This window comes from Lycium ferocissimum, chromosome 5 (assembly GCF_029784015.1).
Source record: "Lycium ferocissimum isolate CSIRO_LF1 chromosome 5, AGI_CSIRO_Lferr_CH_V1, whole genome shotgun sequence".
Taxonomy (NCBI): domain Eukaryota; kingdom Viridiplantae; phylum Streptophyta; class Magnoliopsida; order Solanales; family Solanaceae; genus Lycium; species Lycium ferocissimum.
Window position 1 is genome coordinate 10,251,819 of NC_081346.1, and position 63,570 is coordinate 10,315,388.

Here is a 63,570-nt window from a genome sequence, read left to right on the forward strand (position 1 = left end):
CCCCAATGGGAAATTTTTTTTTCACATATTTATTGCAATACAAACATTTAAAAGCACACGCATGCAATAGTCCAACAAATGCTTGTATATGCTCTTAAAAATCAAATGGTAATACATGTATGTTCAATACGATAAATTTATACTGTGGAAAAACTAGACTAAGTAATGCTTATTCATAGATCCCAATGATATGAAAACATAATAGTCTAATGGATCCAAATTGATTAAAATAAAACGTCCGTTACCTTTTCAAAGGCGGTGAATACTCACGGTGGCTATTGGTGCGTTTGTTCAACGTCCAATTTCTTAGACCGATGATAACTATATGTTATCTTTCTCCAAATCTCAAGATTTCTTTAAAATAAGTGCTCAAGGTAGAGTCTCGTGCTGATAACGTGTTATAAAATAATAAAACTAGAACAAGAATATTTGTAGAGAAGGAGAGAAGAGAGGAATTGTTTATTTCTCTTGTTAGGGATTTTTTTACAATGAAGGAGAACCTCTGTATTTATAGGGGAAAAGTGACTTGATCCCAAAGTCACTAACCCTAATATTTCTCCTAAAGATAGACATCCATAATTAAATAATATTTATAACATTTTGGATGTTTTTAAATTTAATTTTCAAAAATTAAATCTAAGCACCACAAGTTACTTTAGTAAATTGGGTAAATTTTAGGAATCGTGAATACTTTCTTCTTTTTTGAAGTCGAGATCACAATTCTTTAATCCTAATTTATATATAATATAAAGCTAGGTAATAAAAAGATAATGTGGCACCTCTCTTTGGCTAAGAATTCTATTTATCTTTTTTCTTATTTTTTTGGCTTTTTCTCTATTACTTTCTCATTTATGTGCTATGTTAAAAAAAACTCAAAAGTCCTCTCCATTTCCACTCTCTCCATTTTCCCCAAGTTCCTATTTGGATGAAAGACACATGTCACAGTTAATAATTAATGGTTGAGATCTAATTTCCCAAATCAATGTCCTAACCATTGTTAAAATAACAAATATTTTCTTTATTTACTCTAAAAAGATTTGACAATCCCAAAATTCTAGCTAAACATTATCTCGCCTATAAATTAATCCTAAAATTTTCTTTCTTTTTTTCCTACTTATTACGTGTCATATAAATGACTTATAAATTTTCTTTTCTTGAATTAAAATTAAAATATCTCGCCTATAAATTAATCCTAAAATTTTCTTTCTTTTCTATTTATTACGTGTCATATAAACTTATAAATTTTCTTTTCTTGAATTAAAATTAAAGCACGAAGTTTACAAAAAAAAATATGGGAACATATCTAGATGGACGTGGGCGGAGGGGGGGGAATTAAAAACAAATGTACAAAAAAAAAAAGGAAGAGCACGTAATAAATAGGAAAAGAAAAAAAAATTAGGATTAATTTATAGGTGAAAAAATGTTTTAGTTAGAATTTTGGGATTGTTAATTTTTTTTAGAGTAAATAAAGAAAATATTTGTTATTCTAACTATGGTTAGGACCTTGATTTGGGTAATTAGATCTCAACCATTAATTATTAACCATGACATGTGTCTTTCATCCAAGTAGGAACTTGGGGAAAATGGAGAGAGTGAAAATGGAGAGGAGCCCCATCCCTAAAATATCATTTGCTTAACTCTCTGATGAAGAGCTCAAAATTAAAGTCCCTCATTAAAGCCTCTTAATAGTTTACATCTACGTTAAGGGTGCTGAATAAAGGAATACATAAACTATTTATTTTTCTGATAAATTAAAAATTTAAATGTGGTGTAAACAAGGACAACAAAGGGTCATATTCCTTTCGCAAAAACAACTCTTATTCGGTAATTCTTTGTGATTTCAATGTAGAATTTGAATAGACTTTAGCAGAATAAATTACTCTACCGTTACTCACTAATTAATACATTATAGCTCCATTCCAATAACCAATAACAACTTTAATAGCCAGTCTGATACGTTAACCAACCATTTTTTATTCTTGTAGCGTACAAATTAAATTTGAGAAGTTGCTATTACTTAAACATATATAAACCAGAAACATTTCTGGGAATGACGAATGTAATGAATGGTCATTCCATTCGTTTGCTTAATGGTGAATGGAAAAGAGAGATATCTTGAAAGCTGAAAGACTTAAAACTTTAATATATGAGGTTATGAGGTGAACATTATGTTGTGTGACTAATTCTTTTCAACACTAGATTCTCCTTCGAGTTTTTTCCTCTTTGTACAACATAATAATTCAAAAATTAACTTTCGTTTTGAACTAATTCTTCACACAGTCTGAGTTTCTGACCATTTCTTATCATTTATCAATATCAAATTATGCGCTAAGATTATTAGCGATGGAAAACAGAGGTTGGTAATATTTGAAGCTTCCTGCTGCAAGGTGGATTCTTTATTTATTATTAAATTATAATGTTCTGTTTTTACTCGCTAAATTTGTTGAATTTCATTGCTATCATTTTTTTCCTAATTGTTGCCTTTGGACTTAGATTTTATGCATTTTATGTTTTTATGCATGTTTTATGTGCATTCAATAGTTTATTAGTATGATATTTACTGCGAGTAATAGAAGAAGGTAAATGAAACGTGAAGAAATATTACTATCAAAATGGCTCAATCATTTCAAGAAATTTGGGGACGACCTAGAGACAATTAAAGATAAAGAGATAAAGTCAAACCTCTCTATAATTGTCATTCGTTATAACAGCATTTCATTATAACGGCCTGATTTTCTCCGGAACCGATTTTTCATATTATATTTTACTTCTCTATAACATCATTCTACCTATAACAGCAGTGACATTTTTTATAGCGGTGCACTCTTTATAAAATTACCTCTCTATAACAGTCATACTTAAATAATGTCTAATAATATTCTGTAAGAAATATATTATGTATAAAAAGAAATATTAAAACATTTATGGTAATCATCATTAATGTCATGCGCATAATAAATGACAACAACTTCAACTTACGATGAGCAATTAACAATCTTGTAGAAGCATGGAATGATGTTAAGACCTCTACCATGCTCCATTGTTGGAGAAATACCGGAATTCAAACTACACATGACAACCCCAAAGTGAGGAGTGAAAATTTAGAACTTGTGGAGGATGTTGATGGTGTGTTATCACTTATAGCCCAAATCCCATATCATAACACCAATTTAGCAATGCATGCTACCACTTATATGGAGTTTGACGCAATACTTCCAGTCCTTGAAATTTACAATGCAACACTTCCAGTCCTTGAAATTTACACTGATGAAGAGATTATTGGAGTGGAAGAACAAGAGACAGCGGATGCAGAATGATACAACAAAAGTGTTGATGAAGAGTCTGGGGTGAGATAGAAGAGGAAATTGTTAAGCTCTTTGATAACCTTCAAGGGAAAGCTATCGAATTCCCTGAAAGTTTGGACAAAATTCTTTGTGAATTCAAAGCGATATACTATCACTAAGACATTGAAATTTACAACACAACCAACAATTATAGAATTCTTACGTCAAACTTGAAATATTTAATTCTCAATCAATTTTAAATTCATATGTTCCTTAGATTTTAATTCTTTATCGGTATCTTACAACTAGTTATGGATTTATTAGTAATTTATTAGTTTTTTCAATTTTTAATTAATGAGATATGAAAATCAATTGAGATTTTAAAATAAACAAATATAGTTTTTTCATTTATGACATAAAAATACATAAAAATAATTGTTTGTGTACTTTTGTTTATAACAGCTAAATGATATCTAAACATCACATGTTAGTATACATATATAACAGCACCGCACTATAGCAACCATAAAATTTTCGGACAAACGCTGCCATTATAGAGAGGTTTGACTGTATTATCACCGGATAATGTTGAAGCCGACAAGGAGTGGTCCAAACTTCTTGCAAGTCAAGAAAGTCTTCAATTTTTTACTAAGTGATTAGTTATAATTTTTCCTTCAAATAGACATTATTCACTCTGAAAATGCTTGTGAAAATTATCTAATAACAATATATTCAAACCCTAGGTTAATAAAAAAAAAATTAATGTTCTATTGAATTACTATTTAAAAGTTTGAAATTAAGTTTTTATATCACTCTATATGATGAAAGTTTGAAATTAAGTTTTTATATCACTCTATATGATGATATGAACTTACAATATTAGATTTGTATTCATTGTTATAATATTTTCATTTATAGAAAATTAAGGTTGGTTAAGGGAAGGGGTATGGGGCTAACGACCATGTGCTATGTTCTTATGTCCTTTTTTCCTTTTCTTTTCAGTATATCATTTTATACTTATTAGGATGTTAGTTCACATTTATATTGTAAAGTTTTCTTTTCTCGGTAGAAATAAATGTATTAAATTAAATGTGGACATTAATGTGTATATCTTTATTTACTAATTATCTACAGTATTCCTTTTAGTATATTTTTCATAATTAAAAAAAACATAATTATAGGAGAAATATATTTTATAACTGCGCGAAGTGCGGGCCTTTTCACTAGTTATATCTACATTATTATAAAAGCATGAATATAAATGTCGGTTGACCAAAATATCCTTTAAATAATGAACGACTTTTATACCCTTAAAAAGTAAATAATGTCTTAATAAAAATAATTTCATATTGGATATAATTCTAATATCTACTAATGTGAATTCGTGAACTTCTAATTTTTGTCAACTTCCAACCTTTTAGCTGTTTTAGAATTAGAGTCGAAGTTTTAAAGCAGCCATACCAATTCAACGTGTTTGATATTTTTAATTCTTTGAAAATGTATTATATTTCCTCTAATATCATATTATTCAATATTTTCATTCCTTGAGCAAGACCATTGGCCACGTGTACGAATACTTCAACGATGTATTAAGCTTTTGATATTTTTAAATCTTTGAAAATATATTATATTTCGTAAAATGTTGTAGTAATCATCATAGAACTAATTTTGGGAATTTGAAATCAATTAAAAATGTAATATCTTTTTTTTGGATGAACTAATATTTAGGACTTGAAATTCTACTACTATGAGTTTTTCACTCGGAGTACCCTACATTTTTTTTACCTTATACAATCAACGAATAAGAATTTTATTTCCTTTTATAAAAAAAATAGTGGAATTAATTCATCACGTCGGAGAGATATAGTAAGAAAAGAACGCTTACACAATAAAATTTTTCTTGAAGAGACAAATGAACTTACCCCCAAAATGAAAAATTTTGAGGCTCGAGGTCTGCGAAAGTTAGAGGGGTGCAGGGATGGGACTGATAACAGTTAGAAGTCTAGGGTTCTATTGTTCATATGAAATTGCTTCTTGCCATAACTTGGTATAGCGATATGTAAAAGTAGTCACATTCCAAAGATATTGTAACAAAATATCTGATTTCCTAACAACATGATGACTTATTTTATTATGTATAATACATATTTCCTTTTAACCAAAAATAAAATAAAATTAACCAAATGGTAAAAAGATATGATCATCCTTCACTAAAGTGTAAATATATGGAAAAATACCAAGGCTCGATTATGTAAAATAGATACGTGTGTAAAAATCAGATAAACACAGGAAAAATAATAATTTAGAACTAGAAAAGATCTAGCTTTGCCATTTTATTCTACATGAAATTATCTTAAAAGAGATAATTTAATTTCCGAAGGATATAAGATCGATCGAATTTGATGTCTTTATTAAATCTAGAAATCTATGAAAACTCACAAAACTAGGCCTGACTTTATAATTTTATCTTACATGGAATAGGCTTTTGAAGACATAATTTTAACTTTTAAAGGGTTTAAAAGTCAGTAAATATTTTTGTTACCATCTTCTTTTTTTGTATAACGTAACTCTCAAAATAATTTTATGCGGTACAGGTGACTTTAGTTTGGTTTAATTCTTTTTGCATTCATGAGTACTTAATATATTTGTTCCTTCTCTTTCTTTCTTGATATTCTCAAATAATATTTTATTTGTCAATTAGGTTTTATTTTAATTTCTCAATTCTGTTATAATATTCAAGTTGCAAAATTGAAGTACACCATGTGATGAACTATTTATAATTTGTATTTGGTGCAGCAACTGCATTTAGGGTTGAAATCAGTAGGATTGAGACGCTATAATGCATAATAATTTTAAAGACCAAAACTTCCAATAATGGATTTGTTGGTTAATATACAAATTACTTTAGTAGCCTATAATTTTGATACTTACAAATCGTCTTGTGGTTCAATGCACTTGCTAATAATTAACACGCTATTAACGTGCGAAGCACGTTAGTAGATACTAGTATATATAAATAAAAAGGTAAATGCGGTGGTTGGCCAGGAGTTAAATTTGACATTTATGCAACTATATATTAGTGGTTGGCATTTATTGTATCTTTTTTTATGTATTTTCTTGATTATTTATTTGTCAGCTCACTTGGTAATTCCGTATGATTTCTTATTTGGGAAAAAGACATAAAGGGCCATCCGGCCCAAACTATTCCCACCGGATGGCCCATGTTTCTCCAAACCCAAAGTGTAGCCAGCGCGATCTAAAGTCGCCACTGAAGATCATTTTATTTCTTTTTTCGTAAAAGCCACTAAAGATCAACTATTATAGAAAATGTATCGAAAATGTATCATACGTATAAAAAAGTATCATTGTTGTATAGAATATGTATCCCTACCGTATATCTATAGAAAATGTATCATAGGTTTGTATCATTGTTGTGTAATTTGTGTATAATAAATGTATCATCAACGTATACTCACTAATCATACATATATTATACATTAGTTATACATTGATTATTTACTAATGATTCACATAATATACATATTCCATACATAAGTATCGAATATGTATCATTGTTGTTTAATTTATGTATAAACCGTATCATTCTTATATAGAAAGTGTATCACACGTCTAGATAATGTATCATACATATACAATATATAAATTGTATCATTCTTGTATAGAAAGTGTATACACACTGTATCATTCTTGTATAGAAAGTGTATATATAATTCCAGCATGTGTATATAAAAGCGTATCATTCTTGTATAGAAAGTGTATATAAATTGTATCATTCTTGTATAGAAAGTGTAGATAATTCCAGCATATGTATATAAAGCGTATCATTGTTGTATAGAAAATGTATCATACGTATAAAAAATATGTCATACATATATGTATAGAAACCTTAACATTGTTGTATAAAATATGTATCACTATTGTATATGAATAGAAAATGTATCATACGTATAGAAACTGTATCATTACTGTATAATATGTGTATAATAAATGTATAATTAACATATAATTTATGTTTAATAAATGTATAATTAACTTATAGTTTATGTTTAATAAATGTATACTTACTAATTTTATTAGTTTGTAGTTGATATATTTTAGTTTGTTTAAGTTTTCGATGATGGTTACTTTAGGGGCCATTTGTTTTCATTAATATTAAGATGTTTGAATTTGAATATTAAGATATTGCATCTAGATCTGAACACTGAATGATTAAGAGTGTTTGATTTTTTCTTGTATCTGAATGTGCATAGTTTATATATATTTAAACATAATAAATATACAATCGAAATAAAATAGTAATTAAATATCATATCAATGAAATATAGAGAAAATCATAATTTGAACGATCAAATAGTTATGTCATAAAAAACATGGTATAAAATTACTTGTATATCAATAAAAACAAATTGTTGTTGTAGCATGTAATCACAATTTTTATTTAAGAAATTGCAACATAAGATGGCTACAACTCATTCTATTTCTTCTCCTTCAATGAAAAGGGTCATGTCACTTTCACATCCCCCATTAGATTGTGTCGTTCTAGTGTCCCTTCTTTGCATCCTCTTACCGGTCAAACTGCTCATTCATCAATTTCATCATCTTTTAGGCCTCAATTAGGATTTCGATGTCTCACAGATTCAATAGATTTTTTATTTTAAAATAAGGGCTTCATCTTTTGAAAAGGAAAACTCTGAATCTTTAGCTGCTATTAAAATCTCATAATATTTCTCAATGTAAAAGATTACTGGAATGAAGTTTAAAGAAAAACTACCAAACTGTATCTAAAGAAAAAGATTACTGGAGAAGCATCGCAGAAGTCAATTGTTGAAAATCAAGAGATGGGTGGAAGAAGATTTGAAGATAAGTATTGAAGAAAACGTGAAATTCTTTTCGTGAAAGAAGCGATGTGCGAGAAAAAAGAAGGCAGATTTTTAAAGTCTGAATGGTGTTCAGACTCTTCCCCCATATCTGAGCGAATCAGACCCATTCAGATCTATTAAGAGGTTTTAAAATTAAAAAAAAAAAATACACTTAATGGCTAGGTCTTAACCATTCAGATTCAGACCTCTATTGAGTGTAAATAAATGAGGCCTTAAGCCTCATTTATTTTCATTAAGATTAAGACGTCTGAATCTGAATACACATCTGAATGATTAAGATGTTGTCTTTAGATCTGAACACTGAATGATTTAGACTATTTGTTTTCTCAACATTTGAAGGTGCACAATATATTTATTTAAACACAATAAATATACAATTCAAATAAAATCGGAACTAAAAATTACAAAATAAATACAAATTTAATAAAATAAGAATATTATTTGATAAAAATATGAAACATTTATATTTGTTAGTAATGATGGAGATGTTTGTAGTAATGGTGGATGTTTTTTTTTTTTTTTTTTTTTTTTGGAAGGGGTGGGGGGAGGGGAGTGGAGGGGTTGGTAGGTGGGATGGGGTACGGTAGTGGTAATGGGTGGGTGGTGGTGAGGGGGTGGTTGGGGGTAAGGTAGTTGGGGTAGTGGTGATGGGTGGTTTTATGGAGTGGGGGTGAAGGTTAGGGTGGTGTTGGTGGTGAGTGGCGGGAGGGCTGGGGTGTGGGTGGTGGGTAGTGGAGGGTTGGGGTGGGTGGGTAGTGGGGTAGGTAGTGGTGGGCGTGGGTAGGTGGGTGGTTGGGGTGTAAGTAGGGGTGGGTGGTGGGAGTGAGGGGATGGGGGGAGATGGAGCCAGTGATAAAAATTATCCATATAAAATACCTCTTAATAATATTAAGACTTTGTTTAAGATCTTCATGATTAAGACCTATTCAGACTAAATAAGTGCTTAGATCTTAATGTAAATAAATGCACTTAATGGTCTAAAGTCTGAACCATTCAGATTCAGACCTTCATTAAGTGCAAACAAATGAGGCCTTAGTATATAAAGTGTATCATTGTTGTATAGAATATGTATCCTTACTGTATATGTATAGAAAATATATCATAAGTATTATTATACATGTTTTGAAATATTTCTTGAAGGCTCAATCAACATATAAATATACACATATTATACATGTTTTGGAATATTTTTTGAAAGTTCAATCACTGTATAAGTATACACATATTATACATGTTTTGAAATATTTGTTGAAGGCTCAATATGAATTTTAACCTTTAGTGGAGACTTTTTAATTGCCACTAATTAAAAAAAAAAAAGTTGATCTTTCCTTTTTTTTTTTTTTTTTTTTGGCAGCTGACTTTAGTGGCGACTATAGTCTCCACTGAAAGTCCTTTTTTTTTTTTTTAAAGGTGTTTGGGCTGTTGGGCCGGCCAGCGCTTGAGAATAGTTTGAACCGGCCGGTCAGCTCACGGTATTAGGCCCAAATGTGAGATTACTTTGGCCTGTTGGCCATTGTATGTCTTTTTCCCATCTTATTTTCACATCGTGAAAAAGTTGAAAAGACTAGCTCGAGGTATACACATGAGCCATGGTATTCCAGTTTTTGGGATGGTATCTTTGATTGAATGTACGACAAATTCCAAGTACCTATTCTGCTTTCGTGGGTTTGGCCCAAGCTACAGCTGCTAAGTCTATAGAAGGCCTGTAATCTTGATAGAAGCCCAGAACCATTATTCAATCTGTTTCAATTTGGATCATTTGCACGATTGTCCCTTATTCGGGGTGATCTTTAATTTTTATTCTTCGCCTCAAAATTCTTGGATTTTGATTCGAATTTTCGCTCAGTCAAAAATTTAAAAAAGATCGCAAGGCAGGCAAACTCTCCTTATAAGGCAGTGTTTGCCTTAAGGTAGCAATTCTACCCTTAAGGCTGCTACCTTAAGGCAGAGGTTGCATGAAACTCTACTTTATAAGGCTCAAGTAAACTCTGCTTTGCGAATCCAATATTTGCCTTGTGATTTTTTTTTTTTAATTTTGACCGGGCGGGTTTTCGAACTCGGAATCTCAGGATATTTTCGGTCACTTTTTTAAGCGAAGGACAAAAATTAAAGACCAATGCCTTTGAAGAACAATCCACACAAAAAAATGTTTGCACTTTTGCTCCTGTTTTGTTCCAGTCTTTAATTTTGGCCCCCAGGACATACAACTTTTTCGCTGGGCATAAGTTTATATTTTCGCATTATAATTTCCCTCAAGTTATGCCCCGCGCTTTTAAATAACTTATGCCCTGCTAGACATAAGTTCGATTTTGAAGGACTAAAATTAAAGACCATCCCATTTGAAGGGAAAACCATGGAATTAAATATTTTAATTTATGTGACGTAATTTGAGTGCATACTGCACTTTAGAAAGAAAAAATGCTTTTGGAATTTTAAATATTCCATGAGATTTTTGTGTATAAACACGTCACTAATGGTAAATATAAAGTTTAAAGGTAAATTATATCCTAATATAAAAATGAATCTATTTTTTTAAAGAATAAATAAGAAAATAATGTTACATAAATTAGAACCGAAGAATACTTGTTAAGCTATTAACATAAAGCACGAGTTTCTTCCCATTTCTTCTGCCTACAATGCTTCCAAGTGAAACCATAAGTATGTGGTATTGTAGGCATTGGTACAGCAGTGCTACTTTTATTTAAACTTTAGAAAATTCAATTCCAGCTGTAGATTAAACGGATTTTAATTGGTGTAAGATGCTACACGAAAGTCATAAGTGAAATTATCAATTAAATCAAATCAATTGCACGCTATGTCTCGCCTCTCCTATGAGAAGATAGAGTTAATCCTCCTACAATGAGATCTCGTGCATTGAATTTTTTGAAGTACAAAATTGATTCCATTATTATTGGGTCCTTCAAGCAAATGGACAAAATTGATATAGTTATGGCAACTTACTTTTATATTTTCCAGCTTTATTGCTTCAAGTGGTCTCTGAGAGTAATAAGTACGTATTTCTGTTTGGTCATTTCACATTTGAAGACTTCTCTCCGATTTGATGGGGCTATAAATGTGCATGTGATTAACTTGCAGTTTATTTTTGTCCCTATCTGGCAAACCATTTTGTGCTTTTAAATATCCTAAGGGCTTCGTTCTTCACATAAGAAGCGGATCGTGAATTTAACAACTAATTTTTTTTAATATTAAACATTGTACTGTCAAAATTTATGGGTTCAAATTTACTATTTGCTAAAATTTAAGTAAATTATATATATATATACACCATGTGTCGAAAGTTATGGGTTCAGATGAATCCGCAGTAGAAGGGCTACATCTGCCCCTGTATTTATGAAAACTTAAAATCTTATAGGCGCGGACGTACGATATTACATTTACCTCTCATATTTTGATTTATTTGTAACAATTCTCTTAACCTATTTAATTTAATATAATAAGCTTATAAATAACTAAATTACCCTTAATAATAGCATACTCTTTCAATTAATTAACTTTATGAATATTTTATTTGTAAATAAATTCCTTAAGAATAAAGAAACCTAAATCAATAGGGTTAAAAGTTCTCCTTCTATGCAAAGTGCAAACACTCTTCCTGATGATTTAGCACATGTGGCGGTTTGTGTCCACTTAGTCGCATTTCATTTTCACTTAGCGAATAGCGGCGGTAGGGGCAAGGGGTTCATCTGAACCTCTTTCAACGAAAAATTACACTAAATATAAGGCTAAAATTATTTTTTATGTATATATAATAGATGATGAATTCCTATTACTTCATTTATGTTTATTTTTTCATATTTTGAACCGTCTTAGCGAAAATTCCAACTTCCTCATCGTTGGACGATTGATTTGCCTTTTCCGGCAGCAATAATCAAGATTATAAGGTGTAAGGTTTCAGAATCCTAAAAGTAGCTAGATAAGTCAGCCAATATATATTGTTCAGTTCGGTGATATTCAACCAATAAGTGAGTGGTGTGATGATGTTATATTCGTCCCGTATCCGTCTTTTTAGGTGTTCACTTGACACCATTCATTAAAGAACAATAGTGAGCTAGTGACAGAAGTGTCAGAAACGGGTAATGCTCCATAAAGAACTATTTTTGTATTAATTAAATTAATCAGATTTGTATCCCTCGGATTAGCATATCTAAGATGAGGACAACTTTTTGGCTGAGAAAGATTTCTAGTGAATTAGTGATCTGCTTTTTTGCATAACCACAAGGATAACTTACTAAATTACCGCTCTAAAGCACTTCAGAATGCACGTTTAAGTGCCGTTAAAAACTTAGAAATCTTTATTTCTCCTTTTAAGAAGAATAAAAGAACATCGTTTATTTATTTAGAATATTATCTAGAAAGAATATATCTCCCGATTCCACTTAAAAAGATGTACTATAACTTTTTTCAAATACATTGTGTAATGATGCTCGATAAAGACAAATGCATCTTGCCACTATATAGGCTACAATAATGACTTATACCAGAGCTTTTATTCTTTTCGTAAATGGCATAAATTCATCTACCTAAATACCAGAAGGGAAAGAAAGGTTTTACTACTTCCTCTATTAGGAAAAAAAGAGAGTATATACTTAGAAAAATTCTAAATTATCAGGTCATCCAAAGGATTCAAAGGATAGACCCTCTTAAAATATGAGATTTACAATTTTGAAAATAAAATAGGGTATCTTTTACAACATGTAAAAAGACATTGATGGAAAATACACAATCTACAAGAACACATAGTTCTCCCAACATTCTCCAATATTTGTTCCACTAGTCGTCAATGTACTCACATGTTTATAGAACATGAACTACATGAAATATTCACAGTCTATGACGTACCCGAGTTACACAGAAGAAAATTGCTCCATAAACAAAGTAGGAATCTTCCACATAAATTCTTCAACTAAGAAGAAGAGAATATTTTCTTTAAGAGAGTTTTTTCTATCTATTGTCAAGGTGTCACGCCCAAAACCCATCCTAGACGTGACCGGCATCCGACATCATGAACAACATCGGAAGAAACTAAACAACACAATAGTAATACTTGAACCCGCCAAGTTCAACATTCGCCTCCAACAGTAAAATAAATGTAACATCAAGTTTCTTTTTAATAATCTTTCCTTATTAAATTAAACAAAGTTATAAGTAACTGCATATATCAGGATCACAATTGTGAAATAAGATCAGCGGAAGTCTAATATAAGCAAATAGTCATAAATGTGATAAACACCCATTAAGTCGTACGAGACTTTGACAATCTACCCAAAATTCGACAACTATCTATGGAGCTTCTAAGAGACAAAACAATCATCTAACTTGGGACGCGAAATTTAAAATCTAGAATAATAAATGAAACAGGAAGTGTCCCACGAACAAGGATGTGGGCTCACCAAATCAACAGCAGCAGCAAGTTCTCCTAAGCGTCGAGAGTATCACGAACCTACTCTTCTCCGTTACCTAACATACCATCAAAAACAACAATGGTATGCACCGAGTACTTTCGTACTCGGTGAGTGCCTTTGGGACAACAAGTATTATAAAAATAAAATATAATAATACATAAAGGAATCGATTACGAAAGGATAATATAAAAACGATCATTCCACTTTTGTGATTCTTAATATCATTTGTTAAACGATTTACAAAGCCATTAATCAATATAAAAATTATTCAAAGATATGTATCTCAATAAGAATTATCAAAACCGATTACAAAGCCTTTTGTCAATTTATAACTTTCAATTATGCCTTTCAAATTGATCATGATTGTTAACAACAGTTCCATGAGAGAATAAGAATATCATACATGCCAATACAGGCCCAAGAATCAATCATATCGCGCATAGCGCACTACACCGGAACATATAATTCTCGGTGGCTATCCTTCCTCCCGAATAGCTAGGCATAAATCACACCGGACTATATAGTACGCGGTGGCTATCCTTCCTCCTGAATAGCTAGGCATAAATCACACCCCGGGTAGCAAACCTAGCGGTAGCTATCCTTTCTCCCAAATAGCTAGGCATGAATCACACCCCGGGTAGCGAACCCGATAGTGGCCACTCTTCCTCCCGAATGGCTAGGCAATTACTACACTAGGATCCATAGTGGCTACCCTTCCTCCCGAGTAGCTAGGCCAAACACAACAACAAAGTTCATAGCATAGAAGCTGATTCACAATTTGTCTCAAGGTATGTCACACCATCAATTAACATTAAAGTTCATTATGCCATTATGAAAATCCATAATTTCATAGATAATCTTGAAAACGTTTCCACCTCTTTAAACAAGATTCCTTTGTCATAGTTCCTTTGTAAAATCATCAATACCAACAATTAACCATCATCACGATCATCTCTTATAAGAAAACGATTATGATTTCATATACGCATACGAGGATAACACAATCAAGGTTTAATGTGGGCTTGTCCCCTCACGCACATTAGCCATTAATCAAAACATGTAATAGATTTCAAGAGTGTAAAACCAATTCATCATATCATTCAAATCATGCTTTCATAAAGAATCAATCTTTCAAGAGAGTTTGCAAAAGAGACATATAAATTACCTTTATATTCAAAAAGGATTTTATTTTTAAAGAGACATACAAATCATCCTTATAGTAAAAAAATGATTTTCAAAAGAGACATACCTTAATATGTTAAACAAAGTTTAACAATTCACTTTCCTAATGAAGAACACCCAAACCCTAGCTTGAATCACTTTAGGAAGAATTATGCTGCAAACCCTAGGTTTTGATCACAATAATCATGGTAAGAATCATGGGTTTGATGTTAGAATAGATTAGTAATGTTAAGGGTGTTCTTACCTTTGATTTGAAGACTTGGAGGGATGATTTTCGTGCTTAGGGTTTGGAAGGATGAAAAAAAAATGGGAACAAAATAAGACCATACCCATTTTAAACCCAATTTTCTGCCAGAAACGGAGAAAATACGGCCTACAAAGTACGTCCCGTACTTTGAAGTACGTCCCGTACTTGTAGCCCGTATTTAGGCTGCCAAGACCAGTGAATAACGGAAGAAGTACGTCCAAAAGGACGTCCCGTACTTTAAAGTACGGCCCGTACTCTAAAGTACGGCCCGTACTTTCTGGGCGTACTTTGGGCGAATTCTCCAGCTTTTGTGCCCTTCAGTAAAACGGACATAACCTTTTGTACATAGCTTTTCTTGGGCTGGGTGACCTACCTTTGGAAAGATAATTCAAAGATCTACAACTTTCATCAAGGAAGTTTTTTCAAATTCGCAACACATTTTCATGAAAATCGCCCAGAAGACAAACCTACTAAAACTTAGGCGAAGTTAAGAGCCCTTGAGAAGTTCAATTGTTGGTTTGACGTCAAAACGACCATCTTCCACCCGAATTCATCAAGAATGGATTCATATAGATATAATATCATCTTAACACTAGATTTTTATATATTCACACCTCTTCCACGAGGAAGAAAAACCGAATTCACATTAGGACTTCTTTTCTATTTTCTGAAGTGACACAACTATTCAGGGACTTTTTTCCCATTAGTTGTGTCATTTCTCCTTTTTCTTTTATTATTATTATTTCAATAAATATATTGCACACATATATATTTATTTATTTGGTTATGGATACACCCAAATTCAATTTCCAACATCTTCCACTCACACATGGTGGGTCAACTCTCATTCCTATTCTGTAACTTTCATACATAACGACTAGATTGTGTGACCAGTGCATACTTTGAGAGCTTCATCGCTATACATCTGTTACGAATCTATAGCATCTCGATTATTGGAGCTTGGATCTCTTTTGTCATTTATCACATTCACATCTTCTCTTTTGTCATCATTATGTTCTTGTCTCGAAGAGAAACATAAATAGTTGACCAATGAACACAATTAATGTGATAATACTCAATGATCTTTCTCATCTCATGAATTCAATCTCAATCTGATATGCTTTTCTAGAAATATTCTGCCAGACCGAATCATTCATGATCTCTTGGCAACACCCTAAGATAGCAAACATCAAATTGAATCTCAAGAAACTGTTCAAAGTCATGAGGGTACAAAGAGAAAGTACTCATAATTTTCAGGGCTTCACATGATAACAAGTAGAGATTAAACTTGTTTCACCCTTATAGGTCACTAATGCATACGTGTTATGAATCACGTACCACAGTATTTACTCCTTCCTGATGGAGCGTATGTCTTTTGGAAAATTAAAATATTGTGCAGATGATATTTCAGACAAATCATGTCTAACTTTGTGTTCACAAATCTACTCATACATTGTATCTATTAGAACTCGAATCTGGCATAAAGACAGACTTTCACATTTAATTAGACATGATAAATCATTAAAAAAACGACATTTGTATCATGTTCACTACCAAGTGGTGGGTAAAAATGTACTTCATGTTCACTTCTCTATGTACAACTGTGTCTCTAACATAAAATTACACTTAATATCAATATATTTATATTCTCAATAGCAAGAAGGACATACTCAGATTTAGATTTTCTCTCATCTAAATCTCCTTTTCAATTCCTTAACAAGACAAGAAATATCCTATCGTGCCTTTAAATACCTCTGTATCATCTTAACTACTTTCCAGTATTATTGTTTGGTGGAGTCAGAGGACACATCCTCCCACTTAAAAGTTCGCCTCTAGAAATAGAAGTATTTATGGATCAGGAATACATGACGGTTCAAGCCTTATGCTTGAGTTTGAGAACCCTTTGTTCCCAATAGCTTTAAGATCCAAAACCTCAATCAACTCTCACTTGGTTTGATTTCACAGACTCCATTTCAATTTCCATTGTTGTAACTATTTATCCTTAGTAGGGTATGTAAGAGCCTACATTACAATATGTAGCTCTTTTCATCAAGTGGAGTAACTATATATGCTTCCCCTTCAATCTCAAATCGATGAGGGAGAATGCAAGGACTACCCGTACGTTGAGGTTGAGATTGACAAACTGATTATCAATTAATTAGTTACTCCCATTGAGACCAACAATATTAAATGGATTCTCTTTTGATGGTATATTGGTGTGATAGGAACATATCCATTACTCAATTTCCGGTGAACGTTGGAGGATTCCATCAACTCATTGGATGGTCTTTTCATCTATAAATCAAGACAAGTCTTCCTCTTTTGTGAGTAGAGAAATATATCAATACAAATTTCTTCTATATCATTGTGTTGGGTTTTATATTAAAGTAAATCTTTGTTAGATTTTGACTCCTAGTTTATACTAGAAGAGCTTGAATCCTGGGGGATACGCTTGGTGAAATATCCTTAAGGACAACGTTGGAGGATTCCATCAACTCATTGGATGGTCTTCTCATCTATAAATCAAGACAAGTCTTCCTCTTTTGTGAGTAGAGAAATATGTCAATACAAATTTCTTCTATATCATTGTGTTGGGTTTTATATTAAAGTAAATCTTTGTTAGATTAAAATTTTCTTAGTTTATACTAGAAGAGCTTGTTGAATCCTGGGGGATACACCCTTACCGGGTGAAATATCCTTAAGGACGGTGTCTTCGAACATGCCTCAAGCTATGAAGAATTCCGTACAGTGTTCGTGATCATCTGTAATATTTCTAACAATCTTAAGGATATTTCACACTCTAATTTTACGGAAAATCAAGTTGATGCTGTCCAAGTTACTGGTCTAATTCCACCCAATGGTATAGAGGTACTCACTCATTTTTCGTTTCAAATAAGGTAAGAATTATTTGATTATTTCGCATCTTATGCCATCAACAACTACATGTGCGCATTTTTTTAATAGCTTAAACTGCACAAGTTTACCACAGAAAGTTGAGATTAAGAAACGAGAAAAAGTTGTTTGCTTGTTATGAATGCCTTGAATTTGTGCATGTACACCATTTGATTTTGAGTAACAGTAGAATTTATAACATCCAAAAGATGATTTTATTCTTACATCCAAGTGTAAACACTGCTACTTCAGGAGAGTTTCTCTATAATAGTAACACTAATGTGATCTAAAATTGATGCATACGGATTTTTTCAAAGAATTGTAATGAAGTCTTTTCTGCGAGTGGATTAGTAATGAGTGAGAAAATTCTTAAAGACCCTTTTGAGGATTTATTTGATTCTTGCAAAAAGGTTTTATTGGACGATCTCTTTTTTGTATGAATTTGTGTTGTTGTAGTATTATTTTGAGGTAGCTCCTAATAAGTTTCAAATCGTTCTAGTATTTTTGAATAATTTACATTTGAGGTGTTAAGTTGGATGTAGATGCATATGATTTAATATATAGCTATTGTGGTGAAATTCTTGAAAAGATATTTTGAGTGTGGCAAACTAAGCCATCATACACCCCAATGTAGTGGGGGATTCAGAGAAATGATAATCCCGCTAAGCGAAAATAAATTTGAGTAAGCGGATGACATAATTATTTTGGTCATTTCTTAAGCGAATCTTGTGGCTAATGTGTGAGATTGGATGTTAGACGTTGGTGCTGCTATGCATATTTGTGCTGGCAAAATTATCTTTGTGTTTTACATCCTTGTTGAAGAAGAAGAATGAATTATTTGTCTTGGACTTAAGTTTTTGGAAATGGAAAATTCTTCTTAAACTCACATCTGAAAAATATCAGCATTAATTGAAGTGGTAGATGTTCCTAATATATGAACCAATTTGATTTTTATGTGATTATTAGAAAAAGGTGGGTACTGATTATATTTGAGTTTGATAAAATGTTATAAAAAAAAAAAAACATTTTGTGGGCGATGAATATTGTAATCGTGATTTATCTATGCCTAATATTTTTCAAGTTATGAATGGAAATATCGGTACTTGATTAATTCTTTTATTTATGGGCCTTAGTTGAGGTATACATATTTTTGAAAGATAATTAAGATGAGGTATGAACAACCAGAAAATTTTATTATCCTGTCTTAGCAGTATGATATTTCTCTTTCTGTTATGCTAGAAATTTTAATTTTCTCACGGTTGCCTGCTCGTACATTTTAAATTTTGTCTTAGTTACTTGCTCATTCATACAGGAGGAAAATTTAAAAAGTCTAACATACTACAGCAATTTTTCTAGAATTAAGGCTTTACACTTGTTTGATTCATTATACATTTATAAAATGAACGAATTGTATGTCTGACGAATGGTAACTAGTAATACATGATTTTGTGAATTACTAAGTGCAAATGTTAACCGGATGCATAACAAAAGCATGCAAGTTGGTTGTCTTAAAAGCAAACTGGAAAAGTTTCTTGTGAATTGTGGAAAGACTATCCCTTAGGTTGAAATATTTGAAAATGTGGGGGTGTCTTGCTAATGTTATGCTACTTGATTTTGAAAAAGAAAAAACAATATTTGAGAGGTACCACAATTATGGTACTATAATGAATTGGTTAGTGATGAGGCTAAGTGGTTAAGAGACCTCTTAGTAAGTATCCCAATTGATAAAAAAAATCAATACTTTTTGTGTTTGTATATTGTGATTGCCTTTTCATTGGCAAAACACTATAAAAAAAGGGATAACTTGTGGAGGTTGAAAGTTGCAATTCGTGGGGGTTTTAGCCTCCGCTAGTTGCTTAGAGGAGGCTAAAACCCTCGCGAATTGTAACTTTCAACCTCGCTTACAAATTACTTATTTTCTTGTAGTGAAAGTAAACACATTCATTTGAGACTGAATGGTTAAATAAAACCAACATAGTCCTGATTGACGAGAGTCGCAACGGAGTTAACGATAAGCTGGAGGGCTGGAGACAGACGTTGGAGTCTAAAGGATTTAAATTGAGTAGGACCGAAGACGAATACGTGGAGTGCGAGGTTCGGTGGCCTACCGCGTGAGGTTGATGAGGAAGTGAGGCTTGGTACCCGGAGCCATTCAAAAGAGAAAAGGAAGTTTCAAGTATCTTGGGTCTATTATACGAGGAGATGGGGATATCGATGACGATGTTTCACATCGTATTGGTGCGAGGTGGATGAAATGGAGACTCGCCTCACAGTCTTTGTGTGATAAGAAAGTGCCTCCAAAACTTAAAGGCAAGTTCTACAAAGTGGTGGTTAGACCGACTTTATTGTACGGAGCGAGTGTTGGCGGTCAAGAAATGTCACGTTCGGAAGATGAAAGTCGCGGAAATGCGAATGCGCGGTGGATGTGTAGGCACACTAGGAGGGATATAATTAGGAATGAAGATATCCGGGACAAGGTGGGAGTGACATCGGTGGAGGACAAGATGCGGGAAGCGAGGCTGAGATGGTTTGGGCATGTGAAGAGGAGAGACACAGATGCTCCAATGCGGAGGTGTGAGAGGTTGGCTATGAATGGTTTCAGGAGAGGTAAAGGGAGGCCGAAGAAGAATTGGGGAGAGGTGATTAGGCGGATATGGCACAGTTTCACTCGATGGGGACATGACCTTAGATAAGAGGTTGTGGAGGACTCGGTTAGGATAGAAGGCTAGGTGGCGTACCCTTTCACCATAGTAGTTGCAGTTTTGCTCACTTGTCTATTGCCTTTTGGTTTATGCATTTGATTGTTGATTATATTTGTTGGGACGTTGAACTTTGATTATTTTATTTATTTATTTTTTTTTAATTTTTTTTTGAAACTGGTAACTTTTCTTTGATTATTTTATTTATCTTTAGTATTCAATGCTTCTTACTTTTACGGATGGTTCTACCATGACTTTCTCGCTTTTGGTATTCGTGTTATCATATTGCTTTCGATATGCTTGGCCATATCACGACCTTTTGTCTTGTTTTCCTCTTGTCTTCCTCTCTTCTCCACTCTCTTGGCGGGTCTCTCGGAAAGCTTGTAGCCCCTACCTTTCAGGTGGGGGTTAGGTGCGTACACTCTGCCCTCCCCGGACCCACATGGTGGGACTATACTGGGCTTGTTGTTGTTGTTGTAACATTTTTGTGTCTATATATTATGGTTGCCAAGCAGTAATAGTTGACGAGAAAAATAAACATTTTATTGGCAAAAAATACTCATATTTATTTGAGACATGATGTGATAAAGCAACTGCTGTGAGATGAAATATTTTCATAAATTATGTGAAGTCAGAGGTGAACTTGATCAATTCACAGACTCTAAGAAACATCGAGGGGAATGGGATTTTTAAGTCAATTTGAGAAGATCAACAATGATGGTAACCCAACCTATGTGATTGGAGATCCTATGAATTAGGTTCATTAGTTGATCAACTGTGCACTATAGAATTATATCTCTTCCTATGGTGTGTGAATATATAGTGTAGTTCTGCAAGGCAAAGTGAGGTTGAGTTAAACTCTTAATCCAATTCATATCCATTATAGGTGGTGTATTGCTATGCAGAATACACTTGATGATTGGAACTATATGAGTGTGGAGTGGTGCTGCTCCTATGAAATTGTGACGGATTTCTAGAGCACTCATGAGTATCAGGACACGCGCATGGCCTCTTAGCGCAAAATGGCGATAACGACAAAAATTGTGCGAGTATAATGTGATAGAATAAGACTCTAGGCTTACAAAAGAATTATTGGTTCATAGAAGGTCTAAACTTCACCAATTGTTCTGTAAGTTTAAACTTATTTTATCTAGGTCTGGTTCATAGTTTACGGACAACAGATTCGACGCATTGCACTCATATGAAAAAACCAGCAAAACTTCCTGTTTCTTTCTATTCCTTAATATTCTTTTGAGATATGTGGGGAATTGTTTAGAAAATGATTCTAATATCAAAAGAATTCTTATTTCCTAAGTTGGCTTTTGGTCAATTGGTATCTGACCATTGAATTCCTAGAATAGGCTTTCATTACGTGATAATGTTATCAGTTACTAAACATTAACTCTTGGTCCTCCTTATTCTAATTCTAAACGTGCCCTTTAATTGGGTCTTCATTAGCAATTAAACCTCACTCTTTATGGCTATTAATTTCCTGTCAATTTCCAGTGAACGTTGGAGGATTCCATCAACTCATTGGATGGTCTTCTCGTCTATAAATCAAGACAAGTTTTCCTCTTTTGTGAGTAGAGAAATATATCAATACAAATTTCTTCTATGTCATTGTGCTGGGTTTTATATTAAAGTAAATCTTTGTTAGATTCTGGCTCCTAATTTATACTAGAAGAGCTTGTTGAATCCTGGAGAATACACTCTTACTGGGTGAAATATCCTTAAGGACAGTGTCTTCCGACATGTCTCAAGCTCTGAAGAATTCCGTACAGTGTTCGTGATCAAGCATTTTCTGTAAGATTTCCAATAGAGGGTAACTTTAATTACTTTTCTTAATCATATCAATTAGCATCCGAATTTATTAAGCATGGCACTCTAAAATATTAGTATAACATTCTCCATGAAAAATTAAACACATCAATTTACTCCATATGGCCATGCAAGGTGAAAACCAACAGAACCACCATTTTTTTTTTTTTAATTAAGATATGCGGCAAACAAGCCAAAAGAACAAAAGATTTTGGTTGCTTAATAAAAAAAAGGCAATATTCCACAACCCTCGGTTTCTATGCAGGGCAAGGAAAAAACCATTCAAATTTTGATATGCACATGGGTACTTTTAAACTTTTCACCGTAAATAACACTTAAACATAGAAAACAAACAAAACTTCGGTTCGTTTGAGCATACAGCTTTCACTCACGACATGGCAAAAATTGTAGCAAACAACAAATAGGACTCTCCCGTACACTGTCTGCACAGTAAGATGATTGAAACTGGGAAGCAAATAAAACCCTAGGCTCTGATCCCTATGATGGAAAATACACAATAATCTATAAGAACACATAGTTCTCTCAGGATTCTCCAATATTTGTTTCACTAATCGTCAATGTAATCACATGTTTATAGAACACGAACTACATTGAAATATTCACAAGTGTATGATAGACCTTCTTAAAATATGAGAGTTACAGTTTTGAAAATAAGATAGGATATCCGCTACAACATGTAAAAATGACCTGGTGGTGTAATTTTTGATTATATAACTTCAACTCAAAAAATAAAATGAGAAGTTGTTACTTTACAATCAGCATATCACCATGTCATTCAGTCAATGTCCGTTTCAATTTACTTTTTGTGACCTCTAATTTCTCTTTTGGCAAATATTAAAGACAAAATGATCAAAGATCATATCACAAAACACAAGTTTATAGTAATCTTCTTGAGAACTCATATCTCTTAAATTGGTACCCGATAATGTAAAGACGACAAAATAATAGACATTTGATGAGTTAGTTAGAAGGTAGAATTATATGGAAGAAAAGTGCGGAGCAACTGTTAATTGCAGAGAAATGAGGACATTTCCAAGTTTAGAACAATCCCAAAAATAGTAGACGTTACAGCTGCTGCCTATATCGGTAAACTGTTGTGTCAGCTAACATGTGGAATCAGGCCCCAATCATTTACTTGTCATGTGCAGATGTGCTAATGTAATTTCGCATGCATATTTTCCTAAACTTTATAATACTACAAAATTGTCTCCAACATTTTTTTCTCTTTTATTTCTAAAATGAAAATTATTATATCATATGAAATATAACGACTGGAGTAAATCATAAAAAATAGTATTTTCCAAGATCGGCACCTTTAATTTGCACATTACACCAATTGTACTAGCTAGTTTGGTTTCCCCCTTTTTCAACATAAAAAGAAACTTTATAATTTTCATTTCTAAAATATAATAAATATTTATTTGTCAATGTTTGCAAATACTGTATGGACTATTATTAGTTCAATGATATCGATATTAAAGACTTAGTTTGTAAATTTAAGAGCTTTTACCCAAAGTCATCCCCATTGTTTCAACCCAACTTTTATTACAACTTTATAATATTTCACCAAACAGTAAACGTCCTTTAAGTTTTTCAAAATTAACCAAAACTGTCCCTCTGTTAAAATTTCATCCACTTTCAACTTATTTTTTTTATTTCTCATGTGACTTTACCTTGTCTTTTTATTTTTCAAAAACGAGTCTTCAACTCCATCGAGTTTGTTGTGTCTTTCGCCATCGAGTTTTTCTGATCTCTTCCCGGCGAATCAATTATAAGTTGCTTTTTCTAATTTGTTACTATTTTTATCTCCATTCAAATCGAGTATAGCCATAAGAATTATATGATTAAGTATTCAGAAAAGAATTATTTGTACACAATATACATTTACACTAAATGAATCATGATCAATATATGACAAAATCTTGTCTATATCTCATTACTATACTAGGAAAAAAAAGTTAATACTAGTGTTTTTTTCTTAAAAATTGACTCATTGCTAAGTACTCCTTAATAGAAGAGTTAGTAGGAAAATTAGAAAGGAACAAAGCGCTAGATAACGGAGTAACACACGTAGAGAAACGTGAACCCCCTTTTATAGAAAAAGCCCTAAAAAGGGCAAAGTTCGTTACCACTTACACGTGTACAAACGGCCGTTATCAATTGTAAACCCCGTCACTTTCTTGGTCCGCCGTTTCTGGTCCCACCCACCGCCACTCCCCTCTTTTCCGTTGAATGTCGTCCAAATTTTTATTATTATACTAGCAGTTTCAATTTATGTGATATAATTTAATTAGACACAAAATTTGAATTTTTTTTTTTTTTTTAAATTTGTGGAGTATTTTTTTTTTGAGACTGATTAAAAAAGAAAGTATACTACATAAATTGGGAACAGAGTGATTATTCCCTCTGTCTCAAGTTATTTATATTGGTTATTAAAAATAGTTGCCTCATTATTTGTTGTTTTAAAAATTGAAAGCACAATTAATGATCTTTTGTTATTTTATTCTTAATAGCATTTTGTCACTAATAAAAATGACACATAAATAAAATAAATATTAAATGAATAGAGATTATAAGTTAGACATAAATAAGCGTAAAGTTAACCGTCCTAATTAATACTCCCTCTGTTTCAATTTGTTTGAACTTATTTTCTTTGTATGAATGACATCTTTCCTAATTTGGAAACAAATTCACTTTATGAATTTACAGCCATACAAATTTTCAAGACTTATTTTAAATCACAAATTTTAAAAAATTTCTCTCTTTTTTAAATATCGTGTCCAATCAAATGATTTATATAAATTGAAAGGAGGGAGTATCATTTCTCAAGGGGCGGAGTATTATTTGGCCATTAATGAATCCAACAGGAAAAAGAAAAGGCGAAAAAGTCAATCCATCTATATTTGTCTGAGAGACATGAGAATAAACACTCTGAAAAGAGTGACTGAGAGGAAAAGAGAACAGCTGTCTGTCTGTCTCAGAGATTCGAAGGGGGCCTCAAATGTAGATACACAGAAAAAAAAAAAAGTCCTCATCAACACTAGTCTAACATTTCGCATTAATGGCTTTGTAACAAACTCATTCCACTGGATTTTTCCTTTTCCAAAAATCAGTAAGTTCTTTTATCTTCTTCTTCTTCTTCTTCATTTTTATTTTTTAATATGTTAAAGTTTTTGGGTTCTGATTTTTGCTGCTCTTAAGTTTGTTTCCAATCAATTTTTATCTGCAAGTTTTCAGTTTTACGATTGGCATTGAATAAGAGCTTTATGCTCATTGAGATTTCATTTATGATTGTTAAATGTCTCACTTGAAAGTAAGATTTCATTTTTGATTGGCTTGATTTTTCCGTTTCATGAGATTTGCTATTTTGTGAATCAAAGATGATTCTTTTTTCTGTTTTAACTGTGAACCTTGTATCAGGATAGGGATAATCATTCTTCTTCCACAAGTTAATAGAATTTGTCATCTTTAGATAACACAAGAGAGGATTTTTACCTTGCTGATGCCTCTTTAAAGCCTTCTTTTTCAGAGAGCTTCAAGTTAAATTTATTCAAAAATCTAGTTTTCTTTTCTAAATTGAAGCAAAAAACTTCTTAGGTTATCAGCTGTTCAAGTTAAATTTATGGATGATATAGTCAAATGTTCACAATCTTCAAAGTTACGATTTTTATAAGTTTGCTAGGAATCTTTGATTCTAACAGTTATTGCTTTTTTGGTGATCTTTCTAAATTGGTTGGAGGCAGCTGGTGGGTGGTGGCTAATATATTGGCTTGAATAAGGTATTTGCAACAAAATAATATGAAGTTTATCGTCTATTTGGATGTTTCATAAGTTGTTTGAACTTTCAAATACTTGTACAAACTACATGAAGGGGAACTGCATTAACCAGAGCATGTCTTAATTCATAATTTTATGTTACTAATAGATACATCACCTTTTCTGTGTTATATGCTTGCATTGTGAACTGTTGAGTTAATTAGCTCAATGTCAACATGGAGGAACTATGTTGCCTGAATTGATGAATTGTTGAAAATCCAATGCAAGATATTTGTTACACCGAGAAAAAAGAGGCAAATGCGAAGGAGAACAAATTATGTGGTTGAGTTTGTTCGGTGAGGAATATTTTTGCAACAGTAGTGAAAAGCTTCCGATGTAAGCGTCCTGCGTCACATGTTTGGGAAGTTTAAAAACTTCCCATAGAAAACTGGTTATAGCAGTTACAAATGTTTGCGCAATAACACTACCTAATAAAAGGTGGTTACTGTTTTATGTTCTTTGTTTCCTAATGAATCCAAACACATCAATGGTGGTGATCCTTTTACCCTTTTCTCTTCCCACAGAATCCCCCTAATTAGATGTCCTAAAGGAGTAAAAACTTGCTGTTTCTCTGCCCTTCCTTTTTGTAGGGCCATTGCTTTCAGTTATACTTAAATTGTAAATTACCAGGTACTACAATACTGATTTCTTAGCTCATTAACAATCGGTTTGGTTAACAATTTTGCATCGACTTTCACCTATTTATCTTTGTTAGAAGGACCATAAATATTTTCATTCAACTCCATGCTTTTATGTTCTTCCCTTATTATAGATCTGTAGGAATATTATATGCTTGCTTCATCTAGTGCTTGGAGACAACAAAATCTTGCTGTTATGTTAATTAATGTTTGCATTTTATTGAAAGCTGTTGTGCTTGTAGATGTGGTATTCTTACTGGAATATCTAGAAAATCAAAATCCTGATTTGATTATATTTGGCATGATTTTTTTGAGGCATTGGCTTTGGGTTTGGTTTTGCAGGTTAGGTGTGGTTTTCTGACCCCTCTGCATAGCAAGCGTCATGTTGGAGGGATCATATGTTGTTTCAAGTGACTTTCCTTGTGCGTGCGAGCAAGAGAGCAAGTGGATATACTATGCTTTCCATGTTATCGAACACTCAAAGGGAAAGCGTCCATTGGAGGATGTAATAGACATTGGTTTCAGAAAGTCATCCAAACTGTTTGATGCCCTAGAGAAGAAGGAAACCGTGCAGTGTCTTTATGATCTTTCTCTCTCTCAAGAGGAACAATCAGATAAACAGCATGATAGTGGCACTCATTCTGATTCAACTTCTTTAATCCCCCAAATTGGGCGAGACCTTTCAATAAATTGCCTGCTTCATTGCTCAAGGTCAGATTATGGGTCAATTGCTTCATTGAACCAGAGCTTTAGGTCTTTAATTCAGAGTGGAGAATTGTATAGGCTCAGGAGACGAATGGGTATCGTAGAACATTGGGTTTATTTCTCTTGCAGCCTCCTTGAATGGGAGGCCTTTGATCCCATTCGCTGTAGGTGGATGCATTTGCCAACAATGACATCAAATGAATGCTTCATGTGTTCCGACAAGGAATCACTGGCAGTTGGTACTGAACTTCTTGTCTTTGGAAAGGAAATAGAGTCCCATGTCATCTACAAATACAGCATCCTGACCAACTCATGGTCATCGGGTATGAAGACAAAGACACCTAGGTGCCTCTTTGGCTCGGCAAGCCTTGGGGAAATTGCAATTATAGCAGGCGGTTGTGACTCAAGGGGCAATATACTAAGCTCTGCTGAGCTTTATAATGCAGAGAAAGGAACATGGGAGACTCTCCCAAGCATGAATAAACCAAGAAAATTGTGTTCAGGAGTATTCATGGATGGGAAGTTCTATGTAATTGGTGGGGTTGGTGTTGGCAATTCAAATGTACTTACTTGTGGCGAAGTGTATGATTTCAAAGCAAAGTCTTGGATTGAGGTACCTGATATGTTCCCAACACGTAATAGGGGGGCTGGAGCTAATGATCCTCCTGCGGTAGCTAAGGCACCTCCACTCTTAGCAGTTGTGAAGAATGAGTTATATGCTGCTTATTATGCTGAAAATGAAGTCTGGAAATATGATAAGGGAAGAAACTTATGGATTACTGTAGGAAGATTGCCTGAGCAGGCAACCTCTATGAACGGTTGGGGGCTAGCATTTAGGGCATGTGGAGATCAGCTGATAGTTATTGGAGGACCTAGGGCGTTGAATGGCCGATTCATTGAGATCAATTCTTGGGAACCTACGGAAGGCGCACCAAATTGGAATTTGTTGGGCAGAAAACATTCAGGAAGTTTTGTCTATAATTGTGCGGTGATGGGTTGCTGAGGTGTCTTATTTTGGATATGAGTACCAAAATCTGTATGATCTACTCAAACTCACCTGTTTGCTCTTTGATCTTTTGCTGCCAATCTGTATCATTATCAATTGGTTAACGTGAAAAATTCATCATGTGTACAAGTGACATACACCAATAAGTTGAAGCAGTCGTAAGGTTCGAAGATTTGAAAATATTACTGAAAACATTGTCGAAACAGTGTTGTAAATTGATAATTCGGGTTTCATTTATATTTCAGTTTTTGTTCTTCCATGAAACTGTTCAGTTTGAGCTTATGTATTCTATTTTCTGTCTTTCTAGCAAATATGGTTTTTGGTAGAGGTGTCTATCATGTATTCTTATTGTTTGCCTTACGACTATGCCGTAGCGGTTTTTCTCTTCTGTCCCAAAAAGGTATCTCTACGAGCAGTGCCAGAGTTGTTGTTAGTGGACTGCATTATTGTCCTAGAATGTGACCTGCACCCTTGAGTTCTTACCCTGCTTTCTTGTCCACAGAGTGTAAACACTTCCATGTTTTTGGCATGTCAAACTTGAGAAAGAATCCAAGTACCCGCATTGTCTTGCATTTGTTCTGAAAGCTGTATTTGCATTCTCATATTGGAATTAAAAACTGAATCACCATGTTTCTTATGTAGTTTTGTGTGCTTCTATAGTAGGTCGATTATTTCTGTGCTTCTCTGTTTTGTTAAGTTATAAGAGGAAGTTCACATTCAACTTCTTTATCCAGACATCGCAGCGTCAAATAATTGCTTAAACTATTCCCCAGAGTGTCATAAATGTGGGATAATGAGTATATTAACCTGCTGCTGATGTAACACTAGCTGTCATCTCCAACTTCTTCTGTGTGTCGTGATATTTACATACATGTCAGTGGTTTGTAAAACACCCTCTGCAAATTCACGTCCTCCTCTATAACACAGAAGACAGTGAAGCATGCTGGATACAGATTTTTGTCATTCAAAGTAGCACAGATCCCATTTTGTTTCTTAGAGTAACTTTTTTTCATTTTTGGTGTCTCCTAAACAAGTGTCCCTACTCATAAACAGTCTTTTTCCAAGCAGGGAAATGTTGAAATCTTTGTCCACTAGTTTAGATTCTTGAAATCCATTGTGCAGAGTCAGTTCTAACAGTGAAGTTAAAAAAGTTTTCAGAAACAAATCTCGCAGAATCAAGACCCACAAGAATAAGTGCAAAGTTGAACACTATGCTTGGTTCATGGACGAATTCAGTTTTACTAATGGAAATTCAGTCTAAATTTTTTTGAGTTATGGTAATTCAGCGTTCAAAATTTTAGCTTTATGCTAAACGTCCTGCTACTTTTAAGGATCATCAAATTATCAAATGTCATCAGTGTTAGTTCTCATTTAAATATATGAATCCCGAGTCATTGTAGATTTTCTGCCTTTGACCAAAATTCACTGATTAAACGGAAAAAAGGAAATTTACTATGAAGTCTTAGCTTTCGTAAAGCAAATTTTTAGAGGTTTCAATACAATTTCTCTTTATGTTAAAAGAAGTAGGCAACTCTATAAAAAGAGGATAGTAAAGAGGAAAAACACATAAGTGATATACCAGGCAAGGGTGACCTTTTGAAATAGTCAATGTTACATGAAAAATAAAAGGATATCATCGTGAGAACTGAGAAGAAGTGAAAAATTACCAAAATGCAAAAGATATTACCTCCCTTATTCCATAGCTCTCCTGCCAACGTTCTTCCGCAATCCATTATGTTTTACAAAATAACTAAGGAATGTGATAGCAACAGAGACTGACCTAAGAACATTCATACAGCAAGAACACATAGTTTCACATAGTATAATGATCGGAGAAATTAAGTCATTACTGTGCATCAGATACAATTGCAAGTTGCAACTATTATCATGATATTAAAATATTATTCTACCTTTAATACCACAACATTTAAAAGATATTTTAGTACATTACACGCAGTTTAAGATTGAGTACTCTTCCTTATTTTTTTAAATTTATTTCTAGTCAAATTAAGACACTTAAACTGAAACATTTTAGACGAATTATTGAATAATTTTATATTGGAATCTTGGTATAATTTTACACCACATCCAAACGAGAGATATTAATTCAAGAATTAGCTATACGCGAACAACAAAATATAATGACAAAGTTGCCCTTCTGTAAAAGCCCATTTCGGCATCCAAATTAAGATGGGCAATTTGCAGGATTGCCCTTCGCTGGGGGTGGCCTTTAATTTTTGTCCCTCAAATCTCTTTAACTTTTGCCTTTAATGCCCAAATTCTGCCTTGCAAGAATTTGGGCCTTAAGGTAGAATTTACATGGGCAGAAATTCTACCTCTGCCCATGCAAATTCTGCATTTGCATGAGCATATTTGCAAATTCTACGTTTGCATGGACAGATTTGCAAATTCTGCCTTGTGAATTTTTTTTTTTTTTTTTTTTTTAGCTGGGGTTCAAATCCACAACCTTGGGGTATTAGGCGAAGGGTAAAACTTAAAGACCACCAATTTGAAGGGCAAAATTAAAGACCACCCAAAATGAAGGCCAATCCGCGCAAAAAAATAAATAAATTAAGATTCATTCTGCAAAGGGAAAATATCGATCTTGGTTCTGAATCATCTGCGTTAACAGTTTTGATCCTTGCACTATTCAACTAAGATCTCTTTACTTTCAACTAGTATACGTACACGCGCGATGCGCGGTGAGTATTAACTATTTGAGTTTATACTCAATATTTTTATATATACATAAGTCTTATTTCTCTATATTTCTACATTAAAGTTTTAACGTTTGTATTCTTTGTTTATCGTTATAGGTGTTATATTCATTACTTGGTATCATTACATTACCAAGGCTTGAAATTCTTTTGTTGTTCAATATTTCTTATCTTTAACTTTGTCTGTTATGATTTGAGTTCGAATAATCTTATCCAAATATATCTACACTATAAAAAATAATTTTAGAAAAATTCTCTTTTCTACGATTTTGTCTATTGTCATTGCATTATCCATTACTTAATATCGTTTCATTGACATGTGACTTCATATTAAATTGTCTTTTGTTCACTTCTGTTTATTTAATAAAAAAAAATGATTTTTCATAAGCTTGGGTTAACAGGCTAAATTACCAAGTCCTCAATCTTCTTTTCTATGGGTAATCCATCCATATTTCTCTCAAATTTAGATTAATAGATAAATTATCACCATCATTAAACAACAATAAAAACACATACAATCAACCAAAAGATCAAATAATAGCTTGAAATTACGATAACAATTAAGTACTGTCAAATAACTAAACATGATGGATAGCAGAAAAATACACGTAACATGAAATAAATTACATTCATTCTTCAATCAAATCACACAAAAAAATTACTATATCTTTATCATTTCCCGTACATTTGTAGCACTATAAAACATAGTGAAATAAAAAAAAATTGAAATAAATGGAGATTCTTTTAACCAATGTACATACATAATGACAGATCCCTCTTTTTGAAAGGGAAAAAAAGGAAGAAAACCTAATTTAACTTATGTGTTACTGGAAAGGTATATATAAGAGGTTAAGCCTAGAACTATCAAGTCTCATTTTAAATTTGAAAGTAAATCATGGTCACATAATTTTTTCCATACATATAATTACCTAATTATTTAATGTAACATTTAGTGAGAAAATAATATGGTAGCCAATTTTCCTTTAATAGCCCAAAAGTAAATCTTTTTTTCCCAACATATTTTTTTTCTTACTTATATATAAAAAAAATAGAAATTTTATATCCATATAAAATATTAAAGTAAATCATAACTACATCCTTTTTCCCTTACATCTAATGTAGCATTTAGTGAAGAAAACATATGGATCGCCAATTTTCCTTTAATAGCCCAAGACTATTATTTTCCCAAGACTATTATTTTTCTTACCTTATATATAATAAATATACATATTGTTTTGTTAAAAATCTATCGAATTTTCTCTAATTTTTTTTTTTGTATTATATGCAATAAAGCAAATAAATTTTTCCCTCTGTTAAATTATCTCTATCCTCCTCTACCTATATTATTTCCGCAACCATGATATTTTATTTTATTTTTCATTTAGTGTTTAATTAAAATGAAAGGAAAGAATTTATTTCACTTTGTATGTTAAATTAGAAAAATCATTACCATATTTTCGAAAGCCTTGAACAATCAAGTCTCATCTTAAATTTGAAAAGCAAATCATACCGTATTTTTTTTTCCTTACATCTAATAACCTTATTATTAAATGTAGCATTTAGTGAGGAGATCATATGGGTTGTCAATTTTCCTTTAATAGGTCAAACCTAAAAAAAAAATTGTCGAGCCTAATTTTGTTTCTTACTTATATTATAATAAAGTTATTTTATTTAAGATCCTATTTTGCTGCCTAGAATGTTTTAAATTTTTAAAGTCATCAAATCGTGTAATTGATATATAATATGCAGTATTCGAATATTTTCTGTAGGTTATATTTTGTATTAAGAATTTTCTGTATGGTGTTAAAGTTTTTTTTTTTTTTTGAATTCTATCATGTAATATTATATCTTATCTTTTAAAGAAGTATTCTTGACTATAAATTAGATCCAAGAATATCAATTAATTATATTTCTCCAATCAAATCCAACAAGTTACGTTTGGAAGCTTTGAACAATAACGTCTCATTTTTAATTTGAAAAGTAGATCATACTACATCTTTTTTCCTCATATCTAATAACCTAATTATTAATGTAGCATTTAGTAGGGAAATTGTATGGGTCCTTTAATTGCCCAAATCTAAATCTTTCTTTCCTAGCATAATTCAAAGTCATCAAATCTTTAAAATCTTAAGTAAATTATATTAAATATTATATTGCTGTTGTATGTAATATACTAGAGAACAAAAAAACTTAAAAAAGCAACGTGGCCAATGCATAATATTGGAGTGGCCAAAAATATCATAAGAAGACTTCTACGTTTAACACTTATATAAATGTGAAATGAGTGTCTCAAATGAAGTATTAGGGTTATTTTTCAAATATACAATTATTTTTCATAGAGGAGTTGTTGTTGTTGTTGATGTAATATTATCTTACCATTTAAAGGAGTATTCTTGACTATAATTAGATCCAAGAATATCAATTAATTATATTTCTCCAATCAAATCCACCAAATTAAGTGAGTACATTTAATAATGTCAATTACAAATAGAATTTGTTGCCAAGTGACTTGTTCATATTACGCCACTTGGCTTAATATCAAGCTAGACTACCCTCCTTTTATTATAATATAGATATAGATTAAATTAATGCCTAAAATTAAACAAAGTTACTAATATTTAACAGATTCTTTATAACTAGTAGAGGGAAAAGTTATATAAGAGGAAATATTTCTTATTAACGGAACTTAAATATCCTTTTTTTTTTTTTTCACAAAAGTATCTTTAAATGATAGATTATGTTACATATTTAACTTAGATCGTGTCAAACATATTTTTCTTCCATTAGGGCCTGTTTGGAAAGCCACCCTGTAATTGGATTTGGGTGTAATTGAGTGTAATTACGAGTCCGGAACTAAAATAACCCAAAAAAAAAAGTTATGAACCAAAATACCCCAGAAAAAAAAAGAGGTACAAAAGTACCTTTAACGCATGAAAATCATGCGTTAAAGGACTTAACGGAGACGGACCCGTTAAGTCCATCATGCGTTAAAGGATGGCTTCCTTTTTTTTTTAATTTCTTTCTTTCTTTTCTTTCTTTCTTTCTTTCTTTCTTTATTCCTTTCTTTCACACTTTTTTACATACTTTAGCCATAGATTAATCATGCTTTGAGACTCCAAAACTTGAATATTTTATATAGAACCTTATTTATTTTTGTGCGATTAATAAGGTAGGCTCAACACATCAAGGATACACAAAACTTCGGATTGTCATTTTAGTGGTTGAAAAGTCTTCAAGTCCATTTTTGTTTGAAGGCTTGTTGTCATTAGCTTTAAGTTATTTATGTTTTAGGGTTTCACGTTATTTTTATATTAATGCGTAACTTTATTTTTAGTGATTATAACTTTATTTTTATAATCAATTAACAAAATATCAATTCATGATCAATTATTTATGTGTAATTTTTTTTTTTTTTTTTTTGCGTTATACCCTTCAACCCCCAACTAATTGGAGTCCGCAACTTAAATAACCCAAAAGTGGATTTGGGTACCAAAATAACCCATTAAAAAATCTTTTGCGCACTAATTTATTTGTAAGTTGGTGAAATTTTAAATGGCCATAACTTTGCGCTCGGATGTCCATTTGATGCGATTTTTTTTTTGATTTTGGGTATTTTTTTGAGATCTATGCATCTGAACTGCTGCAAGGCTGTTCACCCGCCCCAAATTTTCCAAAAAATGTCCGTTATCCCATTTAATTTCAATTTTCCCCCAAATTCGTGCGCAATTTTCATTTATTTCTTTTTTAAATCTAATGGCGAAAAATATATTTCAATTCCATAATCCATGATAATGATGTTTTCAATGTCAATTTCAAGGTTCCAAATTCAATTTAAGAAAACAAGTTAGATAGCATTAGTGAACATACAAAATAATAAAAAGTGGGTTTGGGTACCAAAATAATCCATTAACGAATAACGAACAATAAGCTAAATCCCGAATAACGAATAATAAACTAAATCCCGAATAACGAACGATAAACTAAATCCTGAATAACAAACGATAAGCTAAATCCTTAGTTTTGGATTGAACATCATTAACAGAATTTCCGAAAAGGATTAGTTAGTTAACATAATTTTTTGACGAAGGATTAGTTAATTAATATAAAATTTTGTTCGTTATTACTTTAACTACATGAGTTAAGTAAATTATAATCAACAATACAATATCATGGATTATTCAAAATAACTAATTAATTCCTCCATAACTTATCCTAGTTAAGTAAGTTCTAATTAGAGAATTTTTTTTAGTTAATTTCAAGAATAATGAATAATTTAGTATTTACAAAAACGACACCTCCATGGATCTCCGTTAATTATTTGTTAATTATGGCATTGTTAATATTTGTTAATTATGTCATTGTTAATATATTTATTTACGAAATTGTTTTTCCCGTGTTAATTACTTGTTTATCCCATGTTAATCGTTAAATAAATTAGTTCGTTTTTTCACTAATAATATCTTCTCAACGCTCCTGCCGAGGTTTGATCCCTGGTGGATGAGATAAAAAAAAAGTCAAAAGCCAAAGGCTTTACCGCCAAACCAAGTTGGTTAAAAGTAACAATGTAGACACTTTTTATTATTTTGTATGTTCACTAAGCTATCTAACTTGTTTTCTTAAATTGAATTTGGAACCTTGAAATTGACATTGAAAACAACATTATCACCGGATTATGGAATTGAAATATATTTTTCGCCATTAGATTTAAAAAAGAAATAAATGAAAATTGTGCACGAATTTGGAGGAAAATTGAAATTGAATGGGATAGCGGACGTTTTTGAAAAATTTGGGGCGGGCGAAATTTCCTTGCGGTCGGATGCATAGATCTCAAAAAAATACCCAAAATCAAAAAAAAAAAATCGCATCAAATGGACATCCGAGCGCAAAGTTATGGCCATTTAAAATTTCACCAACTTACAAATAAATTAGTGCGCAAAAGGTTTTTTAATGGGTTATTTTGGTACCCAAATCCACTTTTTGGGTTATTTAAGTTAAGGACTCAATTAGTTGGGGGTTGAAGGGTATAACGCAAAAAAAAAAAAAAATTACACATAAATAATTGATCATGAATTGATATTTTGTTAATTGATTATAAAAATAAAGTTATAATCACTAAAAATAAAGTTACGCATTAATATAAAAATAACGTGAAACCCTAAAACATAAATAACTTAAAGCTAATGACAACAAGCCTTCAAACAAAAATGGACTTCGAGCACTTTTCAACCACTAAAATGACAATCCGAAGTTTTGTGTATCCTTGATGTGTTGAGCCTACCTTATTAATCGCACAAAGATAAATAGGGTTCTATATAAAATATTCAAGTTTTGGAGTCTCGAAGCATGATTAATCTATGGCTAAAGTATGTAAAAAAGTGTGAAAGAAAGGAATAAAGAAAGAAAGAAAGAAAGAAAAGAAAGAAAGAAAGAAAGAAATAAAAAAAAAAAGGAAGCCATCCTTTAACGCATGAAAATCATGCATTAAAGGTACTTTTATTGTTCTTTTTTTTTCTTTTTTAAGGATCTTTGTTCATACCCTTTTTTTTTGGGTTATTTTGGTTCCGGACCCGTGTAATTACAGCTTTTGACATGTATGTCTAACAGAGTAATTACTTGGTCAACATGTAATTGGGTGTAATTAAACTCTCCAATTCTCAGAGTGGGCGTGAGAATTGCAGGTAATTACATGGGGTAATAATGAGTTTTTTTTTTTTTTTTTTGGGTTTTATTTTAATTTCTATTATTTTAGATTTATTCTTTATTTCTATTCTTTTTTTCTTTTTTAATTTTTTTATTTAAACTTTTTAAATTCTTTTTTAATATTAATTCTTTTTACATTATTCATCTTTAATTTCTCATTTCGCAACGTTTACTTCACGTGCCTCTGCACAATCTCTCACTTTTGTTTCTTTCTTATCTATTTTTATTTTATTTTATTTCACTTAGCTATGTTATTATTCTAATTTTAAAAAAAAAATTATACCTCCTAATCTTAGAAAGAATGAGTTGTCCACAAACTTGACTTATACGGAGATGTAATTATATTTGGATTTTGTTATTGAACGAGGTTATAGACAAACTTAACTATGTGAAGTGATGTTAGGATTGATAAATTACCTTTTATTAAACATTTGAATAATATTTGAAATTACGCCTGTAAATATTAATTTTTTGTCAAACATATTGTACGTGACGTTGTAAAATGTATGTTTAGTTAGAATTTTTATTAATTGATTTAATTGAAGTATTAATTATTTGAAATATATATCAATTTTTTTACAATATTAGTTGCAGTTTTATAATTATTTAATTTTATATTTTCAATAAATAATATGTATCTCCATACAATTGATAGATTTTTTTTAATCAAATTGAATAATGTTGTGCCATTATATTTATAAATGTTAATGTTTTTGTCAAACATCCAGTCCATGATGTTTTCATAAAATGTGTGGTTTTAATTTTTATAGTTAATAAATTAAAATATTATTAATTTGTAGAATATATACCAATTATGTTTTGCAATATTAGTTACAAATATATAATTGATTAGTATATTTTCAAGAAATAAAATGTATATTAAATACCTAATTTAATATCATTTATAAAGGCACATATTTATCAAAAAATAATTTTTAAATCTTAATAATTTAATTAATCTAATTACACTTGTGCAATCAAACAATAAGCGTATAATTACGTAATGACAAACAAACAAGTCTCATCGTAAATTCGTAATTATACTAGGCTGTAGTACCTAGTAATTAGACCAATTTCCAATTACCAGGTGGGTTTCCAAACAGACCCTTAGTTTTATGGACTAAAATTGTACATTTAGTTTCATCGAAAGGTTAAATGTGATTAGCTGAACAACACAAGTACTAAAACTAGAGTAGCTCGATAATTCAGGGACCAAAATCATTAATTTCCCTTCTGGCAAAGGCCAAAACTCCTTTGAGGGACATTCTCGCCGCTCTACTGTCATCTCCGACGACTAAGCTGCCGGAAACCTCTTCTTCCCCACTTTACTTCAATCATATTTCCAAGTCTCCCGCAAGCTGTTGCAAAAATTAGCAGATTTTTTTTTATGCCTCCTTGATGCTCTTTCACATTTCAATTCAAGTCTCAAAAAAGCCATTAACTTCACTTCATATGTGATCCGAATGCATCAACGATGGACCCGATAACCCGAACTCTACCTCCACCCTCATCTCTATCCACGTCAGTCGTTTCTTTCCTCAACGGTAAACTCAACGCAAAAGAAGACCTTGAACAGGCTCCGGCTCTACTTTCGGAGCTCCGAAGTCAGTGTCATGCTCTCGATCAAAGCCTTTCGGATCTAAATACACAGCTCCGTAGCTATCTCATTAACCACGCTTCACATTCGGATCGAACTGGTGTTCTTCTCCGAGATATAGATGCCAAATTAGGAGATCTTCACTTAGCTTCTTCCTCTTCTTCATCAGGTACAAAAAAACTGCATTTTTTTTTTTCATATACTTGCCTATCTTTTATTCATTGATTTCCTTAGTTAGTATTAGCATTATTCTCGTCATTCGATCTCTACTACTTTCTGTTGTTTGTGAATGCTATGTTATGCTTTCTCTATTACTTCCCTCTGTCCCAAAAAGATTGTCTCAGTTTGACTTGACACAGAGTTTAAGAAATAAATGAAGGCTTTTGAAATGTGTGATCTAAAATAAGTCTTACATATTTGTGTGGTTGTAAATAATCTCATAAAGTTAAATTGTTTTTAAATATAAAAATGTGCCAATCATTTTGGGACAAAATAAAAAGGAAAGTAAGACAATTTTTTTGGGACGGAGGGAGTATTTCGTACTTCCTTGTTAAATGTTACTCGAGCTGAGGGTCCTTTGGAAATAGCCTCTCTATCTCCACGAGGTAGGGGTAAAGTCTGTGTACACTCTACCCTCCCCAAACCCCACCTGTGGGACTACACTGGGTATGTTGTTGTTGTTGATTTCCTAATGTGTGATTACTTGTAAAAATCTGTACTTTGTTTGTGTAGATGGAGGATCAGGGAAGGTACTGGGAGAGGAGCTACCGGCATTGGCTAAGGAGGTTGCTAGGGTTGATACTGTGCGAACATATGCAGGTGAGTTCACATGAGATAATATGTTATCTTGCCTATTGTGTATGTTTTCTTTGGTTGCTCAATCAGAATGAGGGAAAAAGATAGATGAACATATATTCAGAAGATACATTGAATAAGTAAAGTCAGAGAACAATAAGGAAGAAATGTATTGTAAATCTATTGGGGAATGAAGCAATAATCTTTAAGTACATCTGTGTGAGAAGATATATCAGATGTCAGTTTTAGTTCTTTTATCTAGCTATGTTTACATGTTGGCAAATTTTGCCACGTTATTGGATGACTGATTGAAGACCTTGTTGCAATCTTCTATTTTTAAGCTATGAGCAGATCAAGCCAGCTTACGTTACCAACTCTCTAGGCATTATACCATGACAAGACATTGAGACACATTTATGATAGCTGAGTATACAAAAACATAGTTGGCTATCTTAAGGTTATGTGTATTAGTGACCGGATGTCAATTTTTTTTAATCCCAAAGAAAAATACTACGATAGCTTAGATTCGATTTAGGTTACTCATTTAGTTTTGCAAAATATTAGGTGTTAGGGTTACCTATATTCAAAAGGTTATTGTTAGTAGATGCACTGGTTTTGACCTCTTAAAGAACTTGATGATTTGTGCGCATGAATCAATTCAGTTGCTCATTGACATATGAAGATGAAGACTTGGATAAAGTACCAAAGTAAGAACCTGTGGTAAAAATATTGGTATGGTACAGTTGCTAGCAGAAGTAATATTTTTTCGCTGGAGTTCCTTATCAAAAAAATAAATCTTTTTGGTGGATTAAATGCTAAATTTAATGCTCAGGTAGCAGGGAAAATTAGACGCTCCAGGCTACCTCTATTTGATATTCTTTTTCACGTTTAATCAAGTACTAGGATACTGATGAAGAGTAACTAGTTATTTTCCCCCCTTGATTGGCCTTGAATGAGCTGATGACTAGAGCTGATGACTAGGATCATGACTTGTGAGTAAATAGTTCAAACAGACTAATCCTGAGATCTACAATCTCTTGGTCTCCATGTAGACTTAGTGAATAAATAGGAAAAAAATGGAAGAAAAGGAAATAATACTAGTTTAAAAAAAAAGGTTGAAATAGATTGATATAGGCGATACTAAATTGGGGTATATCTTAGAATCATGTTAGTACATCTACTTTAGTCCTATGCTCTTTAGGAGTCTTTTAGTCATGTTAGAGATTTATATGCCAGTAGAAAAGATAGAGAAATATTTAGTACTTTTTATTTTTAATTTTTATTTAGTAAAATACTGGAGTTAGATGAGCTTAAATAAAGCGACATGGTCAGTGATGATTCATATACTCTATCTCAAATTGTTTAGGATCGAGCTTGGTTGTTATTGTTGTAGACTAATAGTGAGATAAATATTGTAAGATAGTCAAAATTTTGTTCCTTAAAATCCTGAAGGACACAAAAGTTGGAAACATCTATTACGAGAATTAGTTACTCCCTTTAAGCTAAAATCTTTTCATTAGAAGTTGGCTCTAGGATCTACACAAACTTCTCACGTTGTCCATTTAAACACTATCGTTCTTGTCTGTGGCTCTTTCCTGTCAAATTTCAGCAGTACAACTTCTCAGCTTTATGACCCTACTTATTGACATGTTATATTACAGTTTGACTCCAATTGCTATAAAAATTGCTTAAGGCACTCCACATTCCTAATATCTTGTTGTCAGGCACTGTCACTTATCGGTGTACCTCTTTGAAGTCCGACGTTGAGAATAGAAACCATTCAGCACCGCATTGAACACAGAAATGTAGGTCTTGGAAATTGAAATTGAGGTTATATTAGCATGGTTCATAGAGAGAGGGAGTGAGAGAGAGACTACTCTTGTGTGGTTTGGTGTAGTGTATTTATCCTAATGTTAACAGAGGAGGTTCATTTTTCTACCTTGATATTATCTGCTCGGTAGTAGTGAGATAAGCTTAATGGCAAAGAGAGTGTCATATACCATTTTAATAACTAGATTGAGTATCAAAGAGACAAATAGGTTTCATTCCGAAGATCATTATTCAAATCGAGCAAAAAGCTACCATTCTGAAGGTCTTCAGTCCTGAAGGCATTGTTTGTTTAGAAATTGTTTGTCATGGAGAGATGAGGCGATTAGAAGGCATTACAATGAAGAAGGAAGGTAGGGAAATGGTTCTGATGAGAAGATTTCATTATAGACAGGGATGTTTGCATCTGATATGTTTGGAAGTCATGTCTTAGAAGTTGAATTCATGGATATTTTTTGCGTTGCAGTAGGACATGCTTGAGCCTAAAGTGAATGTTAAAGTTGGTAGAGTGCCTTTGTCCTTTTTCTTTTTGTTTAAAAATTTTAAGCCACATTCTTTTGTTCTAATAGTATATTTAAAATATTGTTAACCTGAGGGTAAGTTGGTCAATTTAGGTAAAACACTGTGGACCAAGGTTACCGACTTAGTGCTTGAAGTTCATGATAAAAGGAGGTAATCGCTGCTCTAGCTGAATATAGATTATTGTTTGACACAGTTCTCATAGTGGAAAGATGCCTACATTAGAATGAAATGGATCTGCATGGAGAGGAATGAATAGAGCGGATTCATATATGCAATCTCAACTAATTTGATGTTGAGGCATAGTTGATATATATAGTTTACTCTCTCTTTTAACTCCCACCAACTTCTGGTTGGCCTTGTCATTGGGGGGATAAAAAGAGCACCTCTAACATCAATGCAAATACTTGGACATGGCTCTGTTAAACGCTAAACGCTAATAACTTTTTGCACTGGAGAAAATCTATAAAGAAGCTACTTTCTCATGTTTGTTTCAACTTTCAACATTGTCCTCCCCAGAGGAGATATAGCAGTGCTTCTTTGGAATATTCAAGTTTTTTTTCCCTTCTACACTAGGAGAGTTTTCTGCTGACAAAAATAGAGGATTTTGTTTAAAAGGTAACATTTTCTTATCGAGTTTCTGCGAACCTAGTTGCTTATGGAAGTTTTCGCTGGGCTGCATTCGTGGTTCCAAGATGAAAAACGTTACATTCAATACGAAATGGAGGGCATCTTCAACTTTTTACTTTATTATAAATTAGTAAAAGGTAATGAGGGCATCTTCACGTTTAACACATACCTTTTCAGTCAATTATGTTTTGCTCATATCTTAAATTAAACAATATATGGAAAAGCTCGCGCATTTAAACTCTAGTGCCATGGATGTATGATGTCATTGGGGGCTTGACATATGTGTAGTGGCACTTTGAACAACTAACAGTTTCTTGAGGACTCAATAAATATTGTGACCTCCTTGTATAGACGATTGGGTGGAGTTTGTAGAGAATCATAACGTTTTGTAAATTCTCTACTTTTTGGTATATCTCTTGTATACGGCCGTTGTGGCCATGTTTATGAATGAAAATGCATTTGATCAAAAGAGAATAATGTGCCGGACCAACAAGATATTTTCTCATTTTTATTTCACGTTTCAAGGTTGTCCCCCAAAGGAGATATAACACCGCTTCTTTGGAAAATTTGAGTTAGTATTTTCCTTCTACATTTTCTACTGTCAAATATAGAGGATTTTGGTTGAAAGGTAACGGTCTGCAAGTGATGTAATCTCTTCTTCAGTTCTTGCAAATCTTGTTGCTTATGCAAGTTCTTGTTGGGCTGCGTTCGTGGTCCCAAGATGAAAGCTTTACATTCAATATGAGATGAAGCGCATCTTCAACCTGTGTTTTAAAATCATTAAAAGGAATGAGGCCTTCAAGTTTATGACATATCCTTTTGGTCTGTCAAGTTTTGCTCACATCTTAAATTGAACAATATTTAGAAAGCTTGTGCATTTAAAGTCTAGTGCCATTGATGTACAATGTCAGTGAGTTTGACATATATTTAGTGGCACTTTGAACAAGTAACATTTTCTTGAGGAGGCATAAATATTGTGACAAGGTTGCTATATGCTGGATGGGCCATGGATTCCTTGTAAGCTTTTCTTGCTTTTCTAATTTGTTGAGTTTGTTTTCAGTGAACTTGACCAATCTTTTCCTTCATAAAGGTGGGAATCTGAATTATATGGATGTAAATAATTTTACTAAATGTAGCATGATGGAAGAACCTTTAGTATTAGATAACCTAAATGATTAAATGTTTGAATGAACGGGCCAAAATGTGAGATATGGATAGTGAGGATTCTTATACCGATCCCAGCTAGTTTGAGGCGTAGTTATTGTTGATCTGAGGTATACTTTCCTTGTAGAGACATGGTTACTTACAGGTCATGGTGCCAACCCATCCTTGTTGTCTTGTCTCTTATCTGTGTTGCTTATCATAAATATCAGCTGTGCTGTGCCTTACACATGGTGATCTTTTACTCATTTTGGTTTGGAAATATTTCATTCTAGCCACCGTTTTTATTGTAATTTCCAGAGACGGCATTGAAGCTTGATACTTTGGTTGGTGACATCGAAGATGCTGTCTCGTCCACTGTGAAGAGAACTCTGAGGAGAGAACCATCGACAAAAAGTTCAGAAGTTAGTGCCCTTTTGGATCGGAAGTAATATTTTGTAACAATTTTGCGCATATCCTTCTCTAATTTCTTGTTTTTCAGGAGATGCGGGTTGTTGCCATCAGAACACTAAAGTTAACTGAAGACACACTAAGATTAGTGGCAAAAACACATCCTCAGTGGACACGACTTGTGTCAGCAGTTGATCATAGAGTTGATCGATCTCTAGCCATTTTAAGACCTCAGGCTATTGCAGATCACAGATCCCTTCTGACTTCCCTTGGCTGGCCTCCACCTCTGTCCACTTTAAATTCCTTAGGCCCAGAGTCAAAGGGGTCAACTGATGTCCAGAATCCACTTTTCACAATGAAAGGGAACCTTAAACAACAATATTGTGAAAGTTTTCTAGCATTGTGCAGTCTGCAGGAACTGCAGCGGCAAAGAAAATCTCGTCAACTTGAGGGACAGAATAGAGAAATTGCGTTGAACCAGCCACTTTGGGCCATTGAAGAGCTTGTCAATCCTATATCAATTGCATCTCAGCGCCACTTCTCCAAGTGGGTTGATAAACCAGAGTACATATTTGCCCTTGTATACAAGGTGACTCGGGATTATGTTGATTCCATGGACGAGTTACTGCAGCCACTGGTGGATGAGGCGATGCTGTCAGGTTACAGTTGCAGAGAAGAATGGATCTCAGCTATGGTTACTTCTCTATCAACGTACTTGGCAAAAGAAATATTTCCCATGTATGCTAGTCAGCTGGTGGATGAAGATGGCACAAGTGGAATGCACTCGCAGGCTAGGATATCCTGGCTCCATCTTATTGATCAGATGATAGCATTTGATAAGCGAGTCCAAAATCTTGCTTCACACTCGGGTATCTTGTTTTCTTTGCAGGAAGATGGAAAACTAGAGAAACTTTCATCATTTTCTGTATTTATTGACAGGCCTGATTGGCTTGACTTGTGGGCTGATATAGAGCTTACTGATGCATTTGATAAATTGAAACCTGAGATTGAGAATGAAAGAAGTTGGTCGACGCAAATTCGTGGAGTTTCTGTTCTATCAGCCCAAGAAGACAGCAAGTCTCCAGCGATTGCCAGTGCCTTTCATCAGCGTTTTTCGTCTGTTATTGATCGTTGTCGATCACTGCCTAGCATACAGTTGCGTTCAAGATTTTTGAAATTGAGTGGGGCACCAATAATACACAGGTTTTTGGGCTGTTTGCTTTTCAGGTGCCAAGAAGCTGAAGGGTTAACTGCCTTGACAGATAATGATGCTTTGATGAAAGTTGCTAAGTCTGTAAATGCTGCACGTTATTTTGAGTCTCTTTTAAAGGAATGGTGCGAAGATATCTTTTTTCTTGAGTTGGGGCTGGACCAGGTTACTCAGTTGGACACATCTACGGATGGAAATGGTTTTGGTTTAGAGGAATCGTCTGGAAATGGAATTCTTTATGAAGAAATAAGGAGGTTGGAGGAATTTAGAACAGGGTGGGTTGAGAAGCTGTCTACGGTTGTTTTGAGGGGATTCGATGTTTGCTGCAGAGATTATCTAAAGAACAAGAAGCAGTGGCAGGAAAAAGGTGAAGAAGGGTGGATGGTATCCCAGTCTTTTGTTGGGGCATTAGATTATCTGCAAGGAAAGATGTCAGTACTTGAAGAAGGTTTGAACAGAATGGACTTTGTTGGGGTCTGGAGAAGTTTGGCCCCTGGGCTAGACAAGTTAATTTTTAATGGTATTTTGATGACCAATGCTAAGTTTTCTGACGGCGGAGTTGAGAGGCTTAGCAATGATTTGGCAGTTTTATTCGGGGTGTTTGGAGCTTGGTGTTTAAGACCTGAGGGTTTCTTCCCCAAATTGAGTGAAGGTCTGAAGCTATTGAAAATGGGAAAGAAGCAGCTCCAGAATTGTTTGGTAGGAGGTGAAATATGGTTAAAAGAGAACAAGATAAGACATTTGACAGCAGCCGAGACAGAAAAAGTAGCGAAGAATAGGATATAAATCTTGTCCCATGTATAAGTTTTAGTTTTGGAATATTCCGGTAAAGTTTTACCAAATTCAGTATAGAAACATGGAGTATTCGGTTTTGATTCTCATAGTTTTAATTATGCTCACATTTTCTTCAGTGAATACAGAGGATGATGTTTCACACAGCAAATTGCAAGGGAATAAAACTGTATATTGCAATAGGCTTAGTATCATCCTGATTTATCTTTCTTTGGAAAATATGATTCTTTTTCGTCTCATTTAGAAGTGACTCTGAAAGGCCGTTTTTACATCAGAATAAAGATTGGAATTTAAGATAAATCAGTAACTATTTTGCGTTCTGTTGGTGTGTTGAATTTGCAGGATAGCAAGAAATAAACTGGTTTTGGTCGACTGCAAGCCTTTGTTTTACTCTAGTCCTACTTATTTCTCATGTGTAGAACTCAAATCTATCAGTTGATGATAAAAGTACTTCTAAGCAAATTGTTGAGAGGTTAACAAATAATGCTCAGAGCGCTCTTTTGGCCTGTTTATGTTGCTGTTGGATTTGATAACAACTGCTTCATGAAAAAGACATATTTTGACTTAGAATAATATCCTTTTCTCTGTGTGGTTTAAACAAAACGAAGTCAGATGACTTTTCTCAAAGCACAGCACAGCCATCTTAAGCCCACCCCACACCCCTCACCCCCCTGATATTTGGCGATTCCTTTTTAGTTTCAGTCTATTATTAACTCTTTCTTTTTAAAGAAAGACTTTTTCTGTTATTTAACTATTTTTAGACCAAAATAAACAGAAGCCAACCTCAAATACAAATATATTCGTTATTTTAAAGTTTTCTTTTGTAAACGGCTAAAAAGTTCACAATATGCAAGTATTGGCTGCAGCAGAGATGAAGCACTTGCTCAAAACCAAGGTTACAATAGGTTCTTTGGTATGAACACAATGGGGCAGCCCTGAAGAACTAATGACTGCGCTCCTTGAATTAAGCTGTTTGTTAATTTTAAAAATTTAAACCATTATTAGAGAAAAGAAGAAGCTGAGTGAATATCCTCACAGATTCTTTGGCTGAATTAAACTGTTTGTTAATTTGAAAAATTTAAACCATCATTATATTTTTTACTTGTCATAGAAAATGATTATAATTATTTTCCAGACTTAGCATATGCTTACGAAAAATAATATTTCATCCGTATCAATTTAACTGTCTTGCTTTCTTTTATACAAAACTAGTAAATTCACCCGCGCTTCGAGCGGTTATAAATGACACAATTAAATTAATTTCTTTTATTAATTAATTGATATAATAAGGACATAGAAATGCAATAAAAATGACTCAAGAGGAAAGAGTGAAAGAAAAATACTCTAATCTCAAGATTTCCATTTACAAACGGCAACAAACCAAGAAAAACCACAGAAAGCAAATCATGGAGATCACATCCCTTACTGGCCAGAAATTGCATGACTCTGAGGAGATCAAACAAGAGTTTGTGAATTTTTACATGATTTGCTCATTCCCTCCCTGCTGTCAATAAAATCATCATTAAAAAGGGCCCTCCATTGACTCATCAGCAGAGACTGAGATTATGTGCGGAGGTGAATATTGAGGAGATTTATAATGCTCTACAGGCCATTGGTGATGAGAAAGCCCCAGGTATTGATGGTTATAATGCTCTCTTTTTCAAGCAATCCTGGAATATTATTAAAGATGATATTGAAGCTGCTGTACTAGAATTTTTCTCTACTGGCCAATTACATGCTCCAGTAAATTGCACTATTGTTTCTTTAGTTCCTAAAATCATTAGGCCCTCTACTGTTAAAGAATTCAGACCCATAGCCTGTTGTTCAGTTTTGTATAAAATCATCTCTAAAATCATCTCTAATAGAATGCATGAGGTGATTGACTCTATCATCTGTGAGGCTCAAGCAGGGTTCATACCTGGTAGGAGGATCTCAGATAATATTATCCTGGCGCATGAACTAGTTAAAGCTTATAGCAGGAAGAATCTATCAGCCAGGTGTATGATTAAAATTGACTTGCAAAAGGCTTATGACTCTGCGGAATGGGTTTATTTAGAGCAAGTGATGTTAGAATTGGGGTTTCCTCAGGTTTTCCAAAATTGGGTGATGACCTGTGTCAAGACAGTCCAGTATTCTATTATTGTGAATGAGGAGTATGCCTCACCTTTTCAAGCTGCTAAGGGTCTTAGGCAGGGTGACCCAATGTCTCCATTTCTGTTTGCTATTGCTATGGAGTACCTTAGCACGAGCTTGAATGAATTAAAGGCCAACAAGGACTTTAAATTTCACCCTCAGTGTGCCAAACTAGGAGTGACCCACCTATGCTTTGCAGATGACCTATTGCTATTCTCTAAAGGGGATTTAAACTCTATTAAAGCTTTGCAACAATGCTTCCAATCTTTCTCTGATGCTTCTGGTCTACAAGCAAACTTGGGGAAAAGCTCTATTTACTTTGGGGGTGTTACACCTGAGACTAGAACACTCATTGTCCAGCAATCAGGATACAATATTGGAGATTTACCATTCAAATATTTGGGGATTCCACTGTCTACTAAAAAGTTGTCTATCCTGCAATGGTATCCCCTTATTGAGAAGATTATTGCAAAAATCTCCACATGGACTGCTCGAAAATTATCCTATGCTGGGAGAGTTCAGTTAGTGCAATCTGTATTATTTGGTGTACAAGCATATTGGGCCTACTTATTCCTCATTCCTTCTAAAATACTCAAGCTGATTGATGGTCATTGTAGAAGTTATATTTGGTCGGGGGAAGGGGTTATTACAAAAAAAAGCCCCCGTTCGTGGGAAAGGATGTCTTTTGATATCCGTAGGTGGGTTAAATTTAATTCATCTACAGAAATGGAACCAAGCAGCAGTGGCAAAATTATGTTGGGACCTTACGCACAAGGAAGACAAGCTATGGATCAAATGGATCATACTTACTATATTAAGGACCAGCAGTTGGGGGATTGTGTAATCCCTCAACAAGCTAGCTGATGACAAGGAAGATTTTGGCCTCTAGGAATATTATGTTGCAGTCCTACCCATCATCCTCTCAACATCAAAGCATGATCAGAACTTTTTACTTGCAGCTCATAGGTGATTTACCAAGAGTACAATGGAAATGCCTGAAGTTTGGTAATAAAGCTAGCCCTAAAGCAAGCTTTATTATGTGGTTGTGTCTCCAACAAAGGTTATTAACTGCTGATAGGCTGCTCAAGTGGGATATAGAGGTTTCTCCAACATGTGTTATGTGTCAACAAGATCCGGAGTCTCATGAGCACTTATTTGTTACCTGCCCTGTAGCCAAAACTCTATGGGCTAAAGTCTTGAGATGGAGTAACAATCGGCTCTGTAATGCTACAACATGGAATGAGTTTGTTCAATGGGGAATCAGTTCTGCTAAGGGAAAAGCACAACCTGCACAAGTGGTCAAGATGGTATTTGCTGAATGCACCTATGCCTTATGGACTGAAAGAAACCAAAGGCTCTTTGAGAGTACGAGTAGACATGTGGATCAGTTGGCAAAGGACCTGGCTGTTATATGTACTGTACGAGCACCTCCTGGGCTGCAAACTCTAATTCATAGTTTCCAGTTTTGATTTTCTGTTTGCCAGGTGCTGTATTGATAGTTAATGTGTTGATTTTGAGATCTTAGCAAGTTGTGGTAGCTTGACTAAACTTATAATGATTGCTACTGGTGATTAATAAAATATGTTAGTTACCAAAAAAAAAAAAAATCAAGAAAAGAAAATAAATGATTAAATAATAATAACATACGAAGCGCAGTTATGAATGACACAATTAAATTAATTTCTTTTATTAATTAGTTGATATAATAAGGACACAGAAATGCAATAAAGATGACTCAAGAGGAAACAGTGAAAGAAAAATACTCTAATTTCAATATTTTCATTTACAAACGGCAACAAATCAAGAAAAGAAAAGAAATGATTAAACAATAATAACATATTGTACTCTCTTACGAAGAAACATAGCATACATAAACACATTACACATACACAATCATTAATCCTAGAAGAAGTGTTATATTTGGCAACTGGAAAAAAAAATAGACTAAGGAAGAGAGTTGCGTCTCAATTTTTTTTTTTAATTATTGTAACGTAGAATCTGCCAAGTTGCGATTCAAGAGTCGAATTTTAACAAACGAAACTCAAATTGTTCACTTGCTATGATATTATAAGAGAATAACAATTCTTCTTTGATTCTTGAACAAATATTGTCCGTTAAAAAGTTGGATCTATTATTTTTAAAGTCCTTAATCAACACATAACTACGTGATAAAACGTTTTTACGACAAAATTAGAGTAGTCATTCTAAGTGATTAAGTTAAGACCTAGTTAACAATCTCATGTTTAAACATAAGTCCAAACCGATCGAGATGAAAGCCAAAGTCACAAAAGTAGGAACAATCTTAAGAGAAAAGAAAGACAAACCGAACGAATGCTACATAAAAGAAAAAAGTCAGAGCGAGTTCCACTTTTTTTCTCTCTGCACAATGTATCCCATGACGCTGTCATTACTCCATACTCGGGTATGGGCGAGTCTCGCATGAGTGTCGTTCGTTTGGTTCATTTGCAGCAGATAAAAATAGAATTAAACACGTATTAGAACTTCGAGAGAATCTTATTCTTTATAAAAAGGAATGAATAAATCAAGAAATTCTCCTCATCTTCTAAGTGCTGTAAACAAAGAAACTAAAGTATCTAAACATAATTTTAAGATTTAAACATGCTTATCTTGATGCCTAAGCAGATTGTTCATTGAGGATACTTTGTATAGAAAGAAATAAATCCCTGGCTTTACATAGGATCTTTCATGGTAAAGTTTTGTTTTAAAAAGAAAGCAAGGAAGAAGAAGAAGAAGAATAAAAGAGGAGTAATTAATGAATAAGATAATTAATAGAAAGAATGGGGTCTTGCCGGTAAGAGGATTAATGAATCGGTGTAATTTTTGAAAATGTAACGGAAGCACTGAAGGGGCGTATCTTTTGATTCTATAACCGGAAAAGCACATTTTTCAGATTTGAAAATTAAGGGGAAAGAGGCAGAATAATAGGGAAAAAATGTAAAAAATTGAGAATAAAGATAAATGGAAATCCGGCTTAAGAAATGTCTGCGTCAACGGTCATTCCCGCTTACATTTACGTAAAATTTACTTGGCATAGCTTACATTATTACCTATTTATGGAACATAACTAAACTTTACAATAATTATATTTAGTAGCTAAAATATAACATATTTACTTCCTATAGCTATCACTTTTTTACTACTCATCTGATAACTTCCCACACCCCTAAATTTAAGCCAAAAAAAGCGTCCCTCTCCTATCCCCTAAATACATGCCATATGCCCAATATCCCTTAATTTCCTCCAATTTCAAATCAGTTTTACAATAGTTCAACTTCCTTGTTTATCTCTAATTAACTACTCATTAATTTCACTCATAATTCGAATCTAATTCCCCAAAAAAGGTAAGATTCTATACTGATTTTTACATTTCACCGTGTATTTAACTTATATTTTCATTTTTTTTCCGTTTGAATCAGCAATGCAACTCTAAATAATTAATTATCACTGTTTGTTCTTGGTTATTTTTTGTTAGATTCAAGTGAAATGGCTAAGAAAGCTTCTACTCCGATGAGGACTAGAGGTATAGAACCCGAATTTTCAATTCCTAATGTTTTGGATTGATATTTTAATAGTTGTTTTTCATATATATTTTGGCTATATTTTTAATTGTATTTTGATTATTATGTTCAATATTACTTATTCTGGTTTCTGTTGACTATATTTCAGATATATTTTTCATATATTTTGACTATATTTTTCAAAATTTCAAAAAAAAAGTTGCAGTGAAAACGTTGTTACCTCAATTATGAACTCAATTATGACTATATTTTGGCTATATTTTAATTGTATTTTTGATTATTATGTTCAATATTACTTATTCTGGTTTCTGTTGACTATATTTCAGATATATTTTTCATATATTTTGACTATATTTTTCAAAATTTCAAAAATAAAAAAAATAAAAAAAAGTTGCAGTGGAGCAACGACGGTAAAGGGGTGTGTCTCGTAGTCAACCGCACTTGGTCACTTCGCTGCTCCGTCGGGTAATCTCTTCTTCTCGTGAAAGCTAAAGGCCCCGGTATAGTAGAGTGTGGCGCGTGCTCTCTTTATTCTGTAGATGCGCTCCTGGGAAGGGAAGCCAGAATTTTTGATGTAGATCGATCAATCCCGCCCTGTTCAAGTGATCGCCCCGAAACGTTGTTACCTCAATTATGAACTCAACTTGAATTCGATATTTCAACAGTATGAATTCAAATATATATTCGTCATTTAAAACGAGCTCGTTCACTCGGTTTGATATTGTTATTTTTCAAAGTTTTTTGATGAACTAGTTTTTGAATCTTTTTTTTTTTTTTTGCTTAAAATTATGAATGTACTTTTTCAATTCAAATTTTTTTGAATTTGTTAGTTGTTTGAATGAGATATGAGATCAGATATAGAATGGGAGGATATTTGCGTGAATCGGGAACATTAAAAACTCGATTTTAATTTAAATTGGAATAGATTTTGTTTCCATAAATATAAGACTTTCGCTTTCTCGCGTATTTTATATTTATCCTATATTTAAGTCGACGCATCTACTAGCTAAATATAGGTCCTCCAAATACGAATTGTAAATGTAGTAATACGTAGCTATATTGTTATGTAATAGCCTAAAAGGAATTGTCAAAAATTTTACTTTATTTATATATATGATATATGATGATTAATTATTTTTTAAGACAACTAAAAACAGATTAGAAATAGTTATAACCATTTTCTAAGTCAACAAAAATATAATACTTAGCTTATGCTTAGAAAAAATAATATCCCTTCCATATCAATTTAACTGTATCCCTTTTCTTTTTATAATTAATCATTTTTTTAAAACAACCAAAGATGTAAGATTCAGAAAATAATTATAATCATTATCTATGACAACAAAAAATATAACACTTAGCTTATGCTTAGAAAAAATAATATCCCTTCCGTATCAATTTAACTGTCTTAATTTTTTTTATACAAAATAATTCTAATTATTTTTTAAGACAGTCAAAAATATAAGATTTAACTTATGCTTAATAAAAATAATATCCTCCGTGTCAATTCAAGTGTCTTACTTTCTTTTAGAAAATTATTATAAAGATTTCTGAAACTAATTAACATGACTATTAAACGCTAACTGTTGACCAAGAAAATATCCTCAAAATATTGATCGACTTTATGCCTTTTGAAAACCAAAAATTTCTTTGAAAAAGTATTTCACTGTTGGATAAAACTATAATAATTAAACTTTAACTAACATTCAAAATATTAAAGATAACTAAAATTCTATAAGATACTAGATGTCAACTGAAAAAGAGATACAGAGTAGTTTGAATAGGAATACACAAGTTTGCCTAATTATTATTATCATAACAACGAGCATTTTGACGGGTCCCGTTTTGACAACAAAAAGGCAACACAAGCTCAACCGTATTGTTTAAGGTTAGAAAATTTTGAGTGCTCTGCATAGCGCGCTTTTTTGCTGCATTATGCAAGGCTTTTTTTTTTTTAAAAAAAAAGCTCGGATAACGGATGTTAGAGGTTAACTCATTTTTATAGAACGCACAAAAAAGTACGTTAAAGATACTTTGATGTTACTTTTTTTTCTTGTGATATTTTGGTTCAATAGTTTTTATCGTTGCCATTTAGTGCTCCGACTCTACCACTAACCACTAGGTAGTCTTTATTAGTTAGTTGGTGAGGTGAAAATTGCACATAGTACTCAGTGCCGGCTTTAGCCTAAAGCCACTAAAGCAGTGGTGTAGGCCCCAACCATATTAAGGCTCCAAAATTACTCATATTTTATGTATGATTTATTATAACTATATACTCATATTATATGTATAATTTATTATAACTATATACTAATATTATATGTATAAATTATGGTACATATGATTGGGTTCTCAAGTTAGTCATAAAAGAAATCTTTTTAATTATTTGTTGTCAATATTTTATCATTGTTACACACATATATTTCAAAGTTATGCTACTTTTAGAAAATATAATTGTTGTAATTACGATTGAAAGGTGTAGATAATTAATTTTTTTTTTTTGTACTTCTTAATATAATCTAATTCACCTTAAATTTAATCAATCTTGTTTATAACTTTGGCTTTATAAGATCTTTTTCAAATTTTTGAGTGTTTTTTAGACATTTTTCAAGCTCAAGCTAAGCAATTATTAAACGATTAGATAACCTTGAATGTCATTTAAAGCATAGTAAAGGGGCAGCCCATGTAAATCATCTCCAATAGGTCCTAAAGGGTTGCAACCCAATAGCCACTGTAATAATGATAATTTTAATCTACTTTTAAAATTATCGTAATAGAAAAAACTATATAAGTAGAAGATGATACTCTTATTGGTATATTTTGTATTTAAAATGTTACTATTGCTTGTAGAATTTTTTAAATGTTTTTGTAAGAATTGCCTAAGTTTTCAAAATTAAACCAATGAGCTAGATCTTACTTAAGATCAATAATATCTCACGAATAGACTATATTGTAAATTGAGAAAAATGACATCGTCAAGATATAATTAACCATTTTTCAATTTAAGAATCTATTAAAGTAAACATCAAATAAAATATATAAAATTTATTGCAGCCTCTTTTTGTATTTTGGCTTTAGGCCACCCAGTGTATTAAGCTGCCCCTCATAGTACTGATAGCAAAGTCAAAATCATAAGATTGGAATTCTGAACTAGAATCTAGAATTTGCTAGTACGTTTCGGAGTTGTAACATCAGTCATATCATCGACTCTTTGATAGTGGAAAGCAAATTTTTGATTTGGAATTCTGAACTAGAATCTAGAATTTGCTAGTACGTTTCGGAGTTGTAACATCAGTCATATCATCACTCTTCGACAGTGGAAAGCAGATGCTATGTAGTATAGGGTAACTATACCAACTAGGAGTGTGGTAGAATGAGTAATATTTCTCCATTCTTAACCAGAAGTTTTAAAAATGTGAGTGTATGGAATGTAGAACCTTTTTGTAATAAACGTTTTACTAATTACCTGATGCGAATCTGAATTAATTAATGTGACAATACATCTAAGAAATTATTTCCCCGCAAACATACTCCTCTGGATATAGGAATGACAATATGGATTAAATACCCTGTCCAAGTCAAATAATTTACATCAAAAAATTCTGATAAAGAAAGAGATTTGAAATTTCTAAGCCAGAAAACGTCCGATTTCTATTCCGACCAATGAATATCGAATACTAAATGCCAATTTTTTTTTATTATTTTTTTTTAAAATGGGCCACATAGTCGGTACATGTTCTGAACATTTTTAAGTTCCCTACCGTGCCCACAAAAGATAGAAAAAGCCAAGGAAACATTGGTAAATTAAAATTGAGAGCTGATGTAGTGTCCACATCAGACCACAAACAGTTTTAGCTACCCTACGTGGCAATCCAATTTTGCTAATTACCAATAGTCCACTGTTGCTCCTAGTACAATTCATGCATGAAGAAACAGAAACTAATTTGCCGAAAATTTGGTGGTTGAAGAAAAAAGTAGTACTAGGAAATTGGTTGTTTGGTAAATGAGGCCAAGAGCTGAAACAACCAATCAGAAAAATTTTGCAGGGAAAAAATGAGTCACGGGTCAGCGATTGCCTTAAATGGCGCATTCATACGGAACTTATGTTGCATGCGTTGCTTAAGGTGGGTCCGGAACAAAAATAACCCAAAAAAAGTGAACGAAAATAACCTCAAAAAACAGACAAAAGATTTTAAATCGTTCCTCCTTTTAACGCACTATTTTCATGTTTTGTAACGCACTATTTTCATGCGTTATTGGATTGTGTGTTTTTTTTTTTTTTTCTTTCTTTCTTTCTTTCTTTTTTCCTTTTTCCTTTCTTTCACACTTTTTTACATACTTTTTTAATATGTTAATCCTAGCATCAACATTTTATATAGTACGATATTTTTTTCTCTCGCCTACTATAATGTAGGCTCGATACATCAAGGATACGTAAGCGTGATCGTTAGGGGTTGAAAAGGTGCCGAAGAAGTTTTGTTTGAAAAAAACTTAGTGTTTTTTCCATACTTTAGCCATAGATTAATCATGTAAACGTCAAAGATTTTTTTATATAGAACCGATATTTTTCTCGTACTATAATGTAGGCTCGATACATATATAAACGTTCGGATCAAAAAGGTGCCCGAAGTGTTTTGTTTGAAAAAACTTATGTTTTTTACATACTTTAGCCATAGATTAATCATGCTTGAGACCAAACGCCAACATTTTATATAGAACACGATATTTTTTACGTACTAAATGTAGGCTGGATACATCAAGGATACGTAAACGTTCGGATCGTCGTTTTAGGGGTTGAAAAGATTTTTGTTTGGAAAAACTTAATGTTTTTACATACCATAGATTAATCATGCTTCGAGACTCAAATATTTTATATAGAACTCATATTTTTTTCACGCGTACTATAATGTAGGCTCGATACATCAAGGATACGTAAACGTTCGAATCGTCGTTTTAGGGGTTGAAAAGGTGCAAAGTTTTGTTTGAAAAAACTTAGTGTTTTTTCCATACTTTAGCCGTAGATTAATCATGCTTCGAGACTCAAACGTCAACATTTTATATAGTAACGAGCGATATTTTTTCTCGCGTACTATAATGTAGGCTCGATACATCAAGGATACGTAAACGTTCGGTCTCGGTCGTTTTAGGGGAAAATTGAAAGGGTTCAGTTTTGTTTGAAAAGAAAAAAGCTTAGTGTTTTTTCCATACTTTAAAGAGATTAATCATGCTTCGAGACTCAAACGTCGCATTTTATATAGAACAAAATATTTTTTCTGCGTACTATAATGTAGGCTCCATACATCAAGGATACGTAAACGTTCGGATCGCGCTTTAGGGGTTGAAAACACGAAGTAAGTTTTGTTTGAAAAACTTAGTGTTTTTTACCTACTTTAGCTATAGATTAATCATGCTTCGAGACTCGAACGTCAACATTTTATATAGAACCTGATATTTTTTTCTGCACTATAATGTAGGCTCGATAAATCAAAGGATCTAAGTAAACGCATGATTAATCGTACGTTTAGGGGTTGAAAAAACCCGAAGTAAGTTTTGTTTGAAAAAACTTAGTGTTTTTTCCATACTTTAGCCATAGATTATGTATACGTTTGAAAAAACGTATACATATCTCGATGTATCGAGCCTACATTATAGCATGGCCAGAAAAAATATCGTGTTCTATATAAAATGTTGACGTTTCGAGTCTCGGCATGATTAATCTATGGCTAAAGTAGGTAAAACACTAAGTTTTTTCAAACAAAACTTACTTCGGCACCTTTTCAACCCCTAAAACGACGATCCGAACGTTTACGTATCCTTGATGTATCGAGCCCATTATAGTACGCAAAAAAATATCAGGTTCTATATAAAATGTTGACGTTTCGAGTCTCGAAGCATGATTAATCTATGGCTAAAGTATGTAAAAAACACTAAGTTTTTTCAAACAAAACTTACTGGCACCTTTTCAACCCCTAAAACGACGATCCGAACGTTTACGTATCCTCGATGTATCGAGCCTACATTATAGTACGCAAAAAAAATATCGTGTTCTATATAAAATGTTGACGTTTCGAGTCTCTCGAAGCATGATTAATCTATGGCTAAAGTAGGTAAAAAAACACTAAGTTTTTTCAAACAAAACTTACTTCGGCACCTTTTCAACCCCTAAAACGACGATCCGAACGTTTACGTATCCTTGATGTATCGAGCCTACATTATAGTAAAAAAAAATATCGTAGTTCTATATAAAATGTTGACGTCAGTCTCAAGCATGATTAATCTATGGCTAAAGTATGTAAAAAAACACTAAGTTTTTTCAAACAAAACTTACTTCACGGCACCTTTTCAACCCCTAAAACGACGATCCGAACGTTTACGTATCCTTGATGTATCGAGTATTATTATCATGAAAAAAAAATAGTACTATATAAAAAAAATTATCACTAAGTTCTATATAAAAACTGTTGACCCAAAAACGACGATCCGAACGTTTACGTAGATGTATCGACATGATTAATTCTATATAAAATGGACGTTTGAGAGTCTAAATGATAATCTATGGTTAAAGTAAAACATTAAGTTTTTTCAAACAAAACTTACCTTTTCAACCCCTAAACGTTCCGAACGTTTTACGTACCTTTTCAACCTACTAAAACGAAAAAAATATCGATCCGAACGTTAATCTATGGCTAAAGTAGGTAAAAAACTTGATTTATCGAGCCCTAAAACGACTATTTATTATCATTATATTTTTTAAAAAAATATCGGTTCTATATAAAATGCCGACGTTTTCGAGTCTCGAAGCATGATTAATCTATGGCTAAAGTATGGAAAAAACACTAAGTTTTTTCAAACAAAAACTTACTTCGGCACCTTTTCAACCCCTAAAACGACGATCCAATGATTACGTATCCTTGATGTATTAAAGTATAGTAAAAAAATATCGTGTTCTATATAAAATGTTGACGTTTCGAGTCTCGAATTAATCTATGGCTAAAGTAGGTAAAAAACACTAAGTTTTTTCAAACAAAACTACCTTTTCAACCCCTAAAACGACGATCCGAACGTTTACGTATCCTTGATGTATCGAGCCTACATTATAGTACGAGTAAAATATCGTTCTATATAAAATGTCGACGTTTCGGAGTCTCAAGCATGATTAATCTATGGTTAAAGTAGGTAAAAAACATTAAGTTTTTTCAAACAAAACTTACTTCGGCACCTTTTCAACCCTAAAACGACGATCCGAACGTTTACGTATCCTTGATGTATGAGCCTACATTATAGTACTGTTGGCGTTTGATGGCTAAAGTAGGTAAAAAACACTAAGTTTTTTCAAACAAAACTTACCGGCACCTTTTCAACCCCTAAAACGATGATCCGAACGTTTCCTTGATGTCTCGAGCCTACATTATACGCAGAAAAAATATCTATATAAAATGTATGATTAAACAAAACTTACTCACCTTTTCAACCCTAAAACGACAATCCGAACGTTTACGTATCCTTGATGTTTTTACATTATAGTCTTAAAAAAAATATCAGTTCTATATAAAATGTTGACGTTTCGTAGTCTCGAAGCATGATTAATTGCTAAAGTATGTAAAAAAGTGAAAGAAAGGAAAAGGAAAGAAAGAAAGAAAAAAAAAAAAAAAAAAAACACAATCCAATAACGCATGAAAATGTCTTATCGTGCTGAAATTATCGTGTCCAATAACGTATAATATATACGCGTGAACTTAACCCGGTCCGTCTCCTCGTTAGCCTCTTAACGCGAAAATCACGCGTTGTGTGCCAATAATTTTCGTTCACCGTATTTTGAAAGGTTGTCATTCATCCTCTCCTCTCATGTTTTGTCACATCAGCGTAACTCTCTTCTTTGTTTTGTTTTATGTACCTAGTATCAAAATAACGCCTATTATACTCTAGAAAAGTTAATTTAATCACGACAAATGAGTAGTAAAATGACCTTGTCCCTCTATATTTCAATTCATATACGACTTAGTTTAACTAGATACGAAATTTACATTTCAAAAAAGATTTTTGATTTTATCTTAAACACGCCATGAGATTTACGTGTACATCACCTAAGTTGATGTGACCTAATAATAACGATGCGATCGCATGCCTCAAGCTTCAATAAATTCGAGTACATAAAGAGAAATCTCTAGCCACAAAAGCATATGACTATTTTATTAAATCGAGTCAATTCCTTATAGTCACTTTTAAGGAAATTACCTACATTATTTTTTGTTTATTCCTCATTATCAAGTTTACGATATTTGCCTTATAAAGTAACAACGGCCAAAAGTCACTTTAAAAATAAAAGAAAAAGGGTCAAAGTAGTCCCTTAAGTTTGGATTTTGAGTTAAAACAACCCTTATTTTTTAACACCAAACAATAATAGTCCTCCAACTATTTTTCACTTTCTTACTTTGTAAATTAGATTGTGTTCTTCATATAGGAAAGTTCATAATATGGATTAAAAAACAAAAGAAACAAATCATAATGTTTAAAAGTAAAAAGAAATATGTTAACGAGAGGTAAAATTACTAAAATTTTTAAATGAGACAAAGGGAGGAACAACTATTGTCTTTGAGAGCTATTTAATTTTTTTAGTGCTTTAATTTTCACCCAAATGATATTACAAGATACAAAAATAATATTTGAAAACTTTAAAAAGTTTAGTACTTTGATGATATACAATCTCCTTATTTTATGTGATGTCGAATGATTTATATTACTATGATGATGTCTTTCTATATGCATCTATGTTTTTTTTCTTTACGAAAACTCTTTATGATTAATCTTTACATATGTTTTTATTTTTTTATTAGGACCTAGTTTTTTTGTTTGAAGGAGTTCATTGTCTTCCTTATTAATATGAATGTCCTGGTAATAATTTCTACTGTAGAAGAAACTAACAACTAATTTAAACTATTTTATCAAAATAAAGATTACTCATAAAATGAATAAGTAGAAAACATTATTTTATTGTTGAACTCCTAAGTTTTCAAGCAAATAGAGTACATATATGCTATTTTATATTCTTTTTTTAGTCACAATTTTTTGTGTGTTTCGTTACTTTAATACCACAATTAGAGTTGAACTAAAATTGTACTATTTTGTATCATTAAAATGTTCTTAGTTTTTTATGCTAAAGAAAAGACTATTTTAGATGAAAATTCAAACTTAAGGGACTACTTTGACCCTTTTTCTTTTTATTTGTAAAGTGACTTTTAGCCCTTGTTACTTTGTAAGACATGTATAAACTTCAATGATCATAGGTGGAACAAGGGATAGATAAATGACTTTACTAGATAATTTGCTTAAGTTGAGTGACCGTTTGAGGAATTGACTTGTTAAATTGTATTCACATATTAAAAAATATATCATTTTTTAAAACAAGATATATACCCTTCTATTATTGTATATTATTATTGTTGTTGTTGTTTTAAACAAATTATTAAGGAAATAGTTTCATGTAAAATAGAACGGGAACCATAAAACAAGAAAGCAGAGGTGATGATTAGGCATTAGGACACATCCAATCGGCCTCTTCACAGCTTTGTTCATAAATTTCCTTTTCCACAATGTCAAGCCCTTCCGATTCTTAAGGAACTTGTCACCAGTTTATCATAGTCGTTCTCTAAATGGCTCCCACATTTTTCATTTGGAGGAAAAAGACGTGAAAAGTAGGTAAGCACGACTCAATAGGAAGAAACATACGTCTGCAAAGACCAGATTACGTGAATATGTATTCATTTACCAGTGAGGAAAAAAATGAACAAATATGTCAACTCAATTGCTTGCAGATTGAGAACTTCACTACCCAAAAATATTGATCAGGTTTTTCAATATGAAATTCTCACACCATCCCTCTAATTTAAATGGTTACAGAAGCTTATTTATTTTAGTTTTGTCCAAGTTAATATATCTTGTTTGTTATAAATAATTATCTATTATATCAGGTAACTTGACTAACCTAATGACACGAAAATATTATACACTGTCAGTGCAGAAAATTTAAACTTCTATATTATTAGTTTTCAGCTTCAACTGTTATCCAAATCATCATAAGAAATAGGAATATGTGGCTTGGGTCACTGGTGTAGCCACATACAATGAAGGTGAACAGTTAAACCCCTTCGTCGAAAAAGTATACTATATATACACAAAATCAAATTAAATATATAGATAAAAAATTACATTTGATACATATATATTAAATTTTGAATATTCTTGGCCTAAATTCCTATCTTCGCCCAGATTCATTGTATTTCGCCCGATTTTATGAACTCTAGATTTTCAAACGTATAATGCACCTTCCCCTATAGCTATTATCTTCTTTCTGTTCCATGGTCAAAATTTAAAAATTCTAACTATGCAGAAGCAACAGTGAACCAAGACGTTCTCAACAGTTCAACTGTTGCCAGAACTTAACACAATAAGAAGTTTTGCAAACCTAACCTCAAAGAGGTCGAACCAAATTATGTGAATCCTATTTTTCTCACTAGCCGTCTCAAACATAAACAATCCAGGAGATTTTCAATTTCTTAATTCAAGTTCCAGCTGTACTCCTAGCTAGATTAGACAGTTCAATGCCAAAATCAATGAACCACAGCAATTTCAAATCCCTTTTGGCCAAAGATCAGATGGTCTTAGACTCTTCACTGGACAAACAATCATTTGCTTATACCTTGTTTTCCTCAACCAAAAAAAAAAAAAAAAAGTTTCTGCTTTTGTACATTTTCCATCCATTAATTTTAGCCTAGCTAGTAGCTATATACTAATTTAATTCAAAAGAAGTATTAAGATTGCAGGCAAAAGTTGTTGGGCAAAGCTACCAATCGAAGCCCTTTACAACGCATGATTAGGCAATCATAAAGTCTTTAAAAACAGGGTAAAATATTGCGGATCTTTACATAAATAACTAGCCGGATTCACCATTTACTTTTTCTAATCGGTATACATAGGTTATACACCGATTGCACCCATTTATATATATATATATATATATATATATATATCAGTGGCTATTTTTAATTATATGCGACTAAATGGGAGGCTATTTATATAGATTAGCTTTTAAAAAACATATTAACCTATCGTTGTTGGTCGAAAAATAAAGCTCTAGCTTTAATTTGTATATAGAGTGGCTATCAGAGGCTTTATATTCTAGTGATAATGGTAGAAGTCGTCTGGGAGTGTTAAGTTTTTATCGTGACCCTTTTCCTTTTCTAGTTCTCATATGTAATAGAGGTTTTATTTTTATTTTTTTTAAAAAAGACAGATTTAAGGCTAATTACATACACGATCATTTAGACATTTTAACTAGGTACCAGGCGTATGGCCTATTAACACCTGATGTGTCACGATCCAATTTGTGAATCGTATGGCACCTACACTGACCCCCCAGGTAGGCGAACCATTCCCAATTCATTTTAGTCATTTAAAATAATTATGCGGAAGTAAACAATTATTTAGCTAACATATTCCAATGATATAAATAATAAGTGCGGAAGTAATAATAACCCCAAAATCTAGTCAGGACTAGTACAAGACACATAACATGATAGGAAATACTGTCCGAAAATTACAGGACAAATACAATGAGGAATGAAAACTCGGGTTGCAGGTTTGGCAGTGGCTCACCCAAAATCTCCAATGGAACTGCCTCGGAAATCACTCATGAGTGTCTGGCGTGAATCCTGTCTCAAACTCTACACCCCGAAAAGGAGTGTAGCAAGGTAGCATTTGTACAAACAGCAAGTACTAGTAGGTATCATAGGTCGACAACAATTAGTTCACATATATGAAGGAAGAAATCAACATGTAGGCATATAAGCAGTCAAGCATATTCAAGAATTACATTATCATAATAACCAAGGACTTCCACCCACGCATACATCAATCAGATGCTCACTTTCC

At 32.7% G+C, this 63,570-nt stretch overlaps 2 protein-coding genes across 2 annotated transcripts; both read left to right on the forward strand.

The window, feature by feature from the left end:
- The first annotated feature begins 25,337 nt into the window (after positions 1 to 25,337).
- On the forward strand, positions 25,338 to 28,957 carry LOC132055920 (F-box/kelch-repeat protein At1g74510-like). Its single transcript, XM_059447944.1, has 2 exons — positions 25,338 to 25,579; positions 27,264 to 28,957. Exon 2 carries the CDS (start codon positions 27,304 to 27,306, stop codon positions 28,627 to 28,629), a length of 1,326 nt encoding a protein of 441 aa, XP_059303927.1. The 5' UTR covers positions 25,338 to 25,579; positions 27,264 to 27,303; the 3' UTR covers positions 28,630 to 28,957.
- Positions 28,958 to 38,405: 9,448 nt separating this feature from the next.
- LOC132055921 (RINT1-like protein MAG2) lies at positions 38,406 to 46,088 on the forward strand. The gene is made up of 4 exons (XM_059447945.1): positions 38,406 to 38,815; positions 39,379 to 39,465; positions 43,879 to 43,982; positions 44,060 to 46,088. The coding sequence occupies exons 1-4, from the start codon at positions 38,524 to 38,526 to the stop codon at positions 45,962 to 45,964; spliced, it is 2,388 nt and encodes a 795-aa protein (XP_059303928.1). The 5' UTR covers positions 38,406 to 38,523; the 3' UTR covers positions 45,965 to 46,088.
- Positions 46,089 to 63,570: the final 17,482 nt, after the last annotated feature.

Coding starts and splice junctions, on each gene's coding strand:
- LOC132055920 (XM_059447944.1), top strand. CDS start 27,304: ATGTTGGAGGGATCATATGTTGTTTCAAGTGACTTTCCTTGTGCGTGC.
- LOC132055921 (XM_059447945.1), top strand. CDS start 38,524: ATGGACCCGATAACCCGAACTCTACCTCCACCCTCATCTCTATCCACG. Junction 39,466..43,878: donor TACTGTGCGAACATATGCAG/GTGAGTTCACAT, acceptor TGTAATTTCCAG/AGACGGCATTGAAGCTTGAT. Junction 43,983..44,059: donor CATCGACAAAAAGTTCAGAA/GTTAGTGCCCTT, acceptor CTTGTTTTTCAG/GAGATGCGGGTTGTTGCCAT.